At 37.1% G+C, this 69,957-nt stretch overlaps 2 protein-coding genes across 5 annotated transcripts; both read left to right on the forward strand.

Moving 5' to 3' along the window:
• Positions 1-395: 395 nt before the first annotated feature.
• Positions 396-34,341, forward strand: LOC115444118 (O-acyltransferase like protein). Of its 2 annotated transcripts, XM_037442462.1 has the most exons (15): positions 396-703; positions 899-1,051; positions 1,678-1,845; positions 21,583-21,919; positions 22,704-22,883; positions 23,664-23,743; positions 25,847-26,046; positions 27,018-27,132; positions 29,389-29,603; positions 30,005-30,198; positions 30,896-31,025; positions 31,330-31,516; positions 33,037-33,179; positions 33,466-33,574; positions 33,793-34,341. In XM_037442462.1, the coding sequence occupies exons 4-15, from the start codon at positions 21,888-21,890 to the stop codon at positions 33,906-33,908; spliced, it is 1,701 nt and encodes a 566-aa protein (XP_037298359.1). In that variant the 5' UTR covers positions 396-703; positions 899-1,051; positions 1,678-1,845; positions 21,583-21,887; the 3' UTR covers positions 33,909-34,341. The 2 variants fall into 2 exon arrangements, with proteins under 2 accessions (XP_037298359.1, XP_030025630.1); XM_030169770.2 differs by lacking the exons at positions 396-703; positions 899-1,051; positions 1,678-1,845 and adding an exon at positions 14,336-14,597.
• A 4,873-nt stretch (positions 34,342-39,214) lies between these two features.
• On the forward strand, positions 39,215-46,972 carry LOC115444117 (juvenile hormone acid O-methyltransferase). Of its 3 annotated transcripts, none has more exons than XM_037442488.1 (5): positions 39,215-39,302; positions 43,514-43,887; positions 44,490-44,661; positions 45,680-45,857; positions 45,910-46,460. In XM_037442488.1, exons 1-5 carry the CDS (start codon positions 39,258-39,260, stop codon positions 45,966-45,968), a joined length of 828 nt encoding a protein of 275 aa, XP_037298385.1. In that variant the 5' UTR covers positions 39,215-39,257; the 3' UTR covers positions 45,969-46,460. The 3 variants fall into 3 exon arrangements, with proteins under 3 accessions (XP_037298385.1, XP_037298386.1, XP_030025628.2); XM_030169768.2 differs by lacking the exon at positions 45,910-46,460 and adding an exon at positions 46,786-46,972 and having other exon boundaries at positions 39,218-39,302; positions 45,680-45,788; XM_037442489.1 differs by lacking the exons at positions 45,680-45,857; positions 45,910-46,460 and adding an exon at positions 46,786-46,972 and having other exon boundaries at positions 39,217-39,302.
• The last annotated feature ends 22,985 nt before the right edge of the window (positions 46,973-69,957 follow it).

Raw genomic sequence — 69,957 nt, forward strand, 5'->3', positions numbered from 1 at the left:
ATGTTTTAGGTACAATAGGTTTATTATAAACATCAACTACACTAGATCAGGTTAGGTAGTTGCCATTACAGTGGTCATGTAATATTGTGACGGTAAATGAAAATTTGTACTATGGTTATACCATCGCGGGTTATCTGAAGCCTGTATCCTTGTAGGCGTATTAGATACTAGAATTTGTATAGAAATATAAAAACAACCGAGCACAGTTTCAATCAATAATTATTAAATTATATTTACCTGGGAAGAAAAAAAAGTAATTTTAACATAAAACCCTCATTTTATCATGCGACTTAGGCCGTATAATTTTGTTCTTGCGGTTCCAAAAAAAAAAGCAATATGTCATTTTACTGTCAAACTGAAAAGTGACAAGTAACGTAAACAGCAAATTACAAACACCAGGAAACTAGATTGCGAAACCTTAGTATTGTTTTGGTTTTGTATTTTGATACAACAATCTGAAGACAAAGAATCTTTTAAATAATGCAGGATATAAAACTAATGGATGAAATACATAACTTAATATAAACTCCACAATGTTCCCCTCTTGAATTATTAGACCGTCTCAACGTAAATCATTAAATTTGTGTAAATAACTAAGAATCTTAAGTTAGGTATTTCGCTATCACCTTCGGCAATAGGCCGCCTTTTAAATTGGATTAATTGGAGAATAATTTAACAATCATTATAATACAATAACGTTCAGGTGAGTTTTTCTTTACTAATGAATTTTATGAAGTTTAAAATACCACAGTCTATGTAGGTATTTAATACAATTTTTGATATTGGTGCTTATGTTTTAAAAAGTGAAATTTACTTATACAAAACATCATCAGACATATTGCCAAAATCATATAATTTTATGTTCTATAAAAAGTTATTTTTGTAAAAAAATTTATAGGTCTGCAAACTGTTGAAAGCATTGGTGATGTATGCATGCCTTGTTTGTATGTGTACATGGAAGTTTACAACACCATCAGAGCCTGGATTTACCATGCTATGGGCTTACATCAAGCACACATCAACACTTACCAAAACATACTATATGATTAAAGTTAGTATATTATGTGTGTTTGATATACTTACTTCAATTTAGCACATAAACACCTTTTAAAAGAAGAATTGAGTTTGTTTTCTTTTCATTCACTGTGTATTTTTGCATGGATGGCAAACCTTCATTAATACATAACTGTATAATTTGAAAAAATAATAATCTAAGTACCTATAACATGGCATCCAGGGCTGGCCTAAGATATTTAGCTGTGCCTTGTCTGGTGACTTTTTACATCTCAACTATATTCTGTTAAGTATACGTTGGCTTGCCAGAATTATTATGTTAAGTGCCACCCATGGCCCGCATGTCATTAGTTCGCTATCCCTGTTTTAAAGGAACAAAACTTATGATATTCAGTATAGGCATAAGATAGTAATCTCACTTCACCAAATACCTGACTTGAATGCAACACCCTGTAGGCCAATGTGATGGGTTTTACACTCTGTATACAGTAGTTGCTGTCCAGGCAGATACAAATATCCTACCACCAGATAGGTTTCAGTTCAGTCACACAACACTTTAACAAGTAGGATTCACTTGAATCTTTTTTCAAAAGCTATCTGCTCGAGGTTTGTCTCCTTTAGGGTTAAAAACATTTTACTAATATGTTTTTATTTCTATTCCAGTAAATCATGGCGATTTTTGCATGAACTATGCAAACATAAATATCAAATGTTCTTTCATTCTTCATGATAAGTGGTTTGTCAGTTATTAAAAATCATGGGAAAGCTTACTAGAAGTAAGCTTTCCAAATACCACAAAACATTCAACAGCAGCATACTTCTAAAAAACAGGTATGATGTAGGTTTTGCTTCATGTTGAAATAAGAATACACATTTATCTATTTATAGAAATTTATTTAATTGCACACTAACAATTAATTGACTAAAAATGCTTCATTGAAATTACAAAGTTATGGATGAGTCTATTCATTAATCACAGGTGTGAAACAATATTTATATAAAAACAAAATAATTAAATTAAAAGAAATTCAATAAAATTTTATACTACATATAATTGTGAGTTATGTTATATAAAATTAATTAACCTTAGGAATGATGAGACGTCACAAAAAATCATTGTAATCTGATGGCAAAATTTAAGAATTTTCCACCTCGCTGTGTTTTAAGGCTGATTTTAGCCTAAATAGCCACCATGAAGGACTATATTTTTTTAATGAATATGTAAGTTGAGAGTCTGGAGAAGTTTTGACCTACCTTAGAACCACAAATTCACCTGTTTAGATTTTTTATTTAAAGTAGAAAATTTAAGTCATCATTTATAGAACATAAGTTTTTCACTTTACACCAACATTTCCATAATTTTCATTAAAGTTACGAAGCTGATTGTTTTTAGCAATAAAGTACAAATAATGAAAATTTTGTTCAACAAAAAAATCTCGAATAAGTCTACCACATTAAAAAAAAAAAAGAAACTTAATCGTTCAAATCTAAAATTTACAAAAAATTCTGAAAAATATTTGTACGAAAACTATGAATAACCGCGGAACATATTATATGGGGGTGATTCGGATACCCCAAGGGGTGCTCTATCACTGGACCTCCGCGTGACACTATTTTCTGGGACACTCTGTATATACCTATCGTGACGATAGGATGGTTGGCAGTTGAGATACCTTTGTTTAAGGTGTTCTGCCGGCATAAGAGAAAAGCACATACCTAATATTATTTTTTACATATTTTTATGATATTTTTTTTTGTTAAATACGTCTTTTTTACTAATTACGAATGTCTACATAATCCAATTTTGAAAAAGTAAGTGTAGATACGTATGTATATACGACTTTTTCATTGTAACGGGAGTGTACTCCTCCCTCCATCATCATTCATCATGTGTTGGCGTATTTAAGCGAATATTTACGTTATTTATCATCCCAACATCTACTTTATATTTAAAAAACACAAAGTCGATATTACTTTGTCCGAAATGCAGATAAATTAAGTAAAATATGTTTTAGTGAGTTTACTGTGAATTGATCCAATCGTATATTTTGAAAAGATAATGAGATATACGGAAATTTGTGTCCAATTGAGACTTTAATATGCATTTATATTGTCGTGTTACGAGATTAATGATAACAGATTGCATTACCTTAAAATGTAATTCGGTATTATACCTTAAATATGCTACGGTATATGCGCACAAAGTGATTATAATAATAAAAGTAAGCAGATAACTGATAACACTGGCTACTTCAATGAGTCACGAGTTATTGAAAATCTTGGCCATTTAATCTATACTTCCATTTTTATTAGCGGCTGCAAAGTAGAAAGAGGTATCTGCATATTCGCTGCTTTACTGTACAGGGTACAGAAAAAAGCGAGTAATTATTTTATTTCTTGGTCAAATTTTCTGTAAATTTTAACAGTATTAGTTTATAGGGTTAGTATTTTATATTTTAAGTTAGTATGGATATTTTTTTTTTTGTATCTACGTCGTATTTTAAATTATGCCTCATGATTCAGTAATGCACCATAAAAGCCGAAAATTGAATGCATTATATACCACTGTATTGTAGTTTTATATAAAAGCTTATTGATAAATTTAAATATGAGTTTTTTATATCAAATTATACCAAGAAAGAAGGTGCATCTGCATCTACACACTATGAGTAAACACTACATACTATTGTTTTTTTTTTATGAATAAACCATGAATGAATCCTTCTAGTCGAATTTCGGCCATGGCGGCCAATCTCAAAGAGATCAGCCAAGTATGCAGGACATATTATAATGCACAAATGTGTGTTCAATGAGACGGCAATCCGACATGACCGGGGAGAGATCAGGCGCCGGACCAACGGGTTTACGTGCTTTCCCAGACACGGGGGTAAGTATCACACGGCCAACTTCCTGACTCCTAGCTGCGACTGAGTATTTTTTTTTTATGGAAAATCCCAATCACAATTACTTTAGGCACGATCCCGGATTCGAAACCAGGACCTCAGCGCCATAGTCGTACTCGTACCGTGTACACATAACAACTACGCTACCGAAACAGTCAAAGGTTATAAACCATAATAAAAGCTCTGTGGTCGATAGTTCCCACTGTCATTCAGTGACTTATTTTTTTTTTTATTTGTTCCGGACAAGGATGTGCACGTGCACCTTCTTGCACTCAGCTCACGGCGCCCATGGCCAACCCTTAAACTTGATTAATCTAATAAATGAGGAATTAAAAGCAGGACTTCAAGCCTAGACTAGAATATTAGCCAAAATCAAAAGCAAACATATCCAAATATTATATAAATAAAAAAATACTTTATAGTATTCAATCGTTTGTAAGAGACAGGTTTCATATACAAAAGTTCATCTGAGAATAACTTATTTTTTTGCTGAGAAACAACAGTATCCAGGGGTAACGATTATCGATAGCGATCCTTGCATATTGTTTATCGATATTATCAATTAATCGATAACTATACCCTCAGGGCCATGTATAAATTACGTCACAGGAGTTTCATAATTTTTGACCCCTTCCCCGCCTTTGTCACAGGTGTGTGGTATCACAATACAATAAGTGAAAGAACTAAAACAATATACTTTTTGGTTAGATAATATTTTATTATATTTCTATCCAAGCACTAAACTATTTATTGAGTACCTACATTATTGATATTAATATTGTTCCATATTTTTCAGTGCATCAACGTGCTAATGTCTTATTAAAAAAATTCATGTTGTAATGCTATAGACTAGTTTTCATCCCAAAAACAGGATTTACGCGATACTGCGACAAGAAACTAGTGTGTTATTCAATGGAGTTATATTATGCTAGAAACATAATATCGCATTGTTTATCTACAGTAGATAAATTTAAATGTAGGAAATATAAAATATTGTAGGTTTTCCGGAACACCTGCACGATAAAGTTTATATCTATTGTTCAATAATCCTACTAAAATGTTTTGATTACATATTTTCACTTACATTTATGTTAACACTTCTATTACTACGGCCCCTTATTATTAACCCATTCGTGCTTGGACTGTTAGCCGGCTAACATTCCAATGACGAATGGAATAATATGTATAATGGAACGAGCAAACCGCTCCTCTAAGCGTAAACGACATCAGCAAATTTTAAATTATCGTGCCATTGCACTGCGTTCGTCATTCTGAGACAAGGCCGGCCTTGACTATCCCTGAGCCCCGGCCGAAAAAAAGTAAAGTTTCCGGCCACCGATATTGTTTTTTTTTCTAGGTCTCATGTGTATTTTGGCAAAAGCCTTACGCCAACGATGACGTTTGAGACAGCCTGTGGCGCACCCTAGAGCTTTTAGCGGCACGGGTGACCGCCCGGTCCGCCGCTACTGCCATATGAGACATGAGATGTGAAGTCTCATGTAGCCCGTTAAATACACTGTCTATAGTGTGTTTTATAACTGAACGCAATGATGTATGGTGGCAGAAATGAATGCGGTGGTATCTATGTACTTTGCTAATCTTTAACACACCAGTGAGGGTAACTTACTTCTTCCATATTTTTCTACAATGAGCATTGCACTTAGTCTTACTCGTTCGTAATCAGTTTCTCACGCACGAAATAACGACCAAGATCCTTAAATAAAGATTAAAAAAAAATAACACTATGGCCGGTGACACTCGATGACGTCACAGTTTGCAGTTACAGTTATTTTTGTTTTGCAATTGTTGAGCAATATTGTTCAGAGAATTATTGCATTTTACAGTTCAGAGCAGGCGAGAACCAAAAAGTTGCATGTGATTATATCATATAGGTAATATTCGCTCAAGCAACTTTCTCGCCAACAGTTTACAGGGGTAATTATTTATATAATAAAAATAATATCAGCCCTGTATTATATACTTGCCCACTGCTGAGCACGGGCCTCCTCTACTACTGAGAGGGATTAGGCCTTAGTCCACCACGCTGGCCTAGTGCGGATTGGTAGACTTCACACACCTTCGAAATTCCTATAGAGAACTTCTCAGATGCGCAGGTTTCCTCACGATGTTTTCCTTCACTGTTAAAGCGAACGATAAATTCACAAAGAATAAATACATGATTTTAGAAAAGTCAGAGGTGTGTGCCCTTTATTTTATTTTTATTATTAGGTACAGTTACAGACTACAAACTAAACAAATGATATATCAATATTACATTAAAAAGCAAAATGAGTTTGAAGCCCTATTACAACTATACACAACAATTAAGTTAATTGGTAGCATCACGCAAAATTCGGAATGATTAGTCTAGTTACTTAGTTACAGGTTTTAAATAGGGATTCTTTAAAGGAAGCGAAACTAATGTTAAAAATGTCAAGTTTCGTGCAAACGTTGTTATATAACGTGCTCATTCTGGTAAAGGGATTATTTTGTGATACATTGTTGTTGGATGGTGGTATACTGAACATTTGTTGAACACGCACTGACCGAGTCGGCAACTTGAAGTACAATGGCTCAACCATATTACAGTCAAGCGTTCCATTAACAATTTTGTGAAGAGTACAGAGATCAATTACCTCCCTACGTTTTGCCAAGGAAACCATATGAAATTTCTGTAGCCTGTCGATGTATTCAGGTATTTTGCGTCGAAGACCACATTTTGTGCACAATGATCGAACAAATCGGCGTTGAATAGATTCAATTTTATCTTTATGTGTGCGGTATATCGGGGACCAAATGGGCGAACAATATTCTAAAGTGCACCTCACTAAACAGCAGTATAGGGTTAAAAGTGATGAGATGTTCTTGAATGGTTTACCGACGCGGAGAATAAACGATAACATATTATTGGCTTTGCTACATATCCTGTCATAATGATCCCTGAAAGATAGCTTCGAGTCAAATAGCACTCCAAGATCTCGTATAGTGTTGACTCGCTTTAAAATTACTCCATTTACATCATAATTATTAAGATAAATATTATTATTTTTTGAAAACGTGATTATATTGCATTTGTTTATATTTAACTTCATATCATTAACCTTACACCATTCAAAAATAACATTGATATCGCGCTGCAGAGCCACACACTGATCATAATTGTCAATAACTCTAAAGATCTTTATGTCATCCGCATACGCCAGACATTCACTGTCGATAATGTTCAACAAATCATTGATAAACATTAAAAATAGCAAAGGACCCAAGTTAGAGCCTTGAGGCACACCAGAGGTAGCCAAGAAGGGCACCGAATCGTAACCATACAGCGCTACAAGTTGGGTTCTATTCATAAGATAGGATCTAAGCCAACGTTGTAGATCACCGTGAATACCTAAGTGATCTGTCTTGAGCAGCAATATCTTGTGATTCACTCGGTCGAACGCTTTAGAGAAGTCGCTATAAAAAGAATCTATCTGTTTTTTTTTATTAAAAGCTTTGCATAAAAAGTTGGTGTAGAGAAGGAGGTTCGTACACGTAGATCTCCCAGATACAAATCCATGTTGTTTACTGCTCAGAAGACATTTGACATGATTGAAAAAGTGACGATAGATCAGACTTTCAAACACTTTAACAAAGCAGCTTAGTATGGAAATAGGACGATAGTTGGTGACGTCATGAGGGTCGCCTGCCTTATAGATTGGGGTAATATTTGCTATTTTCCATAAAGATGGAAATACTCCTTTACTTAAGGATTTGCTGAAAATTAGAGACAGCGGCCCGGCCAAAGCGGAAGCACAAAAACGAATGAATACCGGCGGTACACCGTCAGGTCCTGCGCTTTTACGAATATCGATGCTATTCAAAAGACAAAGAACATCTTCTTCGCGAATTTTTAACTTAGTGATGGTAAATGACGATGGAGGAAAATCGGGTGTATAAGATAAGTTATTGTTATCGTTATAAGTGGAACAAAAATAATCTGCAAACAGATTGACTATGTCAGATCCAGTATTAGCGATTCTATTCATGTAAAACATGGAGTTGGGAATTCTGTTAGTAATGCGCTTATTCTTCGTATATCTCCAAAAGGCTTTAATATTAATTTTAATATCTTCCTCGATACTAGAAATGTAACTTTTAAAACATTCAGTCATAGCATGTTTCGCTCTTGATCTAAGCATAGAGAATGTGTCATAATCACGAGGATTTTGAAATCGTTTGTAGCGAGCATGGTACTTAGCCTTGTTTCTGAGAATCTTTTGAGAGCACTGGAAAACCAAGTAGGATACCTATGTGATCTTTGTATTATCTTAGGGGTATTTTTATTAAGCGTAGCGGTCAGTATATTGTAAAAATGTTGAACGAAATCATCACAATTAAGATCTTTGGCTGACTGAGCCCAATCCTCATTAAGGAGATCTTTAGCGCACTCAATATAATTAGTCTTGCGAAAGTTGAGTATTTCAAGCGAAGAACAAGTTTTTAAAAGGGGAGTTTCATCAGTGAGTGTAATTTCAATGGGGGGATGATGAGCATCCAGGCGACTAATTGGTAATGATTTAGTGACTCTTGTTGTATTCGGGTTAGATGTGAACACAAGATCGAGTAACCTATTATTTTTGTTAAGTATAGTGTTGATTTGCACCAATGAACTAAAGTGACACAAGTCGTAGAGAGCGTTAGATTTGTCGCATTTGGAATTTAATAAGTACCGATAATCAGTAGACCATGCTATATTCCCGAGGTTAAAGTCACCTATGATATACGTGGAATGCTGAGGATGCTCGTCAACGATACCTTTACATTTATTTATAAAGTCAATAAAAAAGCTACTAGGTAAATAGTCGGGTAGATATACAATACATAAGTTTATAATAGTTTTTTTGTTAATTATAATTTGTACCCATAGGTCCTCGACTAGATCAGACTGCCAATCAGGTCGAGGAGTTACCTCAAGCGTCTTTGAGACAGCTACGAGAACTCCCCCACCATGTTGCTTATTAAATGTACGTAAAAAGTTACCACCGCGGTCCCTGCGTATCACAAGATATCTGTTGTCAAATAATTCGGATGAGGCTATACTATCGTTAAGCCAAGTCTCACTAAGACAAATTACATGAAAATTATAGCAAAGAACGTTATTGTAAATTTCATTAGTTTTGCTTTTCATTCCCCTGATGTTTTGGTAAAGAATAGTAGTGCCAGCCATTTGTAATTTATACAAGCCAAAATAAACAAATTAAAAAAGAAGTGGATATACAGCAAAAAAGAATTTAGCAAATAAGCTTTAAGCAATCCTTATTTTTAATATGAATATATTGCGAGTCAGCATTTTTCCTAACATATATGCGACTATTGCGCACCCAGACGAACTTGTAGGCGAGCTCTTTAGCCTTCAATCTAGCGGCAGCATGCAGTGACTTATTCATAGGGGAAAGATGTTCCGAAACATATACTGGTCTCTTATCACCTGATATTCCTAGTAGGGATGAGTTCAGTTTGTTGTTACTGTTAGTTTTATTGTATCTAGAGACCGCTGAATAGAATTCGTCTCTGTCCCTTGTCGTCCTGAATCTAACAATTATGCTTCGTGGAAGCTTGCTCTCCTTATTTAATTTGGCTACTCTTGTGCAGCTTATTATTTCGGTATCGCAGACACTGTGGCCGATGACTTGCGCACATTGCTGTATTATATTGGGTAAGTTCTCATTGCGGTGCTCGGGTACACCTTGTATTTCCAAATTATTTACACGAAGATGTTGCTCGATGTTATTGAGACGATCCGATAATTCATAAACCATCGTGTAAATGGCCGAGTTGTCGCTTTTGAGGTGATTATTTTCATTGGATAGAGCATCGATCTTCTTTTTCATTTCGTCGTGCATCGCGCTAAGAAATTCTACAGATTTGTTAAGCTCTTGTAACTCACTTTTAAAAAAGGCAAACTCCTTTTTAATTATTTCGGAGAGTAAAGTGGGTAATTCCTTTTTTATTGCCTTAAAAACTTCGTTGGATATAGCTGTAATGAAGTTCATATCATTCAGTAGCGGATTACTAGGATTGGCTGCTTCATGCGCGTTTAATGTGGGTAATTGTTTCTTACGAAGAGTAACCTTAGGCGGGTCGTAATCTTGATCATCTATGCTGCTACCGGAGTTGCAGGAAGCTGATTCCTGATGCATGCTGCGTACGGGGGTATTAGTATTTCCAGTTTTAGGTGTTTTGCTAGTGCATTCTTGACAAATCCATTTCTTCTTACTCGCATTAGCCATAGTTCGAAAACGTTTAACGGGGATTTGAGCGCAATCAAGATCATAAAACTGGAAGCATTTATGACATTGTAGATATGCAGGTGTACTGATTCGAGTACGACAACCTGCGCAGGAACCGACGTTAGACGCCATCTGTGGTGGTCTCGAAGAACTACAATGTTGATAGGTCAATGACCCGGTGAGCCTAGCGAATAGTTTGCAAAATTAGCGGTAGAGTTCGCTGTTATGAAATGTTGACACAGGTATATATGATATACTTAATATGTTATTAATCTGTCGAACGACTCGTATACGATTATTATTAAGACCAGGCAAATATTGGCTACCAACGTGGGTGAGGTATCCACTAATCATTGTGATAATTGCTTACCACTAACTAAAGATGATGATGTTTTTTTGACGTTTGTAGGTTGGTTTCTTTTTACAAAACTATGTCCAATTATGAAATGGTTCATTTCGTTCAGAGTCTTATGTCGTATCGGTCTGAAAATAAAGCGAAAGCTGGTTCCAAAACGACGTTGCCGGCAAAAGAAAATTCTTAGCCAGTTGTAAAGTCAGCCACAGACGTAGCTGAACAGTCATTTATTTACTTGCATAGCAATGCACCTCACTGCATCTGATGCTAAGTGGAGTGGGGTCCAATAAAATGTCGGCTAAAGAGGATGACTACCCGTTGACAGTCGACACAATAGGGTACCGGACTCATTTTTGTTCTTAACAATTATCAAATATTTACATAATATAAATTATAACACCAAAGAAATTATTAAAATCCAGTGAAAAATCAACAAGTTATGAGCATTTGAATTTCGGTGGAAGGGGTAATTAACAAGAGACAAAATATTCACATGTGACGTCATAGGGAATTACTTCGCGTGCGAAAGAAAGAGATGAAGTGATATCCCCACATCGCGCCCACTTCTGCACATTACAATATTTTAAATATGAATTACTCGCTCATTTTTTAACCAATTTTTATGCTGTTTTCGCAGAAGTGCTTCTTTTTCGTATTTAAAGCCATTACACATAGAATAATGTACAAAATCAAGCATAGGCCGGTCCCCTATTATGCCAGCTTGTTGGATCTGGCTATACACAGGCTGATCCAGAAACATGATACTTACGTGGAACTCTACGCCGGGTTTAACACCTTGTGTAGAGTGATCGCTATCCGGGCGGATATAAAATATATCCTATAATCCGCTAAAAAGCTCCTTTGAATCAACTTTAAAGTTTTTGTTTACACGTTATCAACAATCGTTTCATTTTCACTAACATCTGAGGTTTTACTTTATTTTAGATAAAGAAAAAACTAAATTAAAAAATAAAAAAAAAACTAAAAAAATAAGAAAAAACTAAATAAAACAATCAATCGGTCTGTCACCGTCCACTGCTGACGATAGCCCTCCCCAAGTTAACCATAATATTTAGATAGGAAAAAGGAATATTTAGACTTAATTTAATGTGTTGAAACATTGAAATAAAAGTATTTACGGATTTTATTGCGGTTATTTATATCGACGCTTGAAAGGCAATCATATTTAAGCGAAAAACATACAGAAAATGAATTATATAAATATTTTGAATCGTCATTTTTTTCTGCTTCATTTAATCTAGATTTTATAGGTCTAGGACAATGTTAATAACATTAGACTATATCTTTATAAAATAAAAAATTGAATTATTATTAATTTTCATATTAAAACTCAAACTTTAAAGCACTCTACTCAAAAAATTACTGATTATCGCTTAGATATGATGCCTTTCAAGCGTCGAATTTAATTATTTTCTCCCGAAGTTTTTAAGACACCGAGCTCATTCTGCGTAGATCGGACCGTCAAAAGCAAAAAAATAAATAAAAATGTTGCATAAAAATAGTAAAATGTAGGAAGATATTGCAACTTTGATTTGCGGATGACCAACACCACATATCCCCCTCCCTCCCCGTGACCATAAAGGCTGCAGTCTTCGAAACGTCGGGAGAAAATAATAATCAAAATAACCGAGATAAAATCCGTAAAATAGTTTTATTTCAATGTCTAGCATTCGCGTAAACATATGAAATTATTGTGTTTAAACCTTTTCGAGTTTTGAATTTGTTCATTTACTTTTGTAGCTGCCGTATATACCTACATTTGATGAAGATACTCGTAACGTAATTAGTCATCAATTATCTTATAGCTCCTTTATTCAACTTTATTATGAATGTATATCCATCAATAAATGTATACCTTTATGACTTAAAATGTTAGTATATGTTATATCTAAACGGTAATCTAATTCATTTCTTGAAATATACTCCGATGAATCATTGACTTATCATTGTTTGTCACGTATATCCATTGATATTAGTATGTGATATAATTACCTATTTTGGTATTATCCTTATGTCTTTTGGATTATGATAATGAGTAAAATACAGCCGGTATTGTTCACGGAATTGTCTATTTTAAACTAAATGACGACAGCTTTTTTATAATATTGGGTACCAGCCCACTAACACACTCAATCCGGATCATTCTTTAAATATTTCAATGGATTTTGACCTTCATTATAACACCCTTATAGATAGGCTATTCGGAAGGGAAACGGACTGCTGAGACGAATGTCCGCAGTTTTAAATCCAAGAGCATAGGTAAGTGCCGAAGGGTCAATATAAACGATCCTGTTGGCTTGCCTTTCGTAATTACATAAAATCTAATTATTGGAATGATATGCAGACCACATTCATGCATAAAAGAATCTAAGTATAGGTTGTGTCGCGCTCCCTTTTGGAAAATTTTATGCTTCGGCACTGGTATGTATTCTTTGTGAATTATTTATTTATTTAGCACTTCATATACAAATGTATACAGGCGGACTTAATGCCATAGGCACTCTCTACCAGCCAACCAATTACCAATTACCCCTAGCTTTAACGGTGAAGGAAAACATATTGAGTAAATCTGCATACTTGATAGGTCTTCTTAAAGAATTTCTAGAGTATGTGAAGCCTGCCAATCCCCTCTAGGCCAGTAAGGTGGACCTTAGTCCACACCCTCTCGGCAGTAGTGCTCAGCAGTGGAACAGTATATAATATAGGGTTGATATTATTATTACCACACCCTATTATACTAGACTTTTGCAGAATTTAGCAAATTTCCGTCACGTGGCGACACACGTTTTATTTCCAAACTAAAGGATTATAATAAATATTATATGTTCGACTTCATTATTCTATGATTTTAATCTTCTGCTAATTACGAAGCGTAGATAAGGACAAATTTATCTAATAATCCATCTACAACGCTTTTGTTTGTTTTACAGCAGGACATTGTATCCAATGTAGCTATTAGATTTAATGATTTAAAATCTAACGTCAAGGTGACGAGCGCAGTGTAAGTTCGGGTGGTCCATCTGTTCATGGCCAGTCATGTTGCTTACCACCCTTTAAATCTTACAGCTCATGTGATATGACCCTTTCGTTAAATTTTTATCCGTGGTGTTTTAAAACTGTCTTATCTAGTTGTAAACGTCCCTATACTTGTGGTTATAATGCCTTCTTAGTTCATTATTTTGTCTCCGACTTTGCTGTGGAGGAAAGTGCTAGTGAAAGTGCTTTAGCTACAAGAGTTGTAGAAGGTGACAGGGCGAAAAAGTCTCTGAACACACTTTCGGCTGTCGCATACTAAATTAAATAAAAAAAAGAAGTACCACAACATTCTGTGAAACAAGTTTATAGCGTAATTTACACGTCTAAGTTTAATGGAAATAATTGCGAATCTTTTGGTAAGGTGGTTAATACTTTGAAAATATAAGGAGCTTTAATATCAATAGATTACCAGTAATTATAATTATCAAGCCACACGTTGCACAACTGGTGAGTAATTGCTTGAGCATGTTATGATTTATCAGAAACGTCACCCTAAATTTTTCACAAAACGGCCACTGCATGTCACTGCACTGCGATCGTCACCCTAAGGAATTAGACGATTGACTTGAATGAAATAACGCCTTACACAACCCTACCCGGAACTAACGTGTAAATCACAATATATAAAATAAATGTAAGTATACACTATTAGTAGGAAAAGAGATAAGTTATCACATTGTTTTCAATCAAAATCTACTGCTACGTCACATTAGCTTTTTAATCGATGTCGGCCGTGAGATTAGAACAATAACGTGAGAGGAAGTCGACGTGCGTGCACGCATTTCGGAATAATGGTTAAATCCAAATATTTATTGTTTGCGGTATTAAATATATTGTTCAATAGACCCACTAATGGTTATATGATAATCAACAATGAAGATAAAATGTCGAATCACGGTTTTGATTTGCAACTTTATGAAGATGTTTTGGATCCTGAATTGTGTCAAGAACAGATCAATTTTATAAGACGGAACGACACCATGCTTCTGGCTAGATGTAAGTGTACCTTTTAGTAATAATAGGATATAGGATTGTGGCTACCTCGGTGACGTAGTTAGTTGTTCTGCATGCGCGGTAAGGCAGCGCTCTGAGATCGTGGGTTCAAATCGGGATGGGCAAAGTGATGTTTGAGTTTCTCTGCTCAGTATAAGCTCAGAGTCTGGTATTTGTGCTCGATATGGCGATAGGCTCGCCCCCTAACATATCATGGGACGAAATATACCTACTTGGTGAAAAGTGGGTGCCCTGGTTGCGCCTCTGCATACCCCTTCGGGGATAAATGCATGATGTGTAAAGGATTGTGTTAGCTGGACTTCAGCCCCCGGTCAGTTCGTTGTGCAGATGGTTACAATTCGTTTTGTGTTATGCTCAGATTTAATAATAATATCAGCCATGTATTAAGCATATACTGTCTCACTGCTGGGCACGGGCCCCCTTTATTGCTGAGAGAGATTAAGACTTTAGTCCACCACGCTGGCCTAGTGCGGATTGGTAGACTTCACACCCTTGAAAGCCCTGTAGAAAACTTCTCAGGTGTGCAGGTTTCCTCACGATGTTTTCCTTCATCGTTAAAGCAATAGATAATTCACAAAGAATACACAACTTATATTTAGAAAAGTCAGAGGTGTGTGCCCTTGGGTTTCGAATCTGCAGACATTCGTCTCGGCAGTCCGTTCCACAGTCAACTAGGCTATCGCCGCCTCTCACTGTTACAAAATTACACTCAGATTATTTTAATTATATGGTTATGACTATATTTCAAAGTCCCATAACAACAGTTATATATAAACATGACATAACTATGTACAATAACGTGTTATTCCAAATCTAAATTTGAAAACAGTGAATTTACAACGTGATATTTGTTATCAGCAATGATTCACGGTAATCGCGAATCTTTTTTAATAATATATTAATCGATGTAATCCTTGATATCATATTGTAAGATATGGATTAAAAAAAATCGCACATGTTGGTTAGTAGATAATAACAGTTAATATGTACAAGAATTTGTATATTATTTCTGTACGCTTTGCTGTGAAAAGCCATGAGCGGAAGTGTTTCAAGAAATATCTTAATTTAAGAAACGATTCAATAGACTTAACTTTGTTAACACATTGTGTTACGTGCCCGGATCTTGTTTGTAAAAGCTTCATAAAAAAATCGAAATGATAAAGAATTTAGCTGATAAAGTTTAAATGTTACTTACGAAATTGAACCATCAAGCAACAAAAAGAACTTTGTATATCTAAAAAATAACTTTTTTGAATCGATTTTTTTTATACTATAGAGATAAAAGCTCGTGGCGAGATTTGGCTTATACTTCTATAATAAATAGATACTGTTGTAAATATGGTATATGTTCTTAGTAATTAAATAAAGTTAGTAAAAAGATGTTATTGACATGAGTGTTTATTTCGGACTAAAGAGAAGTAACTATGGCAAACAAAATACAATTAGTTCTAAAAATAGAACATATAAAAAATAATAAGTCACGACGAAGGTTACAATCTCCAACAGCCGCCCTTAATCGCAGTTGTGACAGAAACAAAACAAATAAAATAATTAAGTTTCTAAACCTAAGTTAACTACACATCGTTTGTGTGCTAGAGGTCCGAGGGCCTTCGTTAGTACATCAGCAGGCATATCGTTACTTTTTATATATTCTAACTTAACAATATTATTAGATACCTTTTCCCTAATAAAGTGAAACCTAGTATCTATATGCTTCGTCCTGCTGTGGTGTACAGGATTTCGAACAAGATTAATGGCACTTTGGCTGTCAGAAGCTAAGTTAATTGAACAAAGTATACCTGTTATCTCGTATATAAACCGACGTAAGTAACACGCTTCCTTCGTGGCAGACACTAATGCCATATATTCTGACTCGGCCGAACTTAACGCAACAGTAGGTTGCTTCTTGGATTCCCATGATACTGGACCTCCACTTAACTTGTAAACATAACCGGTGTATGACCTTCTGTCGATTGGACAGTTTGCCCAGTCTGCGTCACAAAAACCCTTTAAATGGTTCTTCATTCTTATGACTTGACCATCCGTTCTTCTTGCCATATTATTTTAAACTAATGGAGTATCCACGGTCTTACACTCCTTCATATTAAACTTTTCTAATATAGAAAGAATATAATTCAGAGATCTTTTAATGAAAAATATCTCGACAAATCTTCTCAAAAATTCAAATTCTTGACAGTGTCAAATGTCAAATTAGATTTAAAGAAGACTATTATGTCATCAACAAAATTCCCAATATCATAAGTTCTTTACCATAGAGTTTGGTAGTTTAATTTTGTAAATCCATTTACATGGCATAACCTTTTTTAGGCTTATCTACTAAATTCCATGTATGGAGTTTCATTAAAGAACTATACTCACCAGCCATATTATGGTGCCACTTATCAGCATCATCGGCATGAGTAGCTTCGTAATATGTCGTAGGTTCATTAGAATCTACCATTGACGTATTGTAAGCTTTATAAAAATTTGTTGGTTTTCTGTCTCTGGAAGGGTATCTGCGCTCAGGGTGCGATTCCTGTTCCAAATTCGCTGTCACTTCTTCCACACTAGGCAGTCTTAAGCCACTGAGAGACTCTCGTTCTTCCAGAGTCACTGACTCTTTTGTACTTTCTAGATTTACTGGTAAAGTTGCTTCAGCCGCCGGGCTGATACTCTCATCACAGTCATAGAATTGACAGTCATGATCAAACTCAGACTCAATCTCTTTTTGCTCATCAAATAACAATATAGATTCTGACTGTGCGACAGACTGCTTCTGCTTTAGCGCTGAAAAGCAATTTTCAAAAAAGGTTGCATCTCTGGATATAATAACTTTTCGTGGGTTAGCAGGGTCCCTAAAAATATAAGTGCCTGGATTTTCAGAATAACCGACGAAAATTGCTTCCTGTGCCTTGACATCTAATTTCTTCCTGTGACACGAAGGTATATGGACTAGAGCTCTACAACCAAATACTTTTAGATGGCTAAGATCACCTTTTCGTCCATACCATTTGTCATAAGGAATTTGTCCACCTAAGGCTCGATGAGGAGACCTATTCTTAAGGTAAATGGCAACTTGGAATGCATCTTCCCAGAATGCTTTCGGTAGTGAACTTTCAGCTAGCAACGTTCTTGCCTTTTCTGTAACCGAACGATGGGTGCGTTCCGCTACTCCAACTTGCTGAGGACTATAAGGCGTCGTTGTTTGATGTTCTATACCTTTTGAAGCAAGATAATCAACAAACTCTTTATTCACGAACTCCTTACCTCCATCAGTCCTAATTGCTTTAATTGTTTTATCTAACTGATTTTCAACAAAACATTGAAACACACAAAATATATCTTTGACTTCTGTTTTAGAAGAAATAAAATAAGCAAACACTTTTCGCGTATAATCGTCTACTATTGTCAACATATATCTATTTCCTTGAAAAGAAGTTGTAGACACCGGTCCCATCAAATCCATATGGATCAGTTCCAAAGGGGAAGTAGCCCTATTAAACGCTAACCTTTTGAAAGGTTTTCTTGCTTGTTTACCTTCCACGCAAGCGATACAACTAGTTTTATCTACTCTTGTATACTTTATACCTACCTTGTGATTTTTCAGTTGGTTCATGCCTATACGACACAAATGTCCTAACCTCTTATGCCATATTTGATAACTATCCTGACAACCAGAGTGCACATCTTGTGTCAAAAATTATCTGCCACATTCTCGGAAACATTTACAGTACCATCTAAAACGTACAGTCCACCACAGGGCGAGGCATGAGCAACAGATTCACCTGTAAAATTAAAAGTATCAGATTTATAAAAGTTACATCCATTTTTATCAAAAACACAAATAAAACCCTTTTCAACAGTTTTATATACAGATAACAAACTAGCTTTCAAATCTGGTATATAAGCAACATCACTAATATTGTTGACCACGTTCTCGGGCGTGTTTATTGAAATATTTCCAATTCCGCAGCACTTAATCTGTTCTCCATTTGCGACAGTAACAGTACCTTGATTCTGTATCGAGATATTCTGAAACCAGTCCCGTCTAGAAGTCATGTGTCTAGTACAACCTGAATCTACATAAATTATGTCCTTTCTTGGGTTTCCAGAAGTATTAAGACTTGTAAATATCGTATCATTGGTATTTACCGCATTGCCTTTCTCCTTCTTGTTTCTCTGTGGACAGTCTGGTCTCTTATGTCCAGGTGTCTTGCACTCATAACAAACTATATTCTTCTTCATTGACTTAGGCTTCTTCTTCGCATGAAAGACAGAGTCTAATGATGTAGCCACATCTTTGGACATTTCATTAAGCAGTTTTGTTTTCACCAACTCTGTAGTCACGTCTACATTGCAATTTTCTAAAGCCATAATGAGAGGTTCATACCTTGGAGTTAGACCTCCCAAAAGTATTGCAGCAATAGACTTGTCCTCTATGACTACATCAATATCCGCAAGATCCTGTGCGGTTGACATAACTGCGTTAATATATAGTTCAATATTTTTGAACTCTGATAGACTCAACCTGTACAGTCTACGCTCCAAAAATAATCTTCGTCCTATTCCCTTATCTTCAAAGGCTTTTTGCAAACAAGTCCATGCCTCAGATGCAGTTTTCGCACATCTTATATGGGTTATCGCTGCACCTTCTACTGATAAGCATATCTTTGCTAATGCCTTTGCGTCTTTGCGTACCTTTGTAGAGGCATGGGTTGTGTCTCCATTTGGGTATCCACCGATTGTTTCCCATAAATCCTCATGGATAAGGTAATTTCGCATCTTGAACTTCCAAGTTGGATATCCATCTTTTATCCTCAAACAAGGAAATGGAAAAGATGTGATCGACGCAGGGGAATTTTTCACACTCGAAACATCTCCAGATTCATGTGACATTTTCAGACTATTACTATTTCCTAGTCACACAAAAATATATACAACTTTATTTTTACTAAAAAACGTGAAAAAATCTAAGAACTAAGCGTTCGTGCTGATAACGTGTTGTAAATATGGTATATGTTCTTAGTAATTAAATAAAGTTAGTAAAATGATGTTATTGACATGAGTGTTTATTTCGGACTAAAGAGAAGTAACTATGGCAAACAAAATACAATTAGTTCTAAAAATAGAACATATAAAAAATAATAAGTCACGACGAAGGTTACAATCTCCAACAGATACTTAGGTGGATTTTGCGGTCACATATTCATTGTCTCCTGCGTTATTTGTAACATCAACTATTAAATAAAAAAAAACGTTTTAAATTAGGTCCATTTGGGTGCTACGATGCCTAAGCCAAGAGAGATAGACAAACACACATATATACTTTAAACTTACAGCACCCCTCTTTTTTCGTCGGGAGTTAAAAAATAATCAGCAACATAAAAATAAAATTATTTTGTGAATTTTATCGCGGACCGTCAGTCCGCTTAGTAACCATGAGGCTACAAAGTCGTCGAAACATCAGGAAAAATTGACAACATTTCAAAATGTAAACGTGCCTAAAAAAAATCTACAGTTTCTTAATTTTTCTACTCTGAGTTCGATTATGTATTTTTATTATTTTTTTAATACTTAATAACGAAGAAAAACATTAAAAACCGAAAAATGCTTGATGACGTCGCACATACGACTGAATGAAGTAATTTCTTGGTCCACGTTACTATTTATTTAAAAAACTTAGATGCCGTAGTTCGTCATTGTCAAATGTCAATATTACAATAGGTATGTCACAACTGTCACTTTCAAAGAGAGAGTGAAACAAAAAATCTGTCACTTCTTTTTTACTGCAAAGCAACGGTCATGAACCGTATATATGACGTCATTTGGTGCTACGTTGTTTTAGAATAAAACAAAATTCAAAGTGAAAATCATTAATGAAAACATCTGAGTTTTGAAAAAAGAAAAAATATGGGTCTCATAATTTATTACTTATTGGATCTAGTTTCATGTATATAATGTAACATTTGAGTATGTTGAAAAAATGAAATGTTGTCAATTATAATATAAGCCACGATAAAATCCATCAAATAGTTTTATTTTAATATCTAACATTCGCGTAAACAGAAGAAATCATTAATCGACAACATTATCTTTACAATACTGTACACAGATTGGTAGTAGGATTTTAAGGATATCTTTATTGTCCAAAGTCTAGACACGAGACATATATTTTATATCAGAAAAGTATTTTAATTATCTTGAGATTTTAAATACATTATCAAAAGTTGGCATAAAAGCAAATATTATGAAGAAATGCTAATTTATTTAATACCATAATTTTTTAATTTATTGTAAATAAAATTTGATCTTAATATCGACGTTTAGAAGGCTAATTGACTTAAGCGACATTTTGTTCGAGAATTATTAAGGTTAAAAAAAACAGAACAAAAGTGGTGTTTTTAAATATGTATGAGACTTAGTGTCGCAAAAAATGTCGCTTACGTCAATTAGCCTTTCAACTATTATTTAAATATTTTACTACATATTTGATAGTCCGCAATAATTAGAATTTCACGTAACTTAATAATGAAAGCTACATCGAAATTTGTTTAGCTTTTACTTATACGCAAATAAAAGCATAGATACTTTGTTACATCATGTACCTATATTCATTGTTGGTCTACCAGTCAATTGATATACAATAAATAAACTGATAATAGTTTTTATAGAATAAGCTTATTTTCTCAGCATATTTCAACAATACAAAGTTATAGAGTTTTGTAATATAGAGATGGGACCTGTTCATGACGCAGAATGTCACAATGAGGATGACATATTCTTGTTAAACTCAACCCTCTATAAATAAAGATAATTTAAAAAACGACTCCGTTTTGTTTTACATTTAATGAGTTCTTGCAATAAGCCAACGATTTATGTACAAGAAATAGGTACATATGTGTTTTTTTTTAATTAATTTGTGTAGAGTCACAATAGGTAAGTCTGACAAAATTTTGTTCTTTTACAGTTCTAGACGCCGGAATCAGGACTCCGAGAGGATTTTTTGAAGGCAATTTTGTCGACTTGGGCAATTATTTTCCGTGTTTGAACATAGAGCAGGCTTTACCTACCTCTGTAGTGGGGGGCAAATATTGCAGAATACGCATACCATTGAACCAGCAATTGGAATTGCCCACGTTGCCTACGTTGCCTGACTTTCCCGATTTTGAGTGGCCTGACTTACCATGGCCCGAGCTGCCATGGCCGGAATTGAACCCGAATACGTCACGTATACCAAGGAGCACTTTGGATCAACTAAGTCGATTCTCGCAAATGCAGCAAGGTCTCGATGCCACTTTCCATACGTGAGTGTTCATTTTCTTTCCAGCATTTATAAAACTTTCAATAAGCGAGGCCAATCTCAACCTTCAATTCGATTTCGATAATGAGCCAATCAAAATAACTCTTTTGTGAGCAAGTCAAAAAAGGATTGTTCTGATTGGTCCATTCTTCGGATAGATCAAAAAACAATCGGGATCATTAATTTAAAATGGCGGATTGGCAAGTTGAAAACGGATAACGTGTTCTTTGATTAAGCCTGCAAATATATTGCAGGTAATTCAAGTTTTTCCTTAATTTTTGGGTTCCGTTCCTCAATAGGAACCCTTATAGGAATACTTTGTTGTCCATAAGTCTGTCTGTCAAGCCCCTTTTTCTCAGAAACATGTAATAGTATCAATTTGATATTTATATGATATATTTGGGTCAACCTTTTATTTCATTTGTTAAAAATAAAACTTGTAAGCCAATGCGATCAAAAGATGTTAACTTTTAAGTCGCATATTCAGCGATTACATAAGGAAATTCAGAATCTATAAAGTGCTGTCCTTAGCCTAGAATCATGAAATTTGACAAGAAGCAAAGTGTACTAGACATGTGGACGATAAATTTGAAAACCGTTATATGTCTGTTAATAAGTACTTTAATAACGAAAAAAGCTATTTGCGGAACCTAAGGTGCGCAAGTCCAACTCGGACTTCTCCGGATTTTTATTATATTATTTTTTATATATCTCCATTTTATCTCAGAGTTATTAGTAGAAATATGCTATTTTCCTCATGAGTATGTAACCAGTAATGCAATTTTCAGTGGGCGATCTTTAAGCTCGATAGCTATAAGCGTCGCTGTATGCCTGCCCAAAGCTTGCACCACTAGAGAGGCGATAGATGGTTTGATGTTTAACAGTACGGCCATCGGCTTACAATATGAAGACATGTACTGTAGACTTCCGAACGACAAACCCTGGGCCGCTGCTGACTACGTAGCAATGTGAGTATATATTTATTTATATTAGCCAGCGATAATTTTACTTAAGAGGAGTTTTTTAACCCATTTGTGCTGTGGACAAATATGTTAAGAAACCAAATAAAAAAATATTTTTAAAGTCCCCCCCGTGACCATGAAGGCTGCAGTCTTCGAAACGTCGGGAGAAAATAAAAATATTAAAACCGCGATAAAATCCGAGAAATAGTTTAATTTGAATGTCTAACATTCGCGTAAACATAAAAAAACATTATTTATAAAGTCTATAGATTATGTATGTTTGTGATCTGTTCCGTTTCTCTTCTCTTCCTTGACTATCTATGAAAAAACATATCACGTAAGACTTGTCTATTTGAGAATAATAAATACGAAAGACTACAATATGGGTGCCCTAGTTGCGCCTCTGCATACCCCTTCGGGGATAAATGCGTGATGTTATGTATGTGTGACTACAATATTCAAAGTATTTCGTTACCATGTACCACAACGTTACAAGCGAGGACGTTGTTTTAACTTTGTGTGCGTAGTCTTTATATGAAAATTATTGGGAAGACATTTTTGAAGACTAAAATGAATATATGTTGCTATTATTGCAACGTTAAAATTGACTTATTTGTGGAAATAATATTGACCTTTGTGAGATTGGCCCCAGCGATACATTCGCAAGGTGTTCCCTGATCTGGTATTCTAACCCAGAATGTTAAACTCAAATAAGCTGCCAGTAAACAATGGAAGCATGAAGATGACTGATATTTAGAGTAAAAATATATTTATTTTATTTTCCAGTGCCCTATTTTCTCTGATCGGTTTAATCACGATTCTGAGCACGTCCTATGATGTTCGACACACTGTGGTGTTGAAAACAGGTAAGCATTTTATGTTGATTATTATATGTTTTTTTAATATCCGTTTTATTTTTCTCATTTCTTTTATGTATTTTTTTTTGTGGACTTTATGAATAGCGACATAAGTATTTACTTTGAACTACACACAGCACAGTAATTGACTGCAGCATTGCATTTGTCACCCCCTGGACGCGTCACCCCTATTTTAGGAACGTAATGACTAATCTAGGAATGAATTGAATAACGACCCTAGGAAGTAGTCAGTGTAATGTATACACATTACAATAGTTATCATTAATTATTAGTGATAAAACTTAATTTGATGAAACAGATTCGTCGCGCAATGTGAGACCATGTCCTAGATAACCCGTAGGATATTTTATCCCGGGAATTGGCTCCCACGGGCAAGTACAGTTATTGAGACTTTAGTAACGGAAATGTCTTTTACGCAAGCGTAACTGCGCGCAACACGTAGTATTTTATAGGTTTAAAACAACATATTTGGGATATTATGCTCAGTATGAGCTTGGAGTATGGATTCTTTTTTTATTTCTTTGAATGACGAGATGATCTTGCCGTTCGCCTGATGGTAAGAGATATGACCGCCCTTAAACAGTAGAAACATCATCTAATATCTTGAATTACAAAGTATTGTTTGGTATTCCACTGCGTATGAGCCCGTAGTCCGGAATTTGTGCCCGATATGGCGATAGGCTCGCCCCCTATCACATCATGGGACGGAACACATTTGGCGAAAATTGGGTGCCCTGGTTGCGCCTCTGCATACCCCTTCGGCGATAAATGCGTGATGTTGTGTGTGTTATTACACGGTAATTTCATTATACGTCGTGATATTTTAATTGATTATATATTTTATCGTCCAAAGCACGTGATTTGGGTTTCCCTAAGCTTAAATAATTATGATAATTTATATGTCACTATCGATCATTCAAATTAAATTGTATGCGGATTGACCTGTCTTTTTTACAAATGATTTCGCGGACAATGTGAGTTGCTCGCCGCTCCGTTCGCGTGTAGAAGTTTGTCGTGAATAAATGTCGTGCTATATTTTCCCGATATGAAAAGTATTTTATGTCCTTTCCATGGTATCAAACTATGCCCATAGCAAGTTTCATCCGACGGTTCAGTAGTTCATCCGTGAGTTTGTGAAGTTATTTTAAACGCGGCTTAAAAGTATGCAAATATTCGAATATGTTCTCAAAGGTTTTTTGTAACTAATTCTTTACTCAAGTCACTGTTAATTTAAAGCGGCGATATGATTCTTTTATATATGCGAAGTTAGCGATTAGATTGGTTGATTGAAACCGCCTGGAGAACACAAAGCCGATAGTGAAAATCATGAAATCATCGCAACAGTATCGAAATGGATTACCTACACGAAATGTGTGTTATCAACTATTGATTCCACGTTTTTGCGTAAGATAAAAGTCCAGACAGCTTATATTATATTTTACTGTCACTTTTCCTTTTGATAACAACAGGATCTGGCGGCCGTTTTACCTCGACGTCGAGGAATAATCATGTCTAAGTGACATGTCTATTCTAAAATGTATATAATTAGCAGAATGTCAGTCTTTCGTATAATCTATTGAGTTTGAGTGAAGCTACACTCATATTTCTAAAAAAAAAAAACGCAACCCCAACTGTTCAGACCAATCACTTGCCGCAGGTTATTGTACACATTTTTAATTATAGTTCTAGTAACACGCCAATAGATGGCGCCAGGAAAAAATTGTATCGCGATATGGTTTACTCTACGAGGAACCTATAAGACCTTTTCGAATTATTATACGATATATACCTCGCCTACGTACTGTGAAAATAATTAATAAAAATTCTAAGTTCGTGAAAGTGTGTTGTTCTCATTACGGATCCAGACCTGTACACCAACTATGCGTTAATAGTACGCAAGTGAGCTCAAATTGTTTTAAAGTGTGGCTGACGGTTTTATGGGTTTCTATAATGCCGTTGCAGTCTTCGAAACGTAAGAGATAATTGAAATAAAAAAGAAAACGCAAGAAAATTCGGAAACTAATTTTATTTTGATGTCATAAGAAGTCAGTGTACAAATACATTCATCAATGAAAATAATCTTTGTTCCAGATCCAAAGAGAATCAGCAAGTTATTCCAAGCTTTCTCGCTGTACACCAACACGCGGCGTCTCTTCACTTACACGCCAGCTACGGGTACCATCGAGTGTCTAGACGGAATCAGGGTGTTCGCCATACTGTGGGTCATCGTGGGCCACACTTTCCTGCTTCATGTCAATAGTACGCTAACGAACCCGCTGGATGGCATCAAAGTGAGTGTGATAGTTTTATTTTTATTTTATTTTATTAAAATTAAGACGCAAAACAGATTACAATCAATATTAAATTTAATTATAAAATATACAAGCATAAAAACCACATTGTACCCTTATATTAGTACAGTATAATTTGAGAGTATAATTATTATTTTTTTGGGATCGACCTGCTTGTAGCTATCTGGATTGTTTGTTTTGGCAGTAAATAAAGTCAGTTGAAGCGTTTTGTTCAAGACTACATCTGGCATGTTTGGTCGTTTTACAGGAGAACCAAGGTGGGGACTGATACATACCTTTGTTCCTCGAGGGTTAGACAGAAATGCTATTATTGCAATCACATTTTAACGAGATTTTATCCAACCTATAATGTGTTAGGAGCGATTCTACCGCTATATTGAGCACAAATTCCGATTCCGTGCAACTAAGAACTAACTAAGACTTATTCAAAAAAATATATTTAATAATAATATTATAAAAGAATGGACAATTGATGACAAAAAATAAAGCCCGGAGTATCTTTCTGCCTTCCTTCTTCGGGTAGTCACCGCTTAGGTAGTTAGTGAAAGGCTGGTAGGTTAGCTAGGTTAGGGCTTTTATAGTCCTCACCGGTGAGGATTGCGACGCGTTTCTCCCTTATTGTTTATTTAAAAATACATATATACATCATTTTATTTCGTCTTCCCTGCCAGCCCGAGCTGGCTTCTTTGTTTACTATATTTTTCATTTATATTATTTTCAATATAAATTGTCTTTGTTTATATAAGCTAATTTAATTAAGTAATAATTAAATATTCTCATGTACCTTGACTTATCATAAGTGCAACTATGTTCGCCTACGTGATGAATAAAGCAATTTATTTAATTTATTTTAAGGTGTATTTTGTATGACCATGTAGTTAGTCCGGAGAATTCTTCATACATCCTACATATCCCAGCATAAGTGCCTTATTATGTTTTTTTTTCCCCAGTGGTTCACATCACTCGGCGGTCTCTGGATCAACAACGCTCCCATGAGCGTGGACTCGTTCTTCATGATAAGTGGTTTGCTGGTTGTTTACACCACCGTTGGAAAGTTGACTAGAAGTAAGTTTCTTATACTTGTGCCTACCCTTGTGGCACTAGTGGTTCGATCGTATTGTTATAAACTATGTTTGTTCGCGTATCCGCCCGCATCGTATACGAGTTGCCACGCTCTCGTTTTCAGGGGCCTGATTCTCTATCCCGCACGTTATTTTGACAGTGCGTAACAAGTACGTAACACAATGCATCATGTTTAGGACTATAGAAATTTGGCTTACAGAATACCATTCCATGCACATTTCTCGAAGATAACATGACACGGCCGCGTTACGCGTTTACACTATCATACAGAATAAGGGCTCAGTTCTTCAATCCTAACTTCTACTAAAACCATAGAAATTATTTCAATGGTTTAAACGTGAAATTGTAATCGACAGAGTTATTTTTCATTTATAATAGTAATAAGCGGCGATAGCCTAGTTGGGTGTGGAACGGACTGCCAAGACGAATGTCCGCAGGTTCAAATCCCAAGGGCACACACCTCTGACTTTTCTAAAAATCACGTGTATATTCTTTGTGAATTTATCGTTCGTTTTAACGGTGAAGGAAAACATCGTGAGGAAACCTGCACATCTGAGAAGTTCTCTATAGGAATTTCGAGGGTGTGTGAAGTCTACCAATCCGCACTAGGCCAGCGTGGTGGACTAAGGCCTAATCCCTCTCAGTAGTAGAGGAGGCCCGTGCCCAACAGTGGGACAGTATATAATACAGGGCTGATATTATTATTATTATTAATAGTAATATGGATTTATTTTTGTGATGTTTGTTAGAATTTAATGCGTAAACTGCTTAAAAGATTTGGCACACAAGCAGACAAAATTTTATATTAACTAACATAGAGGATTTACCTGTAAATTATTATTACTTTTATTCAACGACGTTCGCTTGACTACGTGGTAAAAACTATCGCTGAACAAACATAAAAATGTGACGAACTGAGTTACCTCTTTCTCTTCAAATCGGTTAAAAACTTGCTTAACGCCAGACGTATTTCCCTGTCAATAAAAGTATTAATAATGTTCGCCGTAAACACCTGTATTAGATTCGTAAATATCGATAAAAATCTGATAATTTAACAACATTGCACTTCGATCGACCTTCAGGAATTGTGATTCATTGATTACTTCGTTCCTAATGGTAGCAATGCCGACAAATTGATTATTGATTATCTAGAGATAATTTTAATGTTTGTTGCTATTTAAGATTTGTATGCTATTACTTCCACGTTATGTCGAGTTTTAAAGTACATTAAAATTGCGCAGTCACATTTTTACTATCTCTAAATAAATTAAAGGTAAATAAATCTTAATACGATAATGATAATGGTAAATTTTTCCCGTTTTGATAAAACTCTTGATCAGTCGCGTTAATATTTTTGGTGTTTATGACATCCTACTAATATTATAAATGCGAAAGTTTGTGAGGATGGATGTGTGTAATGTGTATGTTTGTTCCTCTTTCACGAAAAAACTATTGAACGGATTTGGATGGAACTTTACAGTAATATTGGTTATACATCATAATAACATATAGCAACTACTTAATATGTTTTTGACACACCTGAAAAATTTTCGAATGCTGGGTCGGGTAAAGTGATATTTTAGTTTTTCTGCACAGTATCAGCCCGTAGTCCGGAATTTGTGCCCGATATGGCGATAGGCTCGCCCCCTATCACATCATGGGACGGGACACACTTGGCTAAAAGTGGGTGCCCTGGTTGCGCCTCTGCATACCCCTTCGGGGATAAATATTTTACTTACAGTTTTTCGTCGCGTGTGTAATTTTAAGTACAGCTAAGTTCTGGGCGTTTTGCTCTCGATAAAGCTCATCTCATTACACCTGATGTTAAGTGGATTGGAATCCGATAAAATGTCGACTAGGGAGAGATGAGTACCCCTTGACAGTCGACATAATTATGCCGGACCGTTGAAACCGGATATATGCAGGCTAATCCCGGAACGCGACATACTTACGTCGCCAACTATGGCGGCATTAAACACCTTGTGTACGGTGATCGCTATCCGGGCGGATATAAAACATATCCAACCAATCATGTTCTTATCGCCATATCGGGCATAAATTCCAAACTGCGGCCCGTACACTGACAAGAGAATCGCAATACGACACTGCTTGATCCAGGATTCCAATCCGAGACCACAGATCGGTATCGTAACGCATGCAATACACCTACGCTACCAAGGCAGCCACTAATAAAATATTTTTTATATAATAAAATTCTAACCAATTCCTTCCTTCCAGGAAAACTCTTTCAAAACCTCCACCTATACTATCTGAACCGTTTGCTGCGAATGTTTCCCATTCTGGCCACATTCGTTCTGATCCAAGCGACCTTCCTGCACTGGGTGTCGGATGGGCCAATGTGGAACCGAGTGGTCTTCGAGACACACAACTGCCGCGTGTTTTGGTGGACCACGCTGTTGTACATTCAGAATTATGCCAGCCCTGATCGTATGGTGAGTTCATGTTTGAATAATGGCGTTGATGATGCTCCTGGTGGCGGACTTTTTCATGCCGGCCGGGGGACGCATTAATTAAGTTATTGAACCCTGGACTCTTCAGAATAATTCCGTGTAACTGTTTGTATGTTTAAATTGCAATTATTTTTAATGTGTTCAAAGAGCTAATTGTGGACACTTAGTTGAGCCATTACGTATTTTGCTTTATTTTTATGTATTTCATTATTGCTTTTATGGTTTCCCTTAAAAACCAATAAATAAATAGTGGAGTTCGGTAAGGCGGGCTGATACCAACTGAACAGAAACATCTATTACTCCCCGATCCAGGAATCGAACTCCAAACCTCAGCTACACAACTACGCCAAGAAGACAGTCAAAATCTAATATTCGTTTTCCAGTGCCTGCCCCACTCTTGGTACCTGGCCATCGACATCCAGCTGCATATCCTGTCCCCGCTGGTGCTGTTCTGGATCCTGGGCACGCGGAGACGGGTGGCGTGGGTCGCTTTAACGATCACCACGGTGGCCTCCATCACTGCCGCCACCGTCTATAACACCATCAAGCAGTTCCCCTCCACGCCTATTGCGCCGCAGTAAGTCATTTTTAATCGTATTTATCCATAATCACATCTCTACTACTTGTTAATTATTTATTTATAAACCACAAATGCTTACAATGACGTTTTACAAATAGACGCGTCATACACTAACAAAATGGCACATAATAACGGCGCACTATTTGCTATAGACACGTACCTGTACATATAATTACAAATTGACTCAAAGAAGGAATAAAAAGATGCAGCATACATTCGTTAGAAAAAGATATATAGGTAAGTATACATCGACAGTGACGTAACAACGTTAGTGCCGCACGCTCATTGGCCGTCGAGTCGGGCAATTACCTTACTTTCGTCTTGCCAGTATTGAGCTTGGACAACGTATCTATGTAATAAAAACATTTTAGAAAGAAAGTATTTTTTTTATTTTACGAGTTTATTACATAATTCGTGTTTTGTTTTGTGTTGTAATTAAAAGGTTTTATTTTTATTTTTTTACATTAAATCTAAACTGGCTTTATTGAAAGGGTTAGAGGCCTAACCAGTTCTAGTCCATGATGTTAGGCGGCGCATCGTCATCACGCACACAAATTCCAATATTTGACAATGACATTTTTTTAAACTGACACATTTGACCACATTTTGACATCAGAGTAGAAAATATTCAAACTCAAGATACCTTGAAAACATAAAAAACAATTAACTAACAAAGCAAATGATTACATTTCAGCGGTGATTACACCACGTTCAGTAATCTGTATTACTTCAATACGCTTACCCGTTGTTCGCCGTTCTTCATCGGAATGATGTACGGGTATCTGCTTCACTTGTGTCGAGGGAAAATCGTCGTTATACCGAAGGTAAATGGTTTATTTATAGTCGTGCTGAAACCTAAGTAAATAAGTGAAAATCGCTTGTAACGATATAGAAGGGACCACCTGAACGCTGTATCCGATAGTCGTTATAAAAGATACTCGTTTTTTATACGTATTGCCGGGACATTGCTCACCGTTATAACTAGTTTCTAAAGTATTAAAATTTGAAAATACAACATCCAAAAATGTTGACAAAGCGCATATATAATATCAATATCTAACTATGTATGTTACCGAGTTTCTTTTCTTTACTGAATAAACTTATCATTATTATTAATATCTGTTGCAGACGTCAGTGGCGATACTATGGCTGTGCGCGTTCACGCTGTCGACCACCGTGTTCGGCGTGACGTACCCGCTGTTCGACGTGACGTGGCGCAACCAGACCGTGGACACGCTGTACAACTCGCTGGCGAGGCCGGCGTGGGCCGTGGCGTTGGGCTGGCTCGTGTTCGCCTGCCACCACGGGTACGGCGGTAAGTGATCCCCTCGACTCACAATATTACAATAAACACTAAAAGATTCCATGCGATGACAAAATAGGTCCCTGATCATTTCAAATGTAACATGGTCACTAGACGGTTCATAGAGGGGTGACATAAATATAGGTCCTGCAGGGCTGTCCTGACGTTACCCACCGTACAAAGGCCGTAGAGGTGACATACATATGCAATAAATCAAAAAAAGAAAAAGCAAGAAAATTCTCACTCTTAAACAGAAAGCATGGGCGTAGTTAAAACATAAATTTTTCTATAAAAATAGCAATGTTGCACCACTAGGTTTTAATTTACAAAAATAATAAAATAGGCGTTATTTATTGCCGTTACTGAATTATAGAAAAAAATGGCATAAAATTATCCGTAAAAAAGGTAATTTTTGATTAAGGGGTACAGTGATTCATAATTCTACATTTCTAGCATCGGTTAGTGAATTCATACAACTTGATAGTTTTTTTCTATGCTTTATTGATAATCGTCTGTTACGCACATTTAGTGTTCAATGATGAATGTCAAACTGACGTGTGATAAGTGATGTACATATTATTTGTTAATTACTACGCATTGTGTCCATAAGTGTATGCACAATTTAGGAAAACACTCGTCATAGTTTTGTATCATATCATAAAATTCTGACTGCACATTTATATTGTCTTACTTCTTCTACATACGACATTCTTTTTTTTTGTGAACCATTGCATGCTTGACATGTTCGCCGGCTAACATGACAGTTACGCGTGTCACGGGAAATTAACCTTATTATAATAATAAATAATAATAATCCTAATTCCCATCTTTTCTGCAATAGTCCCTGCACCTTGCAAGCGCTGTCTTTGGCTGTATTTCCTCCATAAGTACAGACAGAGAGAGTACTCGCAAGGTGTATAAACCCCAACTAGAGTAATGTATCTTAAAGGGGCCTATACGTGTTGGATCCATGTCCCCACGCAAGCCTTCCAAAAGGACCGGCCTTTATGCCGTGATTTCTCGTAGGAATGATACAACATAATAATAAAATGTATAATAAATAATGATGATAACGAAGCGGCGATAGCCTAGTTGGTTGTGGAACGGACTGCCGAGACGAATGTCCGCAGGTTCAAATCCCAAGGACACACACCTCTGATTTTTCTAAAAAATTATGTGTGTATTCTTTGTGAATTATCGCTTGCTTTAACGGTGAAGGAAAACATCGTGAGGAAACCTGCATACCTGAGAAGTTCTCTATAGGAATTTCGAAGGTGTGTGAAGTCTACCAATCCGCACTAGGCCAGCGTGGTGGACTAAGGCCTAATCCCTCTCAGTAGTAGAGGAGGCCCGTGCTCAGCAGTGGGCAAGTATATAATACAGGGCTGATATTATTATTATTATATTATTATTATTATAATAAATTATAAGCTATTTTCCTGTGACACGCGTAACTGTCATGTTAGCCGGCTAACATCTCAAGCATGCATGGGTTAATTAAAAACTTTACTGTATAAAATAAATCGCCGCAGGTCCGATAAACTGGTTCCTGTGCCTGCGCATATGGAAGGTGCCGAGCCGCATCTCGTACGCGATGTACATCACTCACTTCACCATTATGATCATGTTCGTATCGACCGTCGTGGTGCCATTCTACTTCACTGCGCAGAGTGTTGTGAGTATTCATATTATTTACTAGTTAGACCAGTGTGATGGATTAGCTTTATGTAGTAGAGGAGGCCCGTGTCCAGCAATTTCATTGAACCTATAACATCCAATATGAAATTGATTCCTTATTATATTCCTCTAAAACTAATCATCCTAACCGACAGAAAGTAACTTGGTGATGTCGATAAAAGTATCTATAACTACTATCAACAATGCCACGAATATCTATACTATGAAAGGTTACAGACTGGGCATCCAAAATTAGGAGACTAATATAAATTGTTTCTTCACAGATGTTCAACTTCTACCGCGATTTGGTGATAACGCTCGTGGTGTCTTTCATCCTCACTTTGTTCGTGGATTCGCCTTTCTCCACTCTAATCAAAATTTTCTTGGGAGGCGGTAAGTTCAGTAGTTTCATTTATACTCGTCGTTCAGTCAAAGTCATTTAAAGTTGTTTTACTAGTTGATATTATTACTTTCCCGCTAATTGCATTCTCACTAATTGCATTCCGGCTAGTTGAATTCCCGCTAATTGCATTCTTACTAGTAGCATTTTCACAAGTTGTATTAATTATAAAGTTTTTCAGCGGATTATTTATTTTGTTATTATTTTCTAGGCCAAAGAAGAACTGAAAAGCCGGTGGTCGTGGACGGACCAAAGAATCTTCCATCGACTGTAGCGTACAACCAAGCGTACGTCGATACTGAATCGAAGATCGTGGCAAAGTTATAGTCACTTGTTTATTATAGCAACTTTACGAAACGATTTATTTGCGTAGGCAACACAAGCTACTACTAGAATTTGACGATATAAAGGTTTCTGTTATATCTTTATATGTCAATGAATTGTTTCCGAGTGTTAGTTACTTTTATATATAAATATCGCCTCATTAGTGTAGTTGCAGTAAGGGCTGATTAAACTGTAAAAACTTGAATTCGATTGTCAGAATCTAATCGATTTCTATCTTAAATCGATCTAAATTTGCAAATTATCTATAAGATTTTTTTAAATATCTAATTTGTGCTAAATTTAGCTACAGGCTCGATTTCTAAGAGAATATCGGGAAGTCGGCTAGTCGTCAGGCCAGTGTACATCTTTGCCTATTTCGAAACAGTGGAATGAGATTTTATTATAAATAAACTTGGCATTAGTTTATGGAGGAAAATAATTGTGAGGTTAATTTCAGTACTTTAGAATTAATTATAAACTCTTTTATAAAGGATTTATTGATTTCAATTCGTAGTATTGATGCCATAGTTATTTTCCATGAAAAGTTACAAATATAAAGTTAATTGTAAAATGCAATTAATAAGTAAGAATTTATCTCGTTCTCAACACTTTCCTATGTTTAGAATAGATCTTGATTTTATATATTTATGTGTACGTAATATTAAGTAATTTAAGTGAATATCTGTTTATGGAAAGGGTATTGTGTCGACCACACTCCGGAGTGGGATATGTTGAAAGGATTGTTTAGATTCAACCTATTTTAAGTAATTTAAACTTCAAAAGACTGTCAATAATAATACATATCGATCACAAGGCAAAGGTAACCCCTCTGTATGGCCTGTGGGTGTTAAGGCACTTGGTATGCTGTGATTATAATTATTATTGAATGTATGTTAAATTTTGTATGAGTTATTGGAAATTAAATAATTTGTTTAAAGACTTGTGTTTAATTTATTACTTAATTGGTTTTGCTAATTGTATTACTTACTAAAAGTTACTCGTGGTTCTGGCCACGTGATGGATTTTCATTGGACAAAAGTTCCATTCTATATTTTTCGATATAAAAGATGCCGATAGTATGTAAATGGACATGACCTTATTTTATGCGAGTCGTCCCGTGAGAAATATCTGAAAAATCTTTTTTTTTTTTCTAATAGAGTTCACTGGTGTCCTATAGCGATATGGATACTACAGTGATAGCGAAAAAGCTTTCTCAAGGGGGCTCAGCCGCGAGTAACGCGTTATCCTTTTTTTTGAGTTTGAGTCTGGCAAGGACCGGCTTATACAAACACTTGACTTTTGGATGAACGCTTCTGGAGCTCGCAACCCTTGAACATTAAGCGACCTGAGGGGAACCCACGGGTTACAAACCTCAGCACAGGACGGTCACTGGGAGAGGATGAGACATCAACGATTATGGATGCGCGTTATCGTAGCGAACTAACAATCATTATTACCATTGTACTCAGTAGTAGAGGAGGCCCGTGCCCAACAGTGGGACAGTATATAATACAGGGCTGATATTATTATTATTACCATATACGTCGGCGAAGCGGCGATAGCCTAGTTGGGTGTGGAACGGACTGACAAGACGAATGTCCGCAGGTTCAAATCCCAAGCACACACCTCTGACTTTTCTAAAATCATGTGTGTATTCTTTGTGAATTTATCGTTCGCTTTAACAGTGAAGGAAAACATCGTGAGGAAACCTACACATCTGAGAAGTTCCCTACAGGAATTTCGAAGGTGTGTGAAGTCTACCAATCCGCACTAGGCCAGCGTGGTGGACTAAGGCCTAATCCCTCTCAGTAGTAGAGGAGGCCCGTGCTCAACAGTGGGACAGTATATAATACAGTGCTGATATTATTATTATTATTACCATATACGTCGGCACACGGGCCGGACCCATTGGAAGGGGTGGGGGCAGGGAAACACGATATCTGTTATAATAATATCATTTTATAAAATACCTAATAGTTGTCAGATACATGCGAATCGTATATAAGATAATATGAATAAGGTAAACGTACACTATGCCGGTATAGTACATTATGTCGTGCCATACTAATTTTTGTCGCAAAATAAGAAAACAGCCATTAAAAACATGATTTTTATAATACGCACATCAACTATAGTTTAAATACAATCAAAATAACACGATTTTCAAATTTAAATAATAATTCTAAATGCTGTGTCAAGCCTCTAAATGCGTCAGTCGCATATACACTAGTTCCGTACTGCTCTGTTGTCGGTGAGCGTAAGGACAATGTAATTTTTATAAGAATTTCACATGATACCGGTAAGTTGTAATATAAATTTGTGAAATGATTGATTAGTAGTAATCCACAGAATGTTTTATAGCTTATTCGAATTATTATAAAGCATATTTTTAGCGAATTTGTCATATTTCTGGCTACCGTCATAATGTGCAAAGAATTAAGGCGGTGAACTATATTGTGTACGTATGCCGCAATACTGGTAAATCAGTCCGAAATGGTTTTGTATTTTATTTCCAACTAGTGTTAAGATTCTTTATAAATTCAATGATGAAGGCAGCTTATTGTGAGGTAATTACGGTATATGTTTTTTTTTTTTATTTTACCTCTTTTAATCGAGTCTGAAATTATTGTTCTTTATGTCAAATTAACGATTAGGCGGAGTATACCATCAACATTAAATTCATGTTATTTTATAAAATCATAGAAAATACATATTTATATCGATGGCATGCATATAATTGTCGTATGACTTTCTATGCTATTAAGATTTTTTATTGAAAAGATTTAATTAATTCATTTTCTTTGACTCCCGTAATAAAGTGCACCAGTTTTTCACTCATATCCTTTATTCTGGTATACCCAAAGTATAATTTGGGGAGAAGACTTTGACTTATATTTTTTTTAATTATGACTTCGATAACGTATGCTTCAACATAGCACGGAGTTACATACAACGTATTCCGGAATTATGTGAGCAGCCAAATTTTAGCACGGAATTAGAGACAAACTCGAGGTGCGGTACAATAACAACTATTTCTATAAATTAAAAGCTACGACGTTAAATAATGTTCTAAATTCATCTTATAATAACAGTCTTTCGAAGAAAACAGTTTTCATTCCTATCGCCTTTCTACGTTTTCTGAAAATCATTATCAAAGTAGAAAATGCCTTAATATACCATAATATGGTACATTTACCTTATCGAGTCATAAATATTTATCTTCCTCCGGGTATCAAAGTCATGGCCTCGTAAATTTTGTTTTGTTCATTGTTAAGTAATTGTAGGTATCTATTGCGTTCATGAATACTATACTGAAGTTTTAGGCTAGTTCTACGGAACAGCGATAAAACCTTTCCCGCCAAATTTCGGTCACGGCGGCTGATCTCAACGGGGATCAGCCAGGTACGCAAAAGATAGTGCGCATGTGTCTTCACAATACACAGGTGTTCTCTGTCTTCTTTATTATTTGTTACTTTAGAAAGTACCCCGAAAACAATAACAAAAATGAATATATTGTCTTTTTGAGCCATCAAGATGAACAAAAATCTGTCAATGATAAGGACAGATTGGCAATTTCCCGCGCCATACGCAAATATTGCGTTACTGGAAGTTTACATTTAAAGTCAATTAATAAATTTAAAATAGGTATTTCTTTTGACCTTTCCAATTATGCGAATGTATTTCTTCAAAATAAAAAGTTACTCGAAAAATTATTCTCAAAGTCCGGTGAGACAGCAATCCGACATGATGGGGAGAGATCAGGCGTGGGACCAACGACGTTACATGCTTAAGAATAAAAAATAAGATAGAAAAATCGAGTTGCGATGTTTTTCGATCTAGAATTTGAAACCGGGAACTCAGCACAGTAAGTAACCTTACTCTTTCTGCGGAAGCACAACTAAACAACTGAGGTAGTCGAACAGGAACAGATATTATCTCAGAACAATGGTATTATACAGGGTCGTTTTGACATTGCGTTACTAAATGAGACCATATACTTGTCTACTTGGAAATAACAGCTAACAAATGGGGTATTTTAGTGTATGTGAGAAAAAATCCAAAAATACATAAATAAGATAGTTTAATCAAAAAGCAATCGGAAAATAGTAGTTTAAATTCATAAGGTTATAAATTAAATTCTAAGTTTTGACTTCTTTTTATCTGTTTTACAAATATGCGAAACGAGTGCCGCCATGACATGACGTCATCAAGGCAGTAATGCTTGTTCTTGTTCTGAGGGCAGTAAACTACTTGAAGTGTCAATATGCGTTCACTATTTCTATTTTATCGAATTAGACAAATTTGTTGGACAATAAATTTGGATCTCTTCTCGCAAGCTGTAATCAAGTTTTCCTCATAGTTAAGTATATCAGTTGGCACTTGAATCCACAATTCTTCGGCGTTTTTACACTTTCTCCTGAATGTAAGAATATCATTGGATAAGGATAGGCGCTCATTTTAATTATAATACTTTCCTCTTTCTCTATGTACAGCGTTGTCACTTAGGGTTGCCAACCATACTTTATAATAAAGTAACCTACTTTATTTTGTATAAAAATAAAGTATGCGAAAATACTTTATTTGTAATCTTTACTGTGATATGTAAAACGAATCACTTAGAGTGGATATGTGTTTTATTTATATCTTATAAATGGTAAGTACTGAACTATTTATCGATACTATTAGGTATAATAGAACATAGTACATATTATGTTGACAACAATTAAATAAAATACAACCTATTTATTTATTTCAATTTAATTTTAGATTGTGGAAGTAGCTTTGAGAGTTTTAAAGCGTTCAAAAAGTTGTTAGCGTGTTCTTAAAGCACACAAAAATATCGACGGTTGAAAGGCTAATTGACTTAAGCGACATTTTTTCGATTTTTTTAACTAGGTTAAAAAAATAGAAAAAAGTGCTGATTTTAAATATGTATGGAACTTAGTGTCGCAAAAAAATGTCGCTTAAGTCAATTAGCCTTTCAACCGTCGATATGTGTTTAGGACAAAAAAACCATTAATTTTAAAAATACTTTTTTTTCTTCCAAATACTTTTTTGTCCTATTTAAACAATTTCATACTTTTTTTTGACAAAAATAGTTGGCAACAATATTGTCACTTGATGATGATACTGTCGAAATGACGTCAGCACCGTGGCCTCTAGCGTTTTCGTTTATTTACGCCGGAAAATTTAAATGTATTTTAATGGCATTTATATTTTATTTTATTGATTGAATATTTTTTTATAAAATTTCTAGGGGTATTTTATCACCTTAAAATTATTTTGAGAGACTTTTCAAGAGTGTTATACCCTATTTGTCCACAGGCCAGTGGTGGCACATTTAAGGATGAGATGGCAGATGATTGGGAGGTGCGGCGACAAAATATCAAAATAAAGGTTTTCAAATAATTTGAACTTTATGTTGCGATGAAAACCCATGCTAGTCCCCTAGCCAAAGTACGTCACGGTCCGCGATCAGTCTGTGTGCATCCGATCTAATTCCTCTCTATCGTCTTATTTCAAAAATTACGGAGCGGGATTAAGATGGACAAGTGTCCTCTGAGGTTACCCCAACTTCATTGCTCGATGTCATAAATGCGTGCCACGGCTGACGCTAGGTTATGGGAATTGTAATGGTGGGTATAAAAGGGGAATAATCTCTAAGAGGTAACTCTCTCTTGTTAGTCAATACTCTATAAGACCTCACTTAGTTTACCATATGGTGCAGTTGTCTTTGTCATGTCAGAATAAAAATATTACGCGTTTCGAACTTTTAGTTAATTACACTCGATCTTCGTCCTTGATTGTATTATTTTGGTTATATTAACGTAGTGTTATCATAAAAGCAGGGTTATCATCGCAGCAAGTTTTGTATATCTAGTGTACCAGCAACTGATAAAACAATATAATTGTTTACATTTTAAAGTATATATTGATTACTTCGAGTCATTGCTTCCTGCGACAACGTTATTGCAAGACATATTCGCTTACTGGACCAGCAGGTATCTACTACATTTATTTTAACATGTCGAGCCTTTATCGCCGTTTTAGCGCAACCGACAAAAACAAATTTTACAGGAGAAAGTTTTTGTTAAATATTTTTGAAAAGAATTATGCAAATAAATTGAAATTTTATATTTATATATATCATTTTTTAAAAGTAAAAAATACTAAGTATTTAATTTCGCTTACATTAATATTATTATATCAAATCTAAGGTTATTTTGGCGTTTACGATAAAAATATCTGTTAATATTACCATATTATCCAAGAAACGATATTTGAAATTAATAAGTATTTTAGAAAGTATTATAATATTATAAGATTATATTTTTTTATTTTAAAAATTTGGAGTAATGAGATCAGCTTAGTTAAACATAAACTAGGTCTACAAAATTAAAAATGAATATTTATTTGCTTTGAATTAAAAATTAATTTGTATATTGACATTGACATTAAATTTTTCAATTTCTCGCCTTCAAATTCGTCACTGCAACACAAAGAGAATTATAATATATATGGAAAACTGCAAAATTTTCCCTCCTGACCATTCCATTTTATTTCACCTTTATATTTCATTCGTAGAAAATTTACTTTCTTTATCTTCCATACAAACTATTCGTTTAAATATTTACCAAATAGCTACAAAAAAGACTCGGAGTAATAAAAAAATATTTTATGCATTTTGGCCCTCAAAACAAATAATTCATAATTAGTACATCATAATATTTAAACTATTTATCTAATTGAAATGGAGCGTCAGTAATGTGGTTTCTAACATATTTTGACACAGAAGTTTAATAAGATTGTTCGGAATATATTAATAAATCTTTAAAGAGTTTAGTTTTTAGTATGAAGTACGCAGTAAACTCGGTGCCATATAATAATAATTGAACTCTGTACACATTATCCAGTGTTATGGAATCTGAAATAGTAAGTATTTGATTGTTTTTTAGGCATGGATTGCGCGCGCGCTTTGGCTTGACGCCTGCCTACAGGCCTTATTGTAGCATTCATCGTTATAATATCATACGTTCTACTTCCAGGGCTGAGCCTTCTCAGAAAGTTGGTGTACAACTATATAAATAAATCCTAATAAACTATATAGTTAAATCTTTATTTGGATACCGCAGCTCATTAACACTTTTGGTTTCAAATTCTTATACGTAGATACAATCTATCAATCTTTAATTTCTGTGTTTGATATCGTATTGCTGTAATAAAGAATGATTATTATATTATTATCTATACTATTATATAAAGCTGAAGAGTTTGTTTGTTTGTTTGAACGCGCTAATCTCAGGAACTACCGGTCCAAACCGAAAAATTCTTTTTACGTTGGATAGCCCTTTGTTCGTGGAGTGCTATAGGCTATATATCATCACGCTATACCCAATAGGAGCGGGGCAGTAATGGCTAATCTCAGGAACTACCGGTCCAAACTGAAAAATTATTTTTGCGTTGGATAGCCCTTTGTTCGTGGAGTGCTATAGGCTATATATCATCACGCTATACCTAATAGGAGCGGGGCAGTAATGGCTAATCTCAGGAACTACCGGTCCAAACTGAAAAATTATTTTGCGTTGGATAGCTCTTTGTTCGTGGAGTGCTATAGGTTATATATCATCACGCTATACCCAATAGGAGCGGAGCAGTAATGGCTAATCTCAGGAACTACCGGTCCAAACTGAAAAATTCTTTTTGCGTTGGATAGCCCTTTGTTCGTGGAGTGCTATAGGCTATATATCATCACGCTATATTCAGTAGGAGCGGAGCAGTAATGGCTAATCTCAGGAACTACCGATTCGAACTGAAAAATTATTTTTGTGTTGAATAGTCCTTTGTTGTGGAGTGCTCAAAGTTATATATCATCACGCTATGACCAATAGGAGCGGAGCAGTAATGAAACATGTTGCTTAAACGGGGAAAATTATGAGTTTTGAGCGCTTCCGTTGCCTGCGCTGCGTAAACGGTTAAAGTTATGCAACAATGATGTATGACGGGTTTGTTTCACTTAAAAAGTTCTAAAAAATATATTATAAAACAAAGTTCCCCGCTGCATCTGTCTGCCTGAACGTGTTAAACTCAAAAACTACCCAACGTATTAAGATGAAATTTAGTATGGAGACAGTTTGAGACCCCGGGAAGAACATAGGCTCCCGGGAAACTACTACTTTTATAACGGAAAACTTTAGTCTGAAAAACTTTATAACGCAGGCGGAGCCGCGGGCAAAAGCTAGTTATTATATACTCATCATACAAATTAGCCATTGCTCATCAGCAATGGCTAATGTCATACACAATTCTGCCAGCTGTTGATGCAGATACCCCAACAAAGTCAGTAATTGAGATCAACATAATACCCAGCGCATAGAACGGCAATGTCAGGAAAAATTGATGGAGCAGTGAAACACCATAGTTCCTGTAAAAAACGATGCAATTGCCCCTTGTACCTATGTACCTAATAGTTCGGTAGGTACGGTATTTTTTGGATATAATATCAAAAATTATTTACCTTGTAAAAGTAACACGAATATACGGTATCAGTTTAACTAACAATGTTTGACAAGCAGATTTCGAAAGCCTAAATCTAAACGTGAAATCAAACTCATCCAGGTTCTGCATGTAGTTAACACTTTTCATTACCCGTTATGAAGCGCGACTTTCAGTTTCGCTATCAGTATCCCAATCTGATAGCTGAGCTAGTCCCTCCAAATCACTTTCGTCACTATCACTAGAGAATATGGAAATTTCTATTGCCTTTTCTTTTCGTTTAAAATTAGTGTAAGCGATATTCGAAACATACGTAGTAAACCGAGGAATTGGTTCTATTGGAAAATACGATTGTTTACAACGATCCAATCAAATGTCAAAACGGGTAGATAGGGACGTGCAAGCGTAAACTGCCATTTTCAAACAGAGGGTAAGCTAATCTGTAATCCGTCCTCTCAAAGATCGATTATTTTTAGAGATAGCTTACTCAATCTATGGATTGGTTATTGGCATGCTTTATCCAAAAAAATGAATGAATTATTAGTCTTAGATAAAATACATTGGATTAGGATTGATTATTAATTTCGGGAGTAAATAAATAGAAACGTAGGAATGAGTTGAAAATATTAATTGCCCACTTCCTAACATAGTAAAGTGAGAAACAAAAGAATAAAGTAAGGAGGCATTTTAACCTCAAGTATAGCGTCATTTGCTACTGTCAAAGCCAGTTGTATAGCACCACGCGTCCGGAATAAACGTGATTCGATTAGGAGCGCTTTGACACTGCTCTAGTCGACGCCATTTTTTAAATTTACTATGGGTACAGCAAACGAAGTTTGTAGACAAGTTCATGACACAGATATTTCTATATGCGTATGGTACTCTGTCAGTTTTCTTAGAGTTTAGAGTGTAGGTAGGTACAGCAGTGGGGAAGGGTGAAATTTTTCAAAAGGTAACCCGAGGCAAATTTATGCATTAGTTAAAATATCGCTGTCAATATTAAAGAAAAACAAAACTAAGAGAAACGTAAATAAACCTAATAGGGAAAATGATAGGAATCAGGTTGTAGGAACGCTTCGTCATTGAGGTACACTCAAAGAATTGTTTTATTTCAGACGTTGAATATACATATGGAGGACAATCCGGAGCTATTCAACAAATATAACAATGTCACTAAGAGGGATACCGCAGAGAGTTTAAAAGAATACGCAAAAAAAATCAAATGGAGGTCAAACGCAAGAGTTTTGGACATCGGTAGCGCGGATGGTAGCGTCACCAGCATCTTGTCCACCTACATACCGCAAGACTACGAAATACTGCTCGGCTGCGACATCAACAGCAACTCCGTAAAGTTTGCAAACGCTCAGTACGGGACGGAGCGGATGAAGTTCTTTGTGCTCGACATAGAGAAGCCGATACCTGAACATCTAAAAGAGAGTTTTGATCACGTGTTCTCCTTCTATACCTTGCACTGGCTCACTGATCCCGTGTAAGTCTTGTTTTTTTTACTGCCATGATAAATTGACCCAACTCCACATGATGGTAAGTAGAGTGGTGTCAATATAGAGTATTCACTGACGAGATGGTTAATTATCCCTCGCCAATCGACACAATTACGTCCGCCTATTGGAAACTTATTTACTTACTAGCTTTTGCTCAGAGCTCCGCGTGCGTAAGTTTTTTCTGGTTAACATTTTCTGTTATATTAGACACGCTAAATATTTTCCCGGGATAGAAGGTTGTCAATGCCTCCTCAGAGTCTCAAACTATTTCCATACCAAAATTTATCGAAATCTGTTTGGTAGTTATTGAGTTAAACCCTTCAAATAGACATACAGTTGCAGCGAGGGACTTTGTTTTATAGTATATTTCTTAGAACTTTTGAAAAGGAATAATTTCGTCTTACATATTTCTTTAATAACTTTAACTGCTTACTCGGCGCGCAACGAAAGCTCTTAAGAGGAATAAATTTAACTCGTTTTAGCAACATTTTTCTGCTACAGTCCCATTTGTCATAACGTGATGATATATAGCCTTTAACCTACCTCGATATGTGGGCTATTTTTAATGCACTCAAATAATATATTGCAGGATGGGTTACATAAACATTTACCATCTTCTAAAACCTGGCGGCGAGTGTTTCCTTGTTCTTTCAGGGAAGTCGCCCTTCTACGACATATACCACGCTCTTTCCTTAACAGAAAAATGGGCGCCATGGGCGAAATATTTTGATACAATAGTCTCGCCATATCACGATTGTAAGGTATGTATTACATTATTTTACGTTTGAGTGAGGAAACGAGCAATCCGCTTGATTATCATATTTATTTATATTATTTTTTAATTGCTTTGAATGACGAGACGTGTTTGCCTTTCGCCTGATCGTAAGCGATACGATCGCGCATAAAAAGAGAAACAGCATCCAACTTTTATTACAAATTATTGTTTGATAACCCATTGTTTGCCATCCTAAAACTTAAGAAGTTAAGTCTTAATATCAAATTATATATAAGCGTTTTGTGTACCTTTCCTGTAAGCTTATATTTATATATATTGTAAGCAATTCGACTACCCACATTAAACAATAGCATGATTTGAACTCTACAAAACAAAGCACGGACATTGCGCTGCCATTGTATTCCAGTTAATCCAGTCAAAATAGACATAAAAATTCTGTGAGTTAGGAAAAAATCGCATAGAGCTGAAAATTGGTATAGAGGTTAAATACGTCATGATCAATAAAATGTCAAAAGTCCGCATCAATCCTGAGTGTGCAAAAGATTTTATTTAAGGTCAAAGGTCAAAAATTCCGGATTTTCCCATTTTTCTCTGATCTCCGGTATTATCCTTTGACCTAGAATAAAAAAAAATTGCACACAGAGGATCAATCTGGACTTTTGATATTTTATTGGTAATGACATATTTAACGTCTATACCAATTGTCAGCTCTATGCAAATTTTTCCTAACTTAAATGTTAATTTGACTGGACTAAGAAAAAATTCCATTATTCTGTCAGCGTCTGTCCAATGCCTGCATAAACTGTAAAACATGAAGCTTTGGGTTTGACTCCCGGTGTTGGAAAATAAGAAGTTAAATTATTTAAAAGAAGGAAATGATTAATTATTAATTAGGGGAATTTTGTTTCCAATATGTCAAGCTAGTCTATATTATTGGCTAGTCATTGACTCCGCCGTGTCTCGCGAATTATTTGTACCCCTGAGTAAAAGGAGTTAATGTATCTATTTTCATACCAAAGTACCAAATATTTTATTTTATGCAGGATCCCGACAATATTATTTTCAAATCATTAAAGAACATTGGATTCCATCATATTGATGTACGATGTAAGCAGAAAGTCTTCGTTTACGAAAATACAGATGTTTTGAAAAGTAAGATTTTTTATATACTATTTGATGTTAGCAATTGCACCCGAGTGAAAAATCTTTCCATCTCCAAAAGTCCTAGAAACGCTATCCAGCGTAAGAAGCCTTTCCTTTTCCATCTCCAAAAGTCCTAGAAACGCTATCCAGCGTAAGAAGCCTTTCCTTTTCCATCTCCAAAAGTCCTAGAAACGCTATCCAGCGTAAGAAGCCTTTCCTTTTCCATCTCCAAAAGTCCTAGAAACGCTATCCAGCGTAAGAAGCCTTTCCTTTTCCATCTCCAAAAGTCCTAGAAACGCTACCCAGCGTAAGAAGCCTTCCCTGCTGCAATAGTCCTTGAAACACTACGACACTAGGACTAGCTATTAAAAATAAAAAACAAAAATTCCATTATTTTATATGACAAAAAATTACCGAAATAAAAAGCTTATGTGTTAATCCATGTGGTCTATTCGTGTAGTAAATTTAATTAAAATCCATTTAACTATTTCTGCGTTCACTGCTAACAAACGTACGAACATCCAAAGATTTTCGTAAACATTCACATTGATTATATTAATTAGATTCAAAACAGTAAGAAATAAGATGGTTTGATATTCGCGGCTTCGCTGTCAAGAACTCCGCTATAGTTTACAAAGTATTATTTTTATAGAGGCACAGGAAAGTGAGCCCACTCCACCTGATGGTAAATGGAACGGGATTCAATAGAATGTTGACTGACGAGAGATGATTACCCCTCGACAGTCGACATAATTATGCCGACCTGTTGAAACGGTATACACTGGTTGATCCCGGAATGCGACACACTTACGTGGGCCACTGTGGCGGTTTTAAAACCTCATCTTAAACTACGCAGCGGATGTTAAAATCCAATTCAATCTTTTTTTATTAAGTACTAATATAAAAGCAAATTTTATTTTATTATTGTATATTAACTAAGTTTTCACTTGAACACGCTAAAGAGTTCAGCGATATAATATCATCCTTTATTAAGTATTTGTTCCAGACAATGTCGCATCAATAAATGCTTTTAAAATACCAAAAGACTTGGAGAAACAATTCTTGGAAGACTATGTGGAAGTGGCACGAGACATGAGACTGATAAATAGTGACGGCGCCGTGAAGTTTGCTTATAACATCATTATTGTTCATTGCTTTAAATAATAGACCTATTTTTGTAGTTTTCTTTTCAATTGTCTAATCACAAATTACTTTTGACTTGCCTACTTTTTGAACTCCTATTAAATTCGACTGATTAATTCCTTTCTAACCGAATTTCGACCACACCGCTCAATCTCAACGAAGATCAACCAAGTACGCTGGAGATATGATGCACAAGTATGTGGACATTAGATGGTGCACTCTCATAGTCCGGTGAGATGGCAAACCGACATGACTAGAGAGAAATTAGGTACAGGACCTTCTGAGAAGCACATTACATTACGCTTTTAATGCTCTTTGCTCCGTTTACACATCCAGGTCATGCTTTTAGTTTCCGGAAAGAATGTGACCAAGATATTTAAACTGTTTAACATGATATAATATACAAGGTAATGGGAGAAAAATAACTCTTGTTATAATCACTACATAGTATAAAACAAAATCGCTTTCTCTGTCCCTATGTTTGCTTAAATCTTTAAAACTACGCAACGGATTTTGATGCGGTTTTTTTTAATAGATAGAGTGATTGAAGGGGAAGGTTTATATGTATAATAATAACATCCATTAAATAGTGGAGAAATACTGTTATTTTGTTATGTTATACCCGTGCGAAGCCAGAGCGGGCCGCTATGTATTTATATACAACGTTCACAGTTTTTCTGTAGTGTATTGAGTATCAGCATTGCACCCGTGCGAAGCCGGGGCGGGTCGCTAGTAATTTAATGTAATAATATCAGCCCTGTATTATACATATACTACCCTACTGTTGGGCACGGGCCACCTCTTCTACTGAGAGGGATTAGGCATTAGTCCACCACGCTGGCCTAGTGCGGATTAGTAGACTTCACTTACCCTCAATATTCCTGTAGAGAACTTCTCAGGTATGCAGATTTCCTCGCGATGTTTTCCTTCACCGATAAAGCAAGCGATAGTTCACAAAGAATAGACACATATTTTTTTAGAGAAGTAAGAGGTATGTTCCTTCGGAATTCGTATCTGCAGACATTCGTCTCGGCACTCCGTTTCACACCCAACTAGGTTATCACTGACATCTCTAGTTACAGGCTCTAAATATTATAACCTCACTTTTACATAATATCTTCGAAAGTTTTTGAAAGGTCATGATGTTGAAATTATAATCACTGAATAATTTCTTAACCAATTTGGTGTTTTAGGGCAATGTGGTAAGTCCCTTTTGGAACCCTGATTGTATTATATTGTATTGTATTTACCTCAGAACTTTACGGAGCTGATTAGCAAGTATTTTTTTCAAATCATCGATATATGTACTAAGTTGTCAATATGTTCAACTGAAATGAACTGCAATCCATATATCTGACTTTAGTATGGTTTTAACAATGACAGCGTGTGGTTGAGTACGCAGCGGCGTTCATAATATAAGAACTCATAATATAAACCTGGATGTGAATAAAAATGATTAGTCTATCATAATAAATAAAACTATTTATTCTCTAAGTGAATAAACAGCTAATAATAATATACAGTAATAAAACATACTTAATAATTATATAAAATATTTTTATACTTCAATGCAACGTCATTTACAATTATAGACTAAAAACATGCAGATGTTTTATTATGAAACTGGTTGTAGGCAAAATTTGCGACTGAACATAGATTTAACGTAGCGTTTTTAGAAACCGTTATAATTCGTTCAATCGTTTAATTAGTTTAATATTTATAACCGACTTAAAAAAGTAGTTATCAATTCATGTATCATACATATCTATGTAATATTGTTGAAACTGCAAAATATTTACATATGGTAATTTAGTAGTGCATCCAAACAAATACTTATACAAATTCATAGGTATGTGCGTATGATTTTCCACAAATATCTCCGAAACTGGTAATCGGATTGTGATCATTATTTTTTTCAACTTAACCAACAGTAAAGATTTCATTCAAATAGATTCAGTAAAACTGATTTTGATGATTTTTGTTTAAAATATTATATACTTGTGTTATTATTATTTGTTTTATTGTTCAAAAATAAAAAATCTCAACACTTGATATAAAAAATTAAATTATATCAAGTTGTGTGGGTTTAGTAATGTGCAAACACCATAAAACGATACTCTATCTATGTAATGTATATTCGTTTTTGTAACAGACTACAGTCCATCTGAACAATGACAAGCAATCTAATCTGAATAAGTAGTAGCGTTTGAAAGTTTTGACAGGTTGAAAAATAGGATACATAAGAACCGCGATAAAAGCCAAAAAATATTTTAATTTTAATGTCTAACATTCGCCTAAACATAAAAACAACATTAGGAATGGGGGTCAAGTTAATCGGTTACTACAATATCCTATTTTAATAGATATTGATACCTTTGCTTTGTATTCATTAATCGATTACAGTTTACGGATTTTTCTCACGAACATTTTTATTCAAATGATACACCCACTACTGCAAAGGTAACTTTAGTTTTAAAATTAATTGTCATTAAAAAAAAGCTTTTGATTCATACCTATTACCAAAAACCATTTAAGAAATAATTCTATTATGTATTACAGAGTGCCCGCAAGGTAAGTAACTTGGCACCTAGTTTTGTGGATTATTTGAAAAACACCAGCAACCTTGCAGGACTAGATAGTTAACATGATACTTAAGTTTTATATATAACTCAATATATTAAATAAAAATAATATTTCACGTATTTATTATACTGTCGTAACATTTGTATGTCTATGTTTTATTTACAAAGAAAGGACGACGCATGCTCAACACTTTCTTCGCCAGATAATAGGGTACCGGACTCATTTTTGTTCTTTACTATTATCAAATATTTACATTGTATAAATTATAACACAGAAGGAATTATTAAAATCCGGTAAAAAATCAACAACTTATAAGTCTTTGAATTTCGGTGGAAAGGGTAATTAACAAGAAATAGAAAAGAGACAAAATACCCACATGTGACGTCATCGGGAATTACGACGCGTGCGAAAGAAAGAGATGACGCGATATCCCCACATCGCGTCCACTTCTGCACATTACAATATTTTACTCGCTCATTTTTTAACCAATTTTTATGCAGTTTTCGCAGGAGTACTTTTTTTTGGTATTATTAACCATTACATATAGAATAATGTACAAAATCAAGCATAGGCCGGTCCCCTATTAGCTATGTCAATTGATCGCGGGATTTGTGGAGTATGTACATACACTGAGTCCACAATCCCTTCATACGTGGCCAGGCTTAGGACTTGCTACATTAAACAATAGAATATTCTAGTGTATGTGAGAAAAAATCCAAAAATACATAAATAAGATAGTTTAATCAAAAAGTAATCGGAAAATAGTACGTTCAGTTCATAAAATTATAAAATAAATTTTTAAATTAAGTTCAAAGTCTTCACTTTATTTATCTGTTTTACAAATATGCGAAACGAGTCATGACGTGACGTCATCAAGGCAGTAAACTACTCAGTAAACTGCCAACACGCGTTCACTATTTCTAATTAGCAAAATGACAAATTTTTCGGACAATAAATTTGGATTTTTTCTCGCAAGTTGTAATCATGTTTTCCTCATATTCATATCAGTTGGCATTTGGATCCACATTTTTTTTTGTGTTTTTACAATAGTATTTTTACATTCGGGGACAACACACCAAAGTTAAAATGAACTAGTATAAGGATAGTAGTTCATTTTAATTATAATAATTCCCCCTTTCTCTATGCACAGCGTTGTTAGTATGTTACTTAAGAGCGTTTACGCATCCGCGCGCCGTATGTCTCAAAAACAGCACTTTTCGAAGGAGATAATATCCATCAAAACATTATTTTAAAAACATATGAATTAGTAATTATTATAGAAAATTTTGTTGTTTAAATAGTTAGTAGAGAATTTTTTTAGATTTATTGAGTATTTATAAGTTCTTTAATGATTACTGAACAGAGGTTTTCAAATTTGCGCTTCGAACGTCTATTTCGAAGCTCAAAATACCTTAAACTACTAAGTAACATAACAATATGTTATTTTTATCTAACTAAAAAGATCCTGAAGAAAAAAGTTAGTAGAGAAAAAATATCTTTTTATGTTTAATTCATGAGAAATAAAAATTCAAAGTATTCGAAAATTTCAGAAATGTTGGTCATTTAAATGATTTTTATTATCACTATATCTTACTTAATTGAATATAATATTGGATTACTATAATAGAAGAACATCTCCTTAAAAACATACAATTTAAAAATTCAACAAAATTAGTTCTGTTATTTTTCTATAAATATTTTAAATACCACTATAAAACGCAACGCGCAAATCGTTTCAAATTAGTCCGCCTTGAGGCTTTCTAGAGAGAGGACGTATCGCTCGCCGTTCCGGCCAGACTCCAGTTGTCCTTTGCTATGCGTAATAAAATAGTCACGTGTATACAGTGATTGCCACATCTTAGTACTTTAGTAAGTAAAATATTTTTTTCTTTAACATACCGTTCTGAGCACCCGACTCGAGCGGTCCCTTTGGCTTTTACCGAGTACCTGCTCGGTAAAGCCATTGTCCCGTTTCCGAGTACCTGCTCGGAACGACCGCAGCGACCTCGCTGCACGCCACGGACAAAGGGAACAATAGGGCATTGTCCCTGTTGTTACCTGCGTCCTTTGTTCGGGTCCGGCCGCGTCCTTCTCAGGACAGGGTCTAACCCTTTTTTCTGTTTCTCGACAATTTTTGCCCCTTCAGGGTTAGCTCGGTGGTAAACCTAACGGTGATAACAAGCCGAGCTAGCGGTGACCCGGCCCGCGCTGCGCCCCCTCAGGGCTAAAGCGAAGCCGGAAGGGTGCGGACAAGGAAGCTGTGGAGACACACCACAGTTTCCCCCGCATATCTCCTTCCCAACCCTACCTTTCCTTTTCACTCCATCCCGTGTGACGGTTGAGCGTGCGGACCCCTAAAAAGGTAGGTTTAAAGAATTTTATTCTCAAAAAAGACAATATAAGTCGCTTACATGAGAATGCTTGCTAATTACTTAGGAGTAGATACAATATTGATCGGTATTCGCACAAAGATGCTCTTCCAACACAATCATCGTATTATTGGTATTGAAAACATTAGTCTATCACATATTGAGCAAGTTTTACTTTGAATGTGTTGAAATAGTTTACATTTTTTATACTTGACGGTATTTTGTTATAAGTTTGTGCACCTTCATAAGTAAACATTTTTTTTCCATAATTTGTTCTTGTTTTGGGTAGAACTAAAAAACTTGCGCGGCGCGAACTTCGTTGGGATATTTGCTTGAGGCGTGTGAAGGATAGGTTAGTATGGAGAGCGTCGCTTAATATTTTTCTAACAAGAATACAAATATTGTAAATATATAATTGTTTTATGTTCATTAATTTTGTTTCGCTGTAGATTTTGGCAGTGGGTGTTAAATAGTGGTAACCGAACAGTAGTTTTATAATTTTATTTTGGACAATCTGAAGATTAGCTAGTTTTGTTTTTGTCGCGTTGCCCCAAATTTCAATTAAATACAGTAGATGTGGTTTTACAAGAGAATTGTATATTGTATAGCGCAATTTATGTGGAACACACCGAACAATGTGCCGAAGTGATCCCATAAGAGATAAAAGTTTGGATCTGATGTGTTCGATATGTGTGTTCCACGTCAATCCACTATCAATTCGTAGACCTAGGTATTTCTCGTTAGTTTTTTCCTGCAGGGGTAGATTATTTAGTTCTAATTGGTCGTGTGGTGTAATATTTTTATTTTTAGCTTTAAAAATTACATAGCACGTTTTCGATGAATTTTTGTTAAAAGGTTATACCGAAACCAAGAGAATAGCTTGTTTAAATCTTCTTGGGCTTTGCACATTAAGTCCTGAATATTTGATCCGAAGTAAAATAAGGATGTGTCGTCTGCGTAAAGAATTATGTGGCCATGCAAACCTAGTTCTTGTATGTTATTTATGTAGATTGTGAAGAGTAACGGAGCTAATAAGGATCCTTGTGGTAGTCCGCATTTTAAAGGTAGTTTTTGACTTTTCGTGTTTCCTAGTTTTGTTACTTGGAATCTGTTGGCTAGGTATGATTGCAATATGTCCAGTGCAGAGCCTTTGATGCCGATGCTTTGCAGTTTTTTGATTAGTAACGTATGACTGACAGTATCAAAGGCCTTTTTCAAGTCAATAAACACGCCAAGAGCAAAAAGTTTGTTGTCTATGCTTGATTTGATTTTAGTTACTAGATCAACCGTGGCTGTTAGAGTACTACTTCTAGGTCGAAAACCGTATTGACGTTCAAAGATGAAGTTGATAGAATAAAGGTGGTTTGCTAGGCGTTTGTATATAATGCGTTCGAACACTTTGGAAATGCATGGCAGAACCGAGATTGGTCTGTAGTTCCCGGGATCCGTTTTAGGCCCTGATTTATGAATAGGCGTTACTTTTGCTATTTTTAATGAGTCTGGAAAGACTCCTGTCACTATCAGTTTGTTGAAGCATTTTGCAAGATTGGTAGCAATTTGGTGCTTTATACTTTTAATAGTTTTGGTACTGATTCCGTCTAAGCCCGCGCTGGATTTTTGGTCAAGATTATTTGTTATATCTATAATCTCCACGTCGCTACATGGATTAAAGGTTGTTAGTTCACTGGAATACGTGGTAAGGGGGAGGGCTGAGGTAGGATTTTCATGGTAGTGTTTTGGGATTTCGCTAGCCAAGGAGGAGCCTACAGTAGAGAAGTATCGGTTGAATTCTTCACAGATATCCAGTGTGTCAGTTACTTCCTTGTTATCAATTATTAGTTTCGTGGGAATATGGTTTTGTTTAACTTTGTTCCTTGCTAGGTTATTGACTAGGTTCCACATCTTTTTTGGTTTATTGGTACATTGAGTGAATTCCTTGAGGTAGTAGTTGTTTTTTGTGTCTTGAATTAATTGCCTAACATAGTCTTTAGTGGTTATAAAGTCTTTTCGTATCAGTTCATTGTCAGGTTGTAGTTTGAGTTCTGCCCATAGGTGATTTCTTCGGTTGATTCCATGAATTATGTCTTTATTTATCCAGTCTTTTGGGGTGGGTTAAGTATCTTAATTTTTGTTGTTTTACTATTGTTTATATGATAAGTAATGATTTTTCTAGGGTGCAATAGTCATAGTCTGCTTCGTCTAGACCTATTTCTTCGAGTGATTTGCATAGTATTGTATAATTAATGGCTTCATATTTGGAAACTGGTCTACTAGGTGGCTTAATCTTTTTTAGTTCGACATAAATTTGTTTGTGGTCGGACATAGAGGATTCGATAATTGCCATATGGAAATAATCATTCTTTAAGTTGGTACTGACATGGTCAATTATGGTTTTCGTGTAGCCGAGTCTCGTGTACTATATTTTGACTCAGTTTTGTTGAGTATTTTATATCCATTTTCGATTAGTAGTTCTTTGTATAGCTTGCTTTTTTTATCTTTCGTTAATAGATCGATGTTGAAGTCACCGAAAACCATCGCCCTTTTTCTTTGTTGTAGTTGAGAATTGTATACTTCAATAATTTTTTTGGGATTAGTATCGCCTGGATTGTAAACAACTCCAACTTCCAGAGCATATCTGTCAAGTCGAATCCAAAGGTAATTATTCCCGTCTGAGTAGCTTGATTCTGATAGAGAGTGTTTTAGGTTATTGTGTACATATGCAGAAACTCCGCCACCTCTGGCATCCGTTCGATAATTATAGTAGTGTGTGTAGTTAGGTAACTGGAGTTCCAAAGCTTGGCTTTCATTTCTGATCCATGTTTCTGTCAGTAGAATGAGATGTATGATCGTAGGTATAGATTTTATAACACATTGCAATTCATCGAACTTTCCTTTTTTTCTAATACTTCGAGCATTTAAGTAGAAGAATGTTAGGCGTGATTTGTTTGTTTGTAGTTGGTCATAATCTGTAATTATTTCATAAGTGTTTGTGCTGATTGTAGCTTCGGTAGTAGTGTTTACTTTAAGGAGTTTTTTGGATTGGTTTTGGTTTTTATTATGCGAGGTATGCCGTTGATATATTTTATGGTGAGATCCAGTTCGCAATCAGTTAGCCGTCGGTTTAGTTCATCTTTTAAATGAGATAAGTATTTTTGTTGAGCTGGGGTCTGGTCTGAAAATACTTTGATATGTTCGGGGAGTTTATCTTTGTTACGTAGGAGTCGTTTAGCAGGGTCTGGTGTGTCAAAACATATTTTGATTTTTCTAGCTTTCATCGGATTATATTTGCCTATACGAAAAATTTTAGTAGGTTTTTGAATATCCTTACAAACCAACTGGATAGTATGCATTATAACAAGCTCGTCGCTAGAAATCCTTTCCGCAGCGTCTTTTGAGGTTTGTTCTGGTATACCTAGTAATATAATATTATTTTCTCTCTGTTTTCGTTCTTGGACTTCATAGATCAATTGTTCGTTTAAGATTATTTGAGCGTCCGGTTCAGAAGTTGATTTTGGTGGAAATTTTGGTTCTGTGGATTCTAACGATGTTAGCTAGGTTTCATTCAAAGTAACTCTCTGATCAAGATTAGTAAGTTGGGCTTTTATATAATTTTGTTCTTTTGTTAAATTTTTTGAGGATGATTTAATGTCGTTTATGTGAGTTTGAACTTTCGTCATATTCTCTTGGAGTAGGGCAGTAGCTTTTTCGCTAGTAATTTTGATTGCTGCGACCTAGTTTTTGACCTCTGCAATGCTATCCTGCATTTTTTGCAGTATTTGTTCGTTAGATTCAGTGTACTTTTCTAGTAGTGTGGTCATGCGAGATAACTCTGTACGCATTTCTTTTATTTCGTCCGAACATTTGCATTCCTTATCAAAAGTTTGTTTACGTTTTCGAAAAGTAACACAGCGATCCGACTCCGTACTAGTTAGCTTGGACAGATCGGGTTGTGATCCAGCGCATTGAAGAACATCATTTGTTGTCCGTAGTTGACTCATTATAAACGGTTACTAAATCATAGGTGCGTGAAATAGTCTATGCTATACACTGCGCGTTCTAGTAGACTGACTTAGTTACCGTTGAAATGTTCCTAAGCAATGTACGCAAAACAATTAAATCTTCTTGTTACTAGATATGTGTGATGGTACTTGCCGGTGTTGTGTGAGCGAGTCAAAAAATGGCGACTGTACTCTTTCTCCGAGGGGGTGAAGAGGGCTGCAAGCGAGCTATTGTTCCTCAGCCACGGTTCCAACCTCAGAACAATGACAAGCATAGAAGTAACACTATGACATTTGAGTGTACTGTGTCTTAGACAGCAAGAAATTTAATTGTGTTGCGATCCCTTCTGACATCTTATCTATATCGATAGATGCTTTGTCTATCGGCTATGGTAAATTCACAGACCTGCTAAAATAAACACTTTTCGGTCAGTCAACTACAAACCGTTGCAAATTGCTATTTTAGTTAAAGGCTAAAAAAAGATATCAAAACCCTGATTTGGTATTCAAGTACCAAAAAAAGTCTGGGTACATAAAAGCACTCGGTAAAAAGCTGTTAAATTACAATAAACTATAGAACTACCGGCGTTCTTCGGGTTAAATTTTTTCCAATTTTCATTTGCTATTTACAGCAGTTTCCATGCCTTCCGAAACGTCATTTACTAAACACAAAAATGGTTTAGCATTTAGATTATTAAATTAAGAAACTGTTAGAAATTTCGGAAGGAATGGAAACCGCTGTAAGTAACAAACAAGAAATCGGCCGGAATTTCGTCTAGGAGAAAGCCAGTACGCCTTCTGTTCTTTTCTAACTTTCTTAGGCATTAAAAGATACCCAAGAGGTGGGATTTGACAGAAGCTACTAAAATGGGACAGTAAAATTAAAACACAGCAGTATCATTCATGTCACATATGTTTGATAACTTATTTCAATGTTAATAAAACTTTGTCGAAATGCTTAGAGCAAACACGGTGCTGTTTTTTCCAATGCCAATTGGGACGAGCTATGGCCACGATCCATTTTTGCCTCATAGCATCATCTGTGGGGAATCTGCAATGAAACACATTGTATGAAACACACTATGAAAATCAGATAGTTTCCTCGACCCCAGCCTTCGCGCACGGTTTCCAAGTGGCTTTTACCATTACACCACCGTATATTGAAAGTAAAAGGCAATTTATGCAAAATAGTAAACTACAATATACCAACATTTATGTTATCGACAGAATATGCAGCACAACACTATTGAACACGACTACGTAAATTGGTAAAAATGAAAAATACTTAATAATGACTGGATCGTATGGCCAACAGCAGATTATAATATGACTAGAGCATAATAAAGTATAATTAATAACACTTTTGCACTTATGTACAGGGTTTAAGCAAATATATTACGTTTTTTGTTTACTCACCGATGGAAGCTGATGATTTCAGTTTCATTTTCTTTACGAGAAGAATGAGATTTACACCCCACAATAACGCAGGCCATTGCTTGTTCCTAGGGCTATATTTTACTTAAACAGCACTGTGTATTTATTAAAATTAACAACAATAATTTTACACAACATGTAGCCACTTTAGAAAAGTACGCGCTGAAGTATAACGTAACTAAATTGTGTGAGAGCGTTTGTGACATTGTTTTGAGATTGGCAAGTTGGAACATTTGACATTTAATTTGCTTTTTAATTCGGCATCATAAAGAGGACCAAAGGTAACCATTTGATTATTTTAAAGTGTACGCAAGCCGACCTTAGCAACATAATATTTGTCTCGTTCTTTTCAACGGTTTTGGCCTATTTGAAAAAATAGGATAAGTATATGAGGGTAATTTAGATTCCTTCTATGCTTGTTCTTGTTCTGAGGTTCCAACGACGAAAATGTTGCACTTGTTGTCTCAATTTGTGAATCGGGATTTGAGCTTTATTCATCGGGTGGTAGATTTTGGTTTTAAATGGCACTGATTTTTATTATTGTAGGAAAAATTTTAATACACGTCCACTTTGGTCAGTGTGCGATCTCCGAAATCAATCAAATCAAAAAGGTCCAATACCGTTTACGTCGCACGGATTGTTAGGAATCCTTTCGCACATTAAGATTGGCAAAGGGAGACAAGCTTAGGGCACACCTAATTTTAAGTACATCCCCCCTCGCCTACACCCGGCGGGGAGGGTCACTCACGCACACAACCCCGGGCACACCCACCCGGGGACGTTTGTACGTACTTTTTAGAGTCACGCGTTCGTTCACAGTGCGATAGCCGCCTGGTTTCTTGTGGGTTCTTTCCCAGGCGGAACGCACCCGGGTCCCGAACCCACTCGCGGCCCTTCAATCATTCTATTTTATTTATTTATTTATTATTTATTTATTTATATATTACATTTATAGACATTACCATTACAGGTGTTACCCCAATGCGATAATATCTTGTTACAAACAATCCTAAATATCTATTTAACTTAACAAATAAATAAAAATATACACATAACCATATGCAAGCATTAAACTAATAACAATAACTAAGCTTATACAATAGGACCTTTGCGAACTCACTCATATTGCACGCAAAGACATCAATATCTACATGAATACTGTTAACTGTGCGAATGGCTCTGGTTAGTGGCGATTTCGCCCATAGGTTTGTCCTAGCTGCCGGTACAGCTAGTAGGTGCGGGCGCCGCCGCCTCCACACATAACGATCTGGTACACACAGGCTCAGACGGCTCAGAATCCCCGGATTATGCACCTTACCACGGAGTAAGTTCACTAAGTAAGTCACAAGTGTGAACTCTCGGCGCACCTTCAGTTCATTGTATCCGACCATTCCTAGCACAAATAGCGTGGGATACATCAAAGGGTAGAATGGATACACGCCATACAGTTTTTTGTACAAATGCCGCGTGAATTTGTTCTGCACCCGTTCCAACATTCCACTATATTTCAGCTCGTGTGGGGCCCATATTATTGCGCTGTGTTCCAAATGACTTCGGACAAGTGCATCATACAGTACCCTGATAGAAGGAATATAGTTAAATTGTTGTGACTGTCGTAATACAAAGCCAAGATTTCTATACGCCTTTTGCAAATGTTTGTAATATGGTCACGAAATTTCAAATCAGGCGCAAAACAAACCCCTAAATCACGTACTTGTGCAACTCTTTGCATCAGTTCTCCGTCAACGCTGTACTGATGATGTAAAGGGGCGCGAGACCTTGTAAAGCTCATCACTGAACATTTGGAACCATTGAGGTATAATTTGTTGTCATGACTCCACTGAACTATCCTATTTATGTCCTCCTGCAACCGTTCGCAACAGGTTTCATCCTTAATCTCAAGAAATAACTTAAGGTCATCTGCAAACAATAAATACGTGCCATGTCTAATTATTTCCGGTAAGTCATTGATCATTACCATGAAGTTGAATGGGCCCAAATTGCTGCCTTGGCTAACGCCGGATCTGGTGTAATACGGTTTAGATTCATGGCCATTAAAATCAATATACTGTTGACGATCTCCTAAATAGCTGGCAAAAAATTCCAATAAATGTGGTGAACAACCAACCACAGCGAGTTTCTTCAGCAACACATCATTATCTACAGTATCGAATGCTTTCTTAAAATCAAAATAAGCAGCGTCAACCTGTATGCCTGAATCCACTGCTGGTATGACCTGTGTTATAAAATTAAGTAGGTTAAGGTTAAGTAGGAACCCATTTTGTGCGTCTGAAAGCAGCGCTTGTACTTGCCTCTGAACGCACCGGTGTATCGCAGACTCGAACACTTTTGCCGGAGTCGATAGGACAGCAACCGGTCGATATCCGCTGATATCTGGACCCACCTTTCCTTTGGGAACCGGTATAACTCGTGTAAGTTTCCATCGAGCCGGAAATATCTCTTGTTTCAAACAAGCATTAAATACATGTTGAAGAGGTCCCGCTAGTAGTTCTGCACAATCCCTAAAAAGAAAGGGTGGTATGCCGTCAGGTCCCGAAGACCGCTTCGGCTTGAGGCGGGCCAACGCCTCCTTTACCTCTTTCAGTTAGAGCCGATCAAGGTGCACACGCGCGCTGTTTGTGCCGGCAGCCAAAACCGCCGCTTTAACGTCCAATTGCGGCGGCTCTTTGTTATACACCGATTCGAAAAACTGCGCGAATTCATCAGCACACTCACTGCCCATTAAATATTGACCATTTTTTATTATAATTTGATTATTCATCTTTTTTCTTTTCGTCGCAACATATTGCCAGAAAGATTTCGGGTCGTGTGTAAATTGCTGCTGAATGTTATTGATGTGTTGTTTATGCGCATTAATAATGGCTTTTTTAATATACGATCTGCACCCAGCAAATTCAGCGTAGTCATCTTTATGTTTCGTAATTTTAAACCTCTTGTGTAATCTAGCTTTAGTTCTTAAACTAGTTATTATATCTTTAGTATACCACACGGGATATTTATGTTTAAATTTATCACTACCTGCCTTTTTCTTAGGTACACATTCATCTAAAATATGATTAACACTCGTATAAAAGAAATTCAACATTGCATCTACATCTTGCATTTCATACACTGGACTCCAATCCATAGCACCTATCATCGAATACAATGACAAATAGTCAGCTTTATAAAAATTCCATTGTGGTCGGACACCTTGCGCATCATTAGCAGCATAGGAGACGTTATCCAGGGGAGTATACATGGACGCTGATCCTAGGTTCACGGTCACGGCCAGTGGTGGATGGTGCGGATCAACGGATACAAGAGCCTCTTGCGTTTCAACCACCGATACCTCCTCACTGAAGCCTGCACTTAATATCAAATCTAGCTGACGCCCCAAACAATTAGGTACATTATTATTTTGAGTGAATTCGCAACAGGTTAAAAAACATTCATAATAATTACTAATATTAATTGAACAAGAATATAAATTAAAATCTCCGACTACGATAATTTCTTTATATCTATTACAAAGGTCCTCTATTATTCTAAAGAGAAGCATATAATTATTTTCAGAGCTTCCTGGTGGTATGTAAACCACACAGCACAAAAATAAAAATCTATACTTTAAGTGGACCGTTGCGCAAATCATCTCGAAAACACACTCATCGATCGATACATCCGATAAATATACCTGTCTTAACTCAAACCGACGTTCGGCCGCAAGAAAGACGCCACCGTGCTTCCGACCATCCGCTCTATCACATCGTAAAATTTGATATCCAATCGGAATAATTTCACCATCCTGAATAGAAGCGTTGCAGCCAGATTCAGTAATAGCAAATATGTTAAAGTCTGAGTTCGGCATACCATTTCTAAATTCTTCCAATTTTGTTCGGAGACCCCGCACATTCTGATAATACAGACCAATACTTTTATTAGTTATTCTTCCTTGTACTTGACTTCCGAAACCAAATCCACTCATTAAATTCAGTGTTTAAAGGCACCACTTCAGCTTGATTTATTCTACTAAACATTTTCTCTGGTACACCCACAACAAATGACGAGTAGTCCCGTTTTGTTTTATGAGTAATCTTGTCAACTTTAACAGGAACATCTAATCCACAAATATTTTTCACATGATCGGCTACTAACTCTATAGTTGTTTCCGGGAGCAAACGCCAGACATGTAAATACTTTTTCCGTTCCGATCCCGATGTTCCGTTTTAAGTGCCCCTAGGCCCGAATTCGCCCGCAATGGCAGAATCTAGGCCTATGGACACTGACGAGCCAGCGTCGGATGTCAACAAGGCAAAACACGCCATGCTGACAGCCCTCGCCTCCTACATTAGGGACGACCCAATATTCAGCTCATACGTGCGCTCGATATTGGTCGCCAACGAGCCCCGTGCGGTGCCTGACTCGCCGGAGTCGCCCGCTTCACCCGCGTCCTCTATTGACTCACCTGAGTCACCCGCTTCCTCGGACTCGTCGGAGTCGTCCGGGTCCTCGGACGGATCTAGTCCGTCCGGGAGCCCGGCCGACGCCGTCGATCCCGACCTCGCCATGGATTCCGATCCAGGCGCACCCCAGCTTTCCGCTGTCCCCGTCGCTTGCGCGTCCAAGCGACCTGTTTCCCCTGCCCCCAGCGAATCGCGGTCTGGGGCCGCGTCGTCGGACCTCGACGACGACGGCTTCACGACCGTGAGGAACGGGCGCAGGAAGAAGCAGCGTGGCTCAGACGCTCCTGCATCCCAAGCGCCTTCTGCGCCGTCCGCGCCTTCTGCGCCAAAACAAAAACCCGCGGCCTCCCAGCCCGCGCCCGCTAGCTCGACGGATTCGTCGCCACCGACCCAACCTAAGGGGCCTAAAAGCCACCGAAGGTTAATCTCCAGCTTCCCGAAGGGCCTCCCTTCAATCCTTTTGATGCTCTCACCAGTGGGGCATCAAAATCCCGCCCAACGCCTGGAACAGTGGTCAAAACTGCTGTCCCTCCAGCCCGGGTCAATTAGCGACCACCGCGAGTTGACCAAATTTCTCGATAGCAAGCGCTATCATTATTATACCTTTGCGCTCCCGGACGAGCGCCGCTATAGGTATGTCATCCGTCGCATACCTCTCCAAATGTCGGCCGCCGAGGTCCAACAAGGCCTCCAGGCCAAGGGCATCGCAGCCCTAGAGGTGCACCGGATGCACCGCAAATCGCGTTTGTCACGACGTGGCATACAGTACGAGATGGTCCTCGCCATCTTAGCTACCCCGCAGACGTAAAGCTCTTTACGAGCTACGCGACATCTCGGGCCTCGGCGGCTTCACCGTCAAGACCCCACATAAGACTAGCGAGGTTGCGCAGTGTCACAACTGCCAAAAGTATGGTCACAATTCGCGTGGCTGTCGCCTCCCCGCCAGGTGCGTCAAGTGCCTCGGCGAACACGGCACGTCAGAGTGCCCGCGCAATAGAGATAGGTCTCAGTGCACGGAGCCGCCTTCGTGCACTAACTGCCGGCAATCTGGCCATCCGGCCAATTACCGGGGGTGCCCACGGGCACCCAAATTCAAATCTAATTATAGGGCTCCTAGAGCCAATCAGGCCCCTAAGGCAAAGGCCCCTCAGGCCGAAAAATTCATTTTGGCCCCAGCCCCGACACGTAATCCGTGGTTTCCCACCGCGGTACTTGCCGACTCGCGTCCCCAGGCCCAGGGCGGTGGTTCTCCCGGAGGATCTCCCGCCACCCCGGCCACACCAGCAGCAGCAGCGGTCACTGTTCCCGCTCCCGGCCCAACGCCCTCGACCTCCAAGGCTACCTCCTCCAAGGTAGCCAAGTCGAAGGCTCCCGCACCATCCATACCCCAGGTGGCGGCGACTCCGGCGTCTAGCGGCGCGGCTTCTTCGTCCCTCTCCTTCTCTCTGGTTTCCCCAGAGATCATCGAACTCCACGCGCTCATTCACGATTGCGCGTCAAAAATGAAGACACTGGGTCGCTCTGACTCAGTCCTTTTCGCCCAAATTTATTACGCGCAACAACGCATCTACCAACTCACGATTGAATCCATTTTCTCTCCGTAATGGCTTCTCCAAACGGTAATAACCCATCGCGACTCAAGCCTCGCTCCCTCAGAGTGGGCTTTTTCAACCTTAATGGTTTACGCGGCCAACGAGCCGAACTCTCAGACTTTGCTCGCGATCATAAATTGGACGTCTTCCTCCTCCAGGAAACGTTCCTTAAACCCTCCCAACGAAGTCCCAAACTTCCCAATTTTAATCTGGTGCGAAACGATCGCATCAATGGCCCTAAAGGTGGCACTCTCATATACTTTAAAAGGTCCCTGCATTGCATACCTCTCGACCCCCCCGAAAGCGTGAGCAACATTGAGGCTTCAGTGTGCAGGCTTTCTATGACAGGACACCCGCCGATCACTCTGATCTCGGCCTATCTCTCACCCAGTAAGGAGCTTCACTCCAACGAACTTGTTACATTACTTAGTATGGGGGAGTCCGTCCTTCTGGCGGGCGACCTTAACGCCAAGAACACTCTCTGGAACTGCAACTCTACCAACGGTAGGGGTGCGGTACTCGAGAGCTGTCTTGACGAAATTGATATGAGCATTCTGGTTCCTTCTGAACCCACGCACTATAGTTTTATGAACGATAGTTATAGACCCGATATCCTAGATATAGCACTCGTAAAGAACGTATGTCTCAACGTGCGTTCTCTGCGAGTGGTACATGAATTAGATTCAGACCACAGACCTGTGATCTTAGATTTAGCCCCACATAACGGTCCCTCAGACACAGGTCCTAACGACCGGGTGAAAGTGTCGACGAATTGGCAGCTCTTGAGCACCAAACTCGCCGACACTTCATCTAATGATCTCTCCGCTATTCCGCCCAACATCGTGACTCGCGAGGAAACGACCGGCGCGATTCGCTCCTTCACCAACCATCTCCACCACGTCTTGAGCGAAAGCTCCGAGAGGGTGCCCGAGACCGGCAACGGTCAAGGGCATCTTCCCGATGACGTGAGATGGGTGCTGAGGAGGCGAAACGCAGCACTAAAAGCCAGCGTGTCTGACCCTCCCCGGATCGACGACGTCTCGCGCGTTACCTCCAACGTGAGGCCAGACGTCGCGTAAAGGACGCCGTCGATTCGAGGTGGGAGCAGCACTTGTCGGAAAATCCAACCGACCCACACGGCCTTTTGGAAGCTGGTCCGCTCTTTCAAGAGAAAGGATGTGGCCTCTTTTCCTCCGCTCAATCGTCCGAATCAACGCCCCGCGTTTGACGACGACGAGAAAGCGGAACTATTAGCCTCCACCCTGCAGTCTCAATGCTCGCTCGAATCCATTCCCGTAGACCGCGATCATCTTGTTGCGGTAGACACATACGTCGAAAGTAGGAACGCGATCCCTTCGCCGCCTATTCCGCGACCGTTTCAAACAATCGACCCGGACGTCGACGCGCCCCCGACCCCCTCGCCCCGGTGACGATCGAAGAAGTCGTCACTCTGATCAAGGCACTTAATAGGCGAAAAGCCCCCGGGGCTGACGGTATCCCCACTAGGTTACTGAAAATGCTACCGGGGCATCTGGTCAAGATTCTTGCTGACATTCTCAATGCAGCATTCCAGAACTGCTACTTTCCTGAGGCCTGGAAAGAAGCAGTCGTGATAGGGATTCACAAGCCGGGTAAACCCGCGTCAGATCCGGCCTCTTATAGGCCCATTAGCCTCCTTAGTACGATAGGGAAACTTTATGAGCGGATCGTCCTCGACCGTCTCAAAATAGTAGCCAATTCTCACAATCTGCTCCCTCCGGAGCAGTTTGGTTTCCGTAATAGGCACAGTTGCGTGCATCAGAGTACCGCATCACGGAGCATGTCTACTCTAAATTCAAGTTAGGATTTTATACCGGTGCTCTCTTCTTCGATGTTGAGAAAGCATTCGACAAAGTGTGGCACAACGGCTTGCTGTACAAGCTGTACACTCTCAACGTGCCCACACATCTCGTGCACATCATACGAGAATTTTTGTCGAATCGCGGTTTCAAATATCGCGTCGAGGGCACCCTCTCCTCTAGACATACCATCTCGGCCGGAGTCCCGCAAGGCTCCGCGCTATCACCCTTTCTCTTCTCGCTATATACTAGCGATATTCCTAAATTCAAAGATGCCCATCTGGCGGATGATACGGCGATCTACGCTTCACGTAGAGAGCCGGAACATGTGGTGCGCACTTTGCAGGCCGCCGCCGACCAGCTCGGCGAGTGGTTTCGCAAATGGCGCATCACCGTCAACCCCTCCAAAAGCCAAGCTATCCTATTCTATAGGAAGTTTCAGAGAGAAGCGCCTAACGCTTCAGTTAGATTGTCTGGCCAGATCATCCCTTGGACCCATAAGGTCAAATATCTAGGTGTGATCCTTGATCAGAAGTTGACCTTCGTCCCACACGTAAATGCGGTACGCGCGCGAGCCGCATTCGCGATGGGCCAGCTCCACTGGCTCTTAAACAGAAAAAGTAAGATGTCTATCCGCAACAAGATTAGGATCTTTACTACGTGCGTTAGACCGATCATGACGTACGCGTCCCCGTGTTCGCGCATATACCGCCTGCTCGACTTCAGCGTCTGCAGGTGTTACAAAACAAATTCCTCAGACGTGCACTCGATGCCCCGTGGTACGTTCGCAATCGCAACCTCCACGTGGACACCGATATGCCGACCATCAGGCACTTTATGCACATGGCCAGCAGACGCTATTTCGATAAGGCGGTCAATCACCCGAATCCGTTAATCCGACTAAATTCTAAATACACTCCATTTGACCGCGCCAAATGGAAGACCGCGTTCAGTCTTATCAGATCCAGAGGACGATATAACTCTGGCAATACGTAGAAAGCACGAGCTGCTTAAAAGCTCAAACACTCAACACGACCGCTGCTCCGTCCTCGCCGTCGAGGACCTCGCCGCGTCCCCCGTCCTCCGACCCTTCTGATAATTCCGGCCCGGGCGCCGATGTAAACATGTTAGACGGTTAGGTCGTTTTTCGCTCCTTTCGCGTTTCCATAATCGCTGATGTCCCCAAAACATCTTCTCTCAGTGGCCGTCCTGAGCCGAGGTCGTGACCCTTTAGAGGGTCGCCCTCAGCATGGTCACTTAAGGGCTCGCAGTGCCTAAAGCACGCACCCGCAAGACCGGTGTGTTTGTATAAGCCGGCCCTTGCCAGGCTAACAAACGTAAGACAGTATCAAAAAAAAAAAAAAAAATTCTTTAATGAGTGACAATATTTTTATTAGTTACTATAAATTATTATTATATTATTATATTTCAGACACAATGGGAAGTAAAGCTATTTCTAGGCAAGAAAAGGAAACGCAACAACGCTGAAACTTCGGCTAAAGCAAGAGCTAAAAGATTAGTGTACTAATGTTATAATATGCGTCTGTAGTTATGGTTGTTGCTTTTTTTACTCATTAAACACTTGAGCAACAGTTACTCAAAGGAAAAAAATTGAACCTTAAGCTAAAAACTCACAAAGCGGTATTTACCCGCGCCCGCCGCGATTGCGGGCCCGCAATTCCAAAAGCATGCAAATATATGTATGTCAAAAATCAATTAGCTCATTGAAATGTTACATGAGCTTTGTATTTTTAGAGGACCCAATTTTATTTTTAGAACATGTGTAGGGGGTCAATAGAAGCTTAACCTCAAGTTTGTGGGGTCGCCACCCTTGTCCCCTGGCCGCCATCATGGAAAAGGGGTGAAAACACTTTTCGCGATATCTTGAAACTATGCGTCTTACATAAATTTTGTAAAGTCATAATTTGTAGCAAATTATTTTGCCTACAAATATGTTTATATAACTTTTGCCCTAAATTAAAATTAAAGAAGTTATAAGCAAAAATGTGAGAAAATGTTTATAAAAGTTTTCTTTTTGCTCTATAACTTTTTTATACATTTTACAAAAAATTACCTCAGACTAACTTGTAAATGATCTTTTGAGGAAAATTGTTCCTTAATTTTTTTATTTCATTCATTTAAAACGCTGTTACAGCGCTCCAAAGTTTACCGGGTTCGTCAATGCTCATGAGAATCCGGTCGAAACAAAATGTTTAACTTATTTTTGATTTTTTTATTGTAAATATATTATTACAATTTTTTTGTTAAATTCGTACAACTTTACTTATTTATTCCTAACTCTTTTCTTTGCCATAGAACTTACCAAATTTAACTTATCGAAGGTTATGCAGGTAGAAAAGGTATGAGTTACCATTTGGGGATAAAGGAGAAAAAAAACATATTTGCTACAAATTATGGCTTTACAAAATTTTTGTAAGACGCATAGTTTCGGAGATATCGCGAAAAAAGTGTTTTCACCCCTTTTTCCAAGATGGCGGCCGGGGGACAAGGGTGGCGACTTAAGATAAAGCTTCTATTGACCCCCCACACATGGCCCAAAAATAAAACCGCGTCCTCCAAGAAATGCAATATTCGGTCCTTAAATTGTAACATTTCAATGGACTAAATGCACATTTCAAAACTCGTTTTACGCCCGCGGCGTGCGCGGTTGTATGCGGGCCACGGTAGCACCAGCGCGCTGTGCGGTTAGTAGGTGGGCGACTGCAGTAGTCGGTAGGGGGAGGGGGTGGTTACAGAAATCCGACGCCATTTTCCTCCATCGTGATCGTTTCTGATATGTGTAGCACAGTAATTTTCCTGATTTATTGTCTGATTACGGAGTTCTGGTGCTTATCTTTCGGCTTCATGATGAGCTCCACTTTACTAAAGGATACTTTCTAAATGCAATTAATGCTTAAATTTTTAAACCGTTTGCACTTAAAAAGTGAAAATAACAATTTTTAAAATTGGCGTTAAAATTTGTTATAAATGTTTATTTTTTTTTATAATTACAAAATGATACATATAAACTATTTCATGATGAATTCTTATCTTCTATACTTATAATAAATCTGTAGAGAGGTAAATTCTGTACATGAAATATATTTCCAAAATAATAACTATCAGGGGGTGATTAGGGATCCATACTGATGCCAAAATGCAATTAGTAAAATTTTGTCTGTCTGTCTGTCTATCTGTATAACCGTTATAGAAACAGAAACTACTCGACGGATTTTAACGAAACTTGGTACAATTATTTGTCATACTCCTGTGCTAGTTATAGTATACTTTTTATCACGCTACAATTAATAGGAGCAGAGCAGTGAAGGGAAATGTTGGGAAAATGGGAGAAGTTACTTCATTTTTTAAGCTTCCGTCGCGTGTGCAACCTTAATAGTTAAAGCTACACAGAAATCAAGTATGACGGAAATGTTCTCCTTAAAATTATGTAAAAAATATCCCACGACAGCATATGTCTATCTTTTATGGTTGACTCACAATAACACGTGTAACACCCGATAGCTTAGCAGTTCGAAGCTTTCTCATTATATTTGTCTACTCTTACGTTTATAACACTCTCAGTCATCCCTAATTAAAAAAGTTAACATTATTAAATATTCCATAAAAAGAATCATAGAAATCGGTATAGAAACACCAAAGTTATACATGAAATACGCTAATAATAAGCCATCATGCGTGAATACTGAATCATGCTATAAGGATTATTTTTGTATATATATATATAAGGTCGCGAACGCACAGGCAGGCGGCTTGCTTGGCATCTAGAGGCTAGCGAATCACCTAGCGAGTAGCTTCGTAAAACGAACATTCTCGAACGTTCGCGACCGGCTCCATTTTTGAAGTCCGAAATCCACGCGGGCGAAGCTGCGGGCGGAAGCTAGTATATTTAATAATAGGATTCTTCATTTATCATAAATTCATAAATCATAAGTTACATTCCAATTAGATAATTAAAGCGAAAAGATCAAAATTGGTTGGTCTGACTATAAAAATAGCCGACGCGCTAACTCTACGCACACAGCTACGCACGGTTCTGTGTGAGTGAATTTTGCGAAGAATTACCTATAGTTGACTTCACGCGCGGCACGTAAACGCTCTTAATGTTTACTGTCGAGATGACGTCAGCAACGTGGCCTATAGCGTTTTTGTTTATTTGCGCGGGAAATTTAAAATGTAATATTTAAATATACTTTAATGGCACTTATTGATTGAATATTTTTTTTTATAAAATTCCTTGTGGTATTTTATCACCTTAAGATTAATTTGAGACACTTTTCAAAAAAGAGTAATACCCTATTAAAAATAAATAAATCGTATGTAGGTATGTAGTTTAGGTATCTAAACAAAATATCAACGTTTAACTTAATCATTCTTTAACGTTTTTAATATCAAATATTGGTAGAAAGTTATTATTTATTTTCGTTGTTCAATGAGTACTTACATCCAGGTACAATATATCGATACCGCGACGAAAGTTTGTAGCACACAAGAACGTAGGACGCTCGCTTCAAAGCCGACGACTGGCAGCTGGATGAATAAGTCAATCACCACCGAGGTAAGGACATTCACATGGAAAATAATTTTTTAATTTTTATATAAACATAAAATCTAACAAATCAACAAAAGTCGTAGAACAAATGTTGTTAATGATGTTATTTATTTAATCCTGCGAGGATGCTTATGTTTATAAAATAACCATGTATATGGCGTTACTGTACTCCAAAAAGTTAAGTATTA

The sequence above is a fragment of the Manduca sexta genome, chromosome 24 (genome assembly GCF_014839805.1).
Source record: "Manduca sexta isolate Smith_Timp_Sample1 chromosome 24, JHU_Msex_v1.0, whole genome shotgun sequence".
Classification (NCBI taxonomy): domain Eukaryota; kingdom Metazoa; phylum Arthropoda; class Insecta; order Lepidoptera; family Sphingidae; genus Manduca; species Manduca sexta.

Bases quoted from the DNA above. Each gene is read 5' to 3' on its own strand.
- LOC115444117 (XM_030169768.2), top strand. From the start codon at position 39,258: ATGGCAGATGATTGGGAGGTGCGGCGACAAAATATCAAAATAAAG. The intron at 39,303-43,513 runs GTTTTCAAATAA...GTTTTATTTCAG, and splicing joins GACAAAATATCAAAATAAAG to ACGTTGAATATACATATGGA. The intron at 43,888-44,489 runs GTAAGTCTTGTT...AATATATTGCAG, and splicing joins CACTGGCTCACTGATCCCGT to GATGGGTTACATAAACATTT.
- LOC115444118 (XM_030169770.2), top strand. From the start codon at position 14,393: ATGGTTAAATCCAAATATTTATTGTTTGCGGTATTAAATATATTGTTC. The intron at 29,604-30,004 runs GTGAGTTCATGT...TTCGTTTTCCAG, and splicing joins ATGCCAGCCCTGATCGTATG to TGCCTGCCCCACTCTTGGTA. The intron at 33,575-33,792 runs GTAAGTTCAGTA...ATTATTTTCTAG, and splicing joins CAAAATTTTCTTGGGAGGCG to GCCAAAGAAGAACTGAAAAG.